At 41.1% G+C, this 72089-nt stretch overlaps 1 protein-coding gene across 1 annotated transcript; it reads right to left on the reverse strand.

Moving 5' to 3' along the window:
* Positions 1-9494: 9494 nt before the first annotated feature.
* On the reverse strand, positions 9495-55759 carry GP1BB (glycoprotein Ib platelet subunit beta). Its single transcript, XM_053701927.1, has 2 exons — positions 55534-55759; positions 9495-11007 (listed from the first exon to the last, which is right to left on the reverse strand). Exons 1-2 carry the CDS (start codon positions 55535-55537, stop codon positions 10367-10369), a joined length of 645 nt encoding a protein of 214 aa, XP_053557902.1. The 5' UTR covers positions 55538-55759; the 3' UTR covers positions 9495-10366.
* Positions 55760-72089: the final 16330 nt, after the last annotated feature.

Consider the following 72089-nt stretch of genomic DNA (forward strand, 5'->3'; position numbering starts at 1 on the left):
GGATTTGAAGGTCTTTTACGGAGCTATACAGCTCTGTTCTCATAGCGCGTACTGACTCCAACATGCGCTGAATTTTTTTCTTGTGGCAGATGGCACTGCCCTGCCACCGAATCAACTTCGATGCCCAAGAAAGTAAGGCACGTGCAAGGACCCTGGGACTTGTCATCCGCCAGAGGAACTCCCATTCTATCCATCAGAACCCTGGTGACTTTCATCAGGAAAGCACACTCGGATGATCCTGTCCGCCCAACCAGCAGAAAATCATCCAAGTAGTGTGCCAGGCCGTCGAATCCTGCCACCTCCGCGATGGCCCAGTGCAAGAAGCAGCTGAAAGCCTCGAAGTAAGCACACGAAATTGAGCACCCCATGGGCAAGCATTTGTCCACGTAGTACTGCCCCTCAAAATAGCACCCCATAAGCCTAAAAGAGGAGGGGTGAATAGGCAGGAGCCGGAAAGCAGATTCTACATCCAGCTTTGCCATCAGAGCTCCGCCCCCCGCCCTGCGAACTAGCACCAATGCTTCATCAAATGATTGGTAAAAAACTGAGCTAAGTTCAGGGGGGATGGCGTCATTCACTGAACGACCCTTCGGGAAGGACAGATGTTGGATGAGCCGGAATTTACCCGGCTCCTTTTTTGGGACTACCCCCAAAGGTGATACAACCAGCCCTGGGAGGGGAATCTCCTCAAATGGACCTGCCATACGACCCAGCCCAATTTCTTTATTCAGTTTATCCCGCAAAACCCCAGGAAACTGATATGCGGATTTTTGGTTCCTGCGTGACAAGGAACCCTCCACGTGCGATCCGACTGGGATAACAAATCCCGACCGCAGACCGCCTCCAAGCAGCAAGGCGGCCTCCTTAAATGGGTATAGCAGCAGCCATTTCTCAATTACGGCCACCTTCAGAGGTGTGGCCGCCCTTTCCAACAGGGAAAGGTTTGGAGCCGGCTACTGGTCTCTCCTAGGAACGACCCACGTCCTGGGTTCTGGTACACTCGGACCCCGAGTGGCCGCCACCGCAGGTTTTGCACGCGCGCCGAAATGCGCATGCCACTCCCCTGGTACACGATTTGTCCTTGAAGCGCCAGCACACCCCTGTGGGCCGCCGTCGAGAGCGCTGCGAGGCCTTAACGCCCCCCGATGCTCCGACCGCTATAACAGGTGCCGCCTGTTTTTCAGGACCCAATTGCGCCCACAAACGCGAATCAACGTCACCGAAAGTAAGAAGAGGGTTCCCAACCATCTTCCTACAGAAGGCAGCGTCGTAGTCCCGCCAAGCTCCATCCCTGTACTTCTCGTACACTGTTTCAATGGAATCCTGATATTTCAGGATGTTCAAAGCTTGATCGGGAAATTTAGATATATAACAGGACGCATAAACCCTAAAGCACTTGCGCCATTCCTCATAGGAATCAGGACGTTTAAATTTTTTCGGGCCATCATCCGCCATTTCTTTCTGGCGATAAGCCTCCGCAGAAAGCTCAAACATGTGCACATACCTCCCACCCTGAATGCGCCGAACCATCTTAGATTTGAGATGTTCATTTAGACTAAACGCAGGCCATGTGTCAGTGTCCCCATGTACAGCTGCCCTGCGCCTGTTCCCCATAACCGGGCTAACTAAGTCTGTTGACGCAGGAGGTGTCAGCATAGGAACAGTGGGTTCCATGCGGGATGAACCAGGGGGGAGGGGGAGACCCATAGCCTTCCTTTCTTCCACTAACCATTTCACCATCCTATACATTCTTTTTTGCCCTTTCGCTTCCAACCCCAGGGATCTATCACTTTCAGAACCTGAATCATCCGAGGATGAGCTTAAAACACTACGTTCAAAAGTAATAGTGTGCTTACCAGCTCCCAAGAGGCGTTGCCCCGGGACAGGACCAGAAGAAGTGGATGGCTGTTCCTGAGACTGTGGCTCCCTCTCAACGGCACTGGGGGTGGCCTGGAGTGGCAGTAATGCAGTTCTGGGTTCCATAATGATCTGTGGAGAAAAATGCGAAAGAGGAGTACCCAGGGAAGGGTACGAAGGCCCACTAACCACATTACCACGGGACCCTAAGGGACTGGGGCTCCTGTCATCACTGCCACACTCCACAATACCATCATCAACCATATCAGCCATACGCACATTCATCACTGCATTAGCAAACTGCACTTGTCTACTCTGTTCAGTCACAGCCTGCGTGCCCTGACATAGACTGGGCGTGATAACTGGGCCTTTCTTTGCTGAAGCCCTAGTAACAACGCCTGGGGGAGCCCCGCTGAGGGCCACACGCGCGGGCGCCGCCCGCGCACCCTGTTGGGCGCTACGTTTGCTGCGTGACGCAGTACTACGGTGTCTGCTAGGCCGCGATGTATTCGCGGGCCGACGCTTGCCCCCAGCCTGCGTGATTGCGGCCTGAGGCCCTGCGACTTGTTGCGCAGTAGGCATATTCCCCGTCAGGCCTGCGGCCTGCTCATTAATGCCTGTTTCCCCAATCTGGGCCCTACCGGGCGAATGTGCCCTTGCTACTTGCTCCTCAGAAACCACAGGAGGGACGGCACCTGAAGTCACAAAAAGCGATCCACTCCGTCCAGTATTTCACATAAGTAGCCCAGGTAGACGGAGCGAGGGAAGCACGAACCATCGCAATCAAGGGGCCCCATCCAGCGCCACCTGCCATAAGTAAGTGGGACAGGACAATCCATTAGTGTCCGCATCGGGCACCAGTGCATAAAATGCTTCCCATTGAAAACGGGAGAGCGCATCAGCAATCCTATTCTGGATGCCCGGGACATGCTTAGCACGGAACACAATATTCAGGTGCAGACACCTCAGCACCAACAGTCTCAAATACCGCACAACCGGAGGGGAACTTGATGAGAGTCTGTTAACAGCATAAACAACGCTCATGTTATCCGTCCAGAAAATCACCTCACGGTCGCGAAGCCTCTTTCTATCCACGCGGCGGGCCATGGGCCAGCGCTCCATTGCCCGGCCAAGAAAGCCCCATACCCGTGGGACCCAGCCGCGTCAGTGAACAACTGGATCGCTGCGTTAGAAGGAACAACCTCCCGCCACAGACAGATCCCATTAAAGTGGAGAAGAAATTCTTCCCAGACCTTAAGATCTTCCACCATCTCAGCAGACACCCGGAACCTCCGGGTCTGCGATCTTTCTCCGCACAGCTGCCTCTCGAGCCTGCGGAGGAATATTCTACCCATAGGAATAATCCTGCCGGAAAAGTTCAGCAAACCCAATAGGATTTGAAGGTCTTTTACGGAGCTATACAGCTCTGTTCTCATAGCGCGTACTGACTCCAACATGTGCTGAATTTTTTTCTTGTGGCAGATGGCACTGCCCTGCCACCGAATCAACTTCGATGCCCAAGAAAGTAAGGCACGTGCAAGGACCCTGGGACTTGTCATCCGCCAGAGGAACTCCCATTCTATCCATCAGAACCCTGGTGACTTTCATCAGGAAAGCACACTCGGATGATCCTGTCCGCCCAACCAGCAGAAAATCATCCAAGTAGTGTGCCAGGCCGTCGAATCCTGCCACCTCCGCGATGGCCCAGTGCAAGAAGCAGCTGAAAGCCTCGAAGTAAGCACACGAAATTGAGCACCCCATGGGCAAGCATTTGTCCACGTAGTACTGCCCCTCAAAATAGCACCCCATAAGCCTAAAAGAGGAGGGGTGAATAGGCAGGAGCCGGAAAGCAGATTCTACATCCAGCTTTGCCATCAGAGCTCCGCCCCCCGCCCTGCGAACTAGCACCAATGCTTCATCAAATGATTGGTAAAAAACTGAGCTAAGTTCAGGGGGGATGGCGTCATTCACTGAACGACCCTTCGGGAAGGACAGATGTTGGATGAGCCGGAATTTACCCGGCTCCTTTTTTGGGACTACCCCCAAAGGTGATACAACCAGCCCTGGGAGGGGAATCTCCTCAAATGGACCTGCCATACGACCCAGCCCAATTTCTTTATTCAGTTTATCCCGCAAAACCCCAGGAAACTGATATGCGGATTTTTGGTTCCTGCGTGACAAGGAACCCTCCACGTGCGATCCGACTGGGATAACAAATCCCGACCGCAGACCGCCTCCAAGCAGCAAGGCGGCCTCCTTAAATGGGTATAGCAGCAGCCATTTCTCAATTACGGCCACCTTCAGAGGTGTGGCCGCCCTTTCCAACAGGGAAAGGTTTGGAGCCGGCTGCTGGTCTCTCCTGGGAACGACCCGCGTCCTGGGTTCTGGTACACTCGGACCCCGAGTGACCGCCACCGCAGGTTTTGCACGCGTGCCGAAATGCGCATGCCGCTCCCCTGGTACACGATTTGTCCTTGAAGCGCCAGCACACCCCTGTGGGCCGCCGTCGAGAGCGCTGCGAGGCCTTAACGCCCCCCGATGCTCCGACCGCTATAACAGGTGCCGCCTGTTTTTCAGGACCCAATTGCGCCCACAAACGCGAATCAACGTCACCGAAAGTAAGAAGAGGGTTCCCAACCATCTTCCTACAGAAGGCAGCGTCGTAGTCCCGCCAAGCTCCATCCCTGTACTTCTCGTACACTGTTTCAATGGAATCCTGATATTTCAGGATGTTCAAAGCTTGATCGGGAAATTTAGATATATAACAGGACACATAAACCCTAAAGCACTTGCGCCATTCCTCATAGGAATCAGGACGTTTAAATTTTTTCGGGCCATCATCCGCCATTTCTTTCTGGCGATAAGCCTCCGCAGAAAGCTCAAACATGTGCACATACCTCCCACCCTGAATGCGCCGAACCATCTTAGATTTGAGATGTTCATGTAGACTAAACGCAGGCCATGTGTCAGTGTCCCCATGTACAGCTGCCCTGCGCCTGTTCCCCATAACCGGGCTAACTAAGTCTGTTGACGCAGGAGGTGTCAGCATAGGAACAGTGGGTTCCATGCGGGATGAACCAGGGGGGAGGGGGAGACCCAAAGCCTTCCTTTCTTCCACTAACCATTTCACCATCCTATACATTCTTTTTTGCCCTTTCGCTTCCAACCCCAGGGATCTATCACTTTCAGAACCTGAATCATCCGAGGATGAGCTTAAAACACTACGTTCAAAAGTAATAGTGTGCTTACCAGCTCCCAAGAGGCGTTGCACCGGGACAGGACCAGAAGAAGTGGATGGCTCTTCCTGAGACTGTGGCTCCCTCTCAACGGCACTGGGGGTGGCCTGGAGTGGCAGTAATGCAGTTCTGGGTTCCATAATGATCTGTGGAGAAAAATGCGAAAGAGGAGTACCCAGGGAAGGGTACGAAGGCCCACTAACCACATTACCACGGGACCCTAAGGGACTGGGGCTCCTGTCATCACTGCCACACTCCACAATACCATCATCAACCATATCAGCCATACGCACATTCATCACTGCATTAGCAAACTGCACTTGTCTACTCTGTTCAGTCACAGCCTGCGTGCCCTGACATAGACTGGGCGTGATAACTGGGCCTTTCTTTGCTGAAGCCCTAGTAACAACGCCTGGGGGAGCCCCGCTGAGGGCCACACCCGCGGGCGCCGCCCGCGCACCCTGTCGGGCGCTACGTTTGCTGCGTGACGCAGTACTACGGTGTCTGCTAGGCCGCGATGTATTCGCAGGCCGACGCTTGCCCCCAGCCTGCGTGATTGCGGCCTGAGGCCCTGCGACTTGTTGCGCAGTAGGCATATTCCCCGTCAGGCCTGCGGCCTGCTCATTAATGCCTGTTTCCCCAATCTGGGCCCTACCGGGCAAATGTGCCCTTGCTACTTGCTCCTCAGAAACCACTTGCCCCTCAGACACACCATTTGCCCTGATCGGAGCACCATCAAGTGCTAACATACCCCCGGTCAGGCTTGCGGCCTGCTCATGAGATCCCTCATGCAACCTTCTACCCCTTTCAATGGCCGCCAAATCAGTGTCCCCTCGCGGGCGCTGAGTAATTGAGCCTCGCTGCGCACCCCCCGCGGGCGTGGCCCCCCCCGGGGTACCCCTCTCTTACCTGTGTACCCCGGCGGAGACGACGATGCTGCCACTTGCCTCTGGATTCCGGAATGGCATTCCCGGACGTGACGTCACCGGAAGTGACTTCACCGGAAACGGCCAAACCAGAAGAGACGGGCCCTGACGCGGCCATGGATACCGAAGCTGGAGGACCTCCCTGGGATGCCGACCCCCCGCCGGAAAGCACCGCTGCCAAAGATTGGAGCAGCGCCACCGCCGTGGAGACCGCCTCACCGGTAAGAGTGACCGGTTCAGGTAAGGCCTCCCCCCGCCACAACTCACACTGGGAACAGAGCCCTGCTCACCTACTACAACCCCCTCTGCTACCTGGGGACCCACTTCTACCACTGGAGGGGGAATTAAAGGAGGGGAGGGAGAGGGGGAGACAACCATAACCTCAGGGTACAGGCCAGACCCCGGGGGACGACTCACCGGGCGAGGGGGGGAAGGCTGCACCACATCTTCTCCTGAGTCAAACTCATCGATCATCAGCTCATCTAATTACGACATCTTCTTCCACAGGACTCCTGACAGATGATCCTGATGCTGTGAAGACGAGCTGGAAAAGAGGGGTTGGGCCTTGGGAGCTGACTACTTAAAGGTAAGCTAAACCCCACCCTCACTAATGCAACATTGTTGCAACTTCACAGCAGCACACTCCTAAGGGCCTTAATTATTATGGTCGTTCTGGGCTATGCTGCCCTCCACTGTCTTAAACAGCACCTTTTTTGTTCCTACACAGAACTACACACCCACTGTATATACTGCACCTTTACTGTTCCTACACACAACACACTCACTGCACATACAGCACCTTTACTGTTCCTACACAGAACACACTCACTGCATATACAGCACCATAACTGTTCCTACACAGAACACATTTGCTGCATATACAGCACCTTTACTGTTATTAAATAGAACATACTCGCTACATATACAGCACCTTTACTGTTCCTACACAGAACATACTCACTGCATATACAACACCTTTACTGTTACTACACACAACACACTCACTGCACATACAGCATCTTTACTGTTATTAAAGAGAACATACTCACTACATATACAGCACCTTTACTGTTATTACACACAACATACTCACTGCACATACAGCACCTCTACTGTTACTACACACAACACACTCACTGCATATACCGCACCTTTACTGTTCCTATGCACAACACATTCACTGCATATACAGCACCTTTACTGTTCCTACACACAACACATTCACTGCATATACCGCACCTTTACTGTTCCTACACACAACACACACTGCATATACAGCACCTTTACTGTTCTTTCACATAACTACACTCACTGAATATACATCACCTTTCCTGTTTCTACACACAACACACTTACTGCACATACAGCACCTTTACTGTTCCTACACACAACACACTCTCTGCACATAAAGCACCTCTACTGTTACTACACGCAACACACTCACTGCATAAATAGCACCTTTACTGTTCCTACACAGAACACACTCATTGCATAAACAGCACCTTTACTGTTACTACACACAACACACTCACTGCATATACAGCGTCTTTACTGTTCCTATACATAACACACTCACTGCACATACAACACCTTTACTGTTCATACACAGAACACATTCACTGCACATACAGCATCTTTACTGTTCCTACACAGAACACACTCCTGCACATACAGCACCTTTAAGGCTGTGACACACTGCAAGCAGAGCGACGCGCAGCGTGTAGATGCAGCTGTGCGCGCTCAGTGTGTCTTGCCTTTTCATCTCTGAGCACTCTGCTGCGTCAGGTCGCGTAGCTAAGCGCTCAGAGATGAAATATTTGAACTTCAGAAGCGATGCGACGCATCGCTTGCAGTGTGTCACGGGCTTTACTGTTCATACACAGAAAACACTCGCTGCATATACTGCACCTTTACTGTTCCTACACACAGAACACACTCTCTGCACATAAAGCACCTCTACTGTTACTACACACAACACACTCACTGCATAAATAGCACCTTTACTGTTCCTACACACAACGCACTCACTGTATATACAGCACCTTTACTGTTGTTAAAGAGAACATACTAGCTGCATATACAGCACCTTTACTGTTCCTACACAGAACACACCCATTGCATAAACAGCACCTTTACTGTTACTACACACAACACACTCCTGCACATACAGTACCTTTACTGTTCATACACAGAACACACTCCTGCATATACAGCACCTTTACCGTTACTACACACAACACACTCACTGCATAAACAGCACCTTTTTTGTTCCTACACAGAACACACTCACTGCATAAACAGCATCTTTACTGTTCCTACACACAACAAATCCACTGCATAAACAGCACCTTTTTTGTTCCTACACACAACACATTCACTGCATAAACAGCACCTTTTTTGTTCCTACACAGAACACACTCACTGCATAAACAGCACCTTTTTTGCTCCTACACAGAACACATTCACTGCATAAACAGCACCTTTTTTGTTCCTACACAGAACACACTCACTGCATAAACAGCACCTTTTTTGTTCCTACACAGAACTACACACCCACTGTATATACCGCACCTTTACTGTTCCTACACACAACACACTCACTGCATATACAGCACCATAACTGTTCCTACACACAGCACACTCACTGCATATACAGCACCATATCTGTTCCTACACACAGCACACTCACTGCATATACAGCACCATAACTGTTCCTACACACAGCACACTCACTGCATATACAGCACCATAACTGTTCCTACACAGAACACATTTGCTGCATATACAGCACCTTTACTGTTATTAAATAGAACATACTCGCTACATATACAGCACCTTTACTGTTCCTACTCAGAAAACACTCACTGCATATACAACACCTTTACTGTTCCTACACACAACACACTCACTGCACATACAGCACCTTTACTGTTCCTACACAGAACACACTCACTGCATATACAGCACCATAACTGTTCCTACACAGAACACATTTGCTGCATATACAGCACCTTTACGGTTAATAAATAGAACGTACTCGCTACATATACAGCACCTTTAATGTTCCTACACAGAACACACTCACTGCATATACAACACCTTTACTGTTACTTCACACAACACACTCACTGCATATACAGCATCTTTACTGTTATTAAAGAGAACATACTCGCTACATATACAGCACGTTTACTGTTACTACACACAACATACTCACTGCACATACAGCACCTCTACTGTTACTACACACTCACTGCATATACCGCACCTTTACTGTTCCTACACAGAACATACTCACTACACATACAGCACCTTTACTGTTACTACACATACACAGAACATACTCGCTACAAATACAGCACCTTTACTGTTACTACACATACAGTGACAGAACATACTCGCTACACATACAGCACCTTCACATGGAATTTATATACAATTTTTAATGTAATGTGCATTAAAGAAATACAACATGTAGCTTGTAATACACATGTTTAATATGCATAGTAACATACTTCCAATATTTATTCTGCCCCTTTCTTGTAATTTAACTCTGAACATACAATTTGTTAACCAGCTGGAGATTCAGTAAAACAAAAGTATGGTTCTGAAATTTCTTCTATTATGAGTTTAGTTCTGTGTTCCACCTGTCTTTTTGTCTTTCTATTCCGATGTCACTTTCACTGTGTCCCAGTCTCTCTTTTCACGGCCTGTTGCTGGTTGCTATAGCTGAGGTAATTCCTTAGTAACACAGTGACATTTGTTGCAGGATGGATAAATTATTCCTGAAAGAACATTCAGCCAAAATAAGGAAAGGCGTTGAAGGGGAATCTCCAGTGGTGGTTCTAGAACCTAATATTTAGGGCCGGGGCTAAATGGGGTGGTGAAAAAGTTGAAAGACAGAGTATACATAATATATAGAGACATTCAAAGTTCAACGGGGGGGGGGGGCTGCAGTGCTACATAGGTGTTTGGATGTGTATAGCACCACCATAGAACCGCCACTGAGAATCGTTATACTATTATTGTTTATTTTATTTCTTTATTTTAAAGTAAATAAGTAAATTAATAGATTGAAACAAAAATAATGCAATATTTTCTAGTAAAAAAAAAGCAACGTTAGTGATTAGCGATATACTAGCAGTACCATTTATATATGTTATTATATTTTTAAGAATTTGTTCATAACTATACATTTCAGATTGCAGAGGTTTCTTTGTTCAGTGTCACATATATTGCAATGACCTCTGTAGTCTCAACACCTGCTCATCAGGATACCAACTAGGACTTGGTGCCATGTAATGTAATTTATTAAGGGATCTTTTGCTTTAAACTGACAAGCGCACACTATGTCCTATCATAGTTAAATAACGGTATGTTGTCATAGGCATAGGATTCCGAGTTCTGCTTTAGCTCCTTAGCAGTGCGCTGAGCTTCCCTGGCAATCTTCTGGAAGCGCCTGAGAGAGAGGATGATGAAGATGAGCAGGATGCCCTGTATACAAATAAAGACAAAGAGGCCCAGTTGCGAGAGCAGCGCCATGTTACAGTACCAGTACTGGCAAGTGGCCATTAACTCATCCTCTGTCAGGTACATTATGACTCTGCCTCTCAGTGTCTCTGGGGACATGCAGGTGATGTTGCGATATAGTCCCCTCTGCTGCTGCCCTTGTAGCCAGGTGCGCAGGTACAAAATGTCACAGTCACAATGCCACGGGTTCTGCTGCAAGTAAACCTCTGTCAGCTGGGGCATCCGGTCCAGGAGACCATTGGGAATGGACACTAGATTATTCTGACTAAGCCAGATAGTCTTTGTGGTTGAGGGGAAGGAATTTGGCAGGGACTTGGTGCTGAGGTCACTGCGGCTACAATCCACAATACCAGTGCTAGTGCTACAACGGCATGGAGAGGGGCAATATGAGGCTGCACTTGGCAAGAGGAGGAGCATCAGCAACGGCTGAAACCAGGAACAAAGCCACAGCTTCTGATCTGAAATGTATATTTAATATTAGTATTATATAGCAGAAGTATTTAATTACTGAACAGAAAACTCCAGCAAAGGAGCAGAAAGTAAAGGAATTTTTACGTTGAACTTTTAAAGTGTTTGTTTGTTTTTCTAATTCAAACAGCTGAACTCAGAAAACTATGCAAAAAGATCACCTAAACTGTCACACAATGCTGTCACGTGGCAATCCAGGCCATTAGTAGTGTCCCACGGCATAAAGAATATGCATTTATTACTGTTCTAAAAGTGACACAAACAAGTCCAGTTTGATAAGGTTATTGCTGCTGTTGTGCTGATGTCTGGTTGGGACCAGAATAGATAAAAAAAAATGACACAAATCACACTTTTAATTACAATGCAAAGTTATGTTATACAAAGATACGTCTTGCATAATGACTAGCCCCTCCTGTGTGCTGTTCTATCTATGATCTTCTCTGCCCTGGTCATAATACTTACGCCTAGATTTAGAGTTCTGCGTTAGCCGTCAAAACCAGCGTTAGGGGGTCCTAACACTGGTTTTGTCCTACCGCTGGTATTTAGAGTCTTGTAGGTAAGGGTCTAACGCTCACTTTCCAGCCACGACTTTTCCATACCGCAGATCCCCTTACGTCAATTGCGTATCCTATATTTTCAATGGGATCTTTCTAACGCCGGTATTTAGAGTCTTGGCTGAAGTGAGCGTTAGAAATCTAACAACAAGACTCCAGCCACAGAGAAAAGCCAGGAGTTAAGAGCTTTCTGGGCTAACGCTGGTTCATAAAGCTCTTAACTACTGTGCTCTAAAGTACACTAAACTACCTATGTACCCCTAAACCGAGGCCCCCCCACATCGCCGCCACTCTAATAAAAAATTTTAACCCCTAATCTGCCGACCGCACACCGCCGCAACCTACATTATCCCTATGTACCCCTAATCTGCTGACCCTAACACCGCCGACCCCTACATAATATTTATTAACCCCTAATCTGCCTCCCCCAACATCGCTGCTACCTTACCTACTATTATTAACCCCTAATCTGCCGACCGGACCTCACCCCTACTCTAATAAATGTATTAACCCCTAAAGCTAAGTCTAACCCTAACCCTAATCTAACAAAATAAAATAAATCTTATTAAATAAATTATTCCTATTTAAAGCTAAATACTTACCTGTAAAATAAACCCTAATATAGCTACAATATAAATTATAATTATATTGTAGCTATTTTAGGATTAATATTTATTTTACAGGCAACTTTGTATTTATTTTAACCAGGTACAATAGCTATTAAATAGTTAAGAGCTATTTAATAGCTACCTAGTTAAAATAAATACAAAATTATCTGTAAAATAAATCCGAACCTAAGTTACAATTAAACCTAACACTACACTATCAATAAATTAATTACATACAAATACCTACAAATAAATACAATTAAATAAACTAACTAAAGTACAAAAAATAAAAAAGAGCTAAATTACAAAAAATAAAAAAATAATTTACAAACATTATAAAAATATTACAACAATTTTAAGCTAATCACACCTACTCTAAGCCCCCTAATAAAATAACAAAGCCCCCCAAAATAAAAAAAATGCCCTACCCTATTCTAAAATAAAAATTGAAAAGCTCTTTTACCTTACCAGCCCTTAAAAGGGCCTTTTGCGGGGCATGCCCCAAAGAATTCTGCTCTTTTGCCTGTAAAAAAACCATACAATACCCCCCCAACATTACAACCCACCACCCACATACCCCTAATCTAACCCAAACCCCCCTTAAATAAACCTAACACTAAGCCCCTGAAGATCTTCCTACCTTATCTTCACCACGCTGGGTATCACGATCCGTCCAGAAGAGGGTCCGAAGTCTTCCTCCTATCTGGGCGATGTCTTCATCCAAGCGGGGGCTGAAGAGGTCCATCATCCGGCTGAAGTCTTCTATCAAGCGGCATCTTCAATCTTCTTTCCTCCGGCTCCATCTTCATCCCGCCGACGCGGAACATCCATCCTGGCCGATGACTTCCCGACGAATGACGGTTCCTTTAAGGGACGTCATCCAAGATGGCGTCCCTCGAATTCCGATTGGCTGATAGGATTCTATCAGCCAATCGGAATTAAGGTAGGAAAATTCAGCCAATCAATCTGATTCAGCCAATCAGATTCAAATTCAATCCGATTGGCTGATTGGATCAGCCAATCAGATTGAGCTCACATTCTATTGGCTGTTCCGATCAGCCAATAGAATGCAAGCTCAATCTGATTGGCTGATTGGATCAGCCAATCGGATTGAACTTGAATCTGATTGGCTGATTTCATCAGCCAATCAGAATTTTCCTACCTTAATTCCGATTGGATGATAGAATCCTATCAGCCAATCGGAATTCGAGGGACGCCATCTTGGATGACGTCCCTTAAAGGAACCGTCATTCGCCGGGAAGTCGTCGGCCAGGATGGATGTTCCGCGTCGGAGGGATGAAGATGGAGCCGGAAGAAAGAAGATTGAAGATGCCGCTTGATAGAAGACTTCAGCCGGATGATGGACCTCTTCAGCCCCCCCTTGGATGAAGACATCGCCCGGATAGGAGGAAGACTTCGGACCCTCTTCTGGACGGATCGGTGATACCCAGCGTGGTGAAGATAAGGTAGGAAGATCTTCAGGGGCTTAGTGTTAGGTTTATTTAAGGGGGGTTTGGGTTACATTAGGGGTATGTGGGTGGTGGGTTGTAATGTTGGAGGGGGGTATTGTATGTTTTTTTTACAGGCAAAAGAGCAGAATTCTTTGGGGCATGCCCCGCAAAAGGCCCTTTTAAGGGCTGGTAAGGTAAAAGAGCTTTTCAATTTTTATTTTAGAATAGGGTAGGGCATTTTTTTTATTTTGGGGGGCTTTGTTATTTTATTAGGGGGCTTAGAGTAGGTGTAAATAGCTTAAAAATGTTGTAATATTTTTATAATGTTTGTAAATTATTTTTTTATTTTTTGTAACTTAGTTCTTTTTATATTTTTTGTACTTTAGTTAGTTTATTTAATTGTATTTATTTGTAGGTATTTGTATGTAATTAATTTATTGATAGTGTAGTGTTAGGTTTAATTGTAACTTAGGTTAGGATTTATTTTACAGGTAATTTTGTATTTATTTTAACTAGGTAGCTATTAACTAGTTATTAACTATTTAATAGCTATTGTACCTGGTTAAAATAAATACAAAGTTGCCTGTAAAATAAATATTAATCCTAAAATAGCTACAATATAATTATTATTTATATTGTAGCTATATTAAGGTTTATTTTACAGGTATTTAACTTTAAATAGGAATAATTTATTTAATAAGAGTTAATTTATTTTGTTAGAATAAAATTATATTTAATTTAGGGGGGGTTAGGGTTAGGGTTAGACTTAGCTTTAGGGGTTAATACATTTATTAGAGTAGCGGTGAGGTCTGGTCGGCAGATTAGGGGTTAATAATTGTAGGTAGGTGGCGGCGACGTTGGGGGAGGCAGATTAGGGGTTAATAAATATAATATAGGGGTCGGCGGTGTTAGGGGCAGCAGATTAGGGGTACATAGGGATAACGTAGGTTGCGGCGGTGTACGGAGCGGCAGATTAGGGGTTAAAAATAATATGCAGGGGTCAGCGATAGCGGGGGCGGCAGATTAGGGGTTAATAAGTGTGAGGTTAGGGGTGTTTAGACTCGGGGTACATGTTAGGGTGTTAGGTGCAGACTTAGGAAGTGTTTCCCCATAGGAAACAATGGGGTTGCGTTAGGAGCTGTACGCTGCTTTTTTGCAGGTGTTAGGTTTTTTTTCAGCTCAAACGGCCCCATTGTTTCCTATGGGGGAATCGTGCACGAGCACGTTTTTGAAGCTGGCCGCGTCCGTAAGCACCGCTGGTATTGAGAGTTGCAGTGGCGATAAATTATGCTCTACGCTCCCTTTTTGGAGCCTAACGCAGCCCTTCTGTGAACTCTAAATACCAGCGGTATTTAAAAGGTGCGGGGGGAAAAAAACACGCGTAGCTAACGCACCCCTTTGGCCGCAGAACTCTAAATCTAGCCGTTAGTTTTTATAGATGTATTTTTTTTAAAAACCATATACATCTGTATTTATATAGTTCAGTTTTGTACTATTCCGCTAGTATAAATTTATTGCACATATTTGCTCTGTGTATATCTATCCTTACAAATGTTTACAACATTGATCACCAACTTCCAAACACACAGGGGCCGCAGATCGCTATTTTAGAAGCATTCAAGGGACATGAAACCCTAACTGCACATAACATATAACTACTGCATTACTGGATTTTTACTTGAATGGGAATTCATCATAGCCACTACTGGACCTGCGTATCCTTTCCACCAGTAATAGTGATTATGAAAGTAAGATCCTTACAATAAAAACTACTTAGACTAGAAATATACGGCCAGATTACGAGTTTTGCGTTATGAGCTGTGCGGTACTAACTTGCACGTTATTGTCACCGCTGACTTTCCTACAGCGCTGGTATTACAGGTTTTTATAAACCCAGCGTTAATAGGCAAGAAGTGAGCAAAATTGTGCTCCATACCGCACTCCAATACCAGCGCTGCTTAAGTCAGCGGTGAGCTAGTTGTACGTGCTCGTGCACGATTTCCCCATAGACATCAATGGAGAGAGTTGGTTGAGAAAAAGTCTAACACCTGCAAAAAGCAGTGTAAAGCTCTGTAACGCAGCCCCATTGATTCCTATGGGGAAACACATTTTATGTTTACACCTAACACCCTAACATGAACCCCGAGTCTAAACACCCCTAATCTTACACTTATTAACCCCTAATCTGCTGCCCCAACATCGCGACACCTACATTATATTTATTAACCCCTAATCTCCCTCCCCCAATGTCGCTGCAACCTACCTACACTTTTTAACCCCTAATCTGCCACCCCCAACATCGCCGCCACTATAATAAACATATTAACCCCTAATCTGCCGTCCCTAACATCGCCACCACCTACCTACATTTATTAACCCCTAATCTGCCGCCCCCAACGTCGCCGCCACTATACTAAATTTATTAACCCCTAAACCTAAGACTAACCCTAACACCCCCTAGCTTAAATTAATTAAAATAAATCTAAATAAAACTTACTATTAATAACTAAATATTTCCTATTTAAAACTGAATACTTACCTGTAAAATAAACCCTAAGATAGCTACAATATAACTAATACAGGGAGTGCAGAATTATTAGGCAAGTTGTATTTTTGAGGATTAATGTTATTATTGAACAACAACCATGTTCTCAATGAACCCAAAAAACTCATTAATATCAAAGCTGAATAGTTTTGGAAGTGTTTTTTAGTTTGTTTTTAGTTATAGCTATTTTAGGGGGATATCTGTGTGTGCAGGTGACTATTACTGTGCATAATTATTAGGCAACTTAACAAAAAACAAATATATACCCATTTCAATTATTTATTTTTACCAGTGAAACCAATATAACATCTCAACATTCACAAATATACATTTCTGACATTCAAAAACAAAACAAATCAGTGACCAATATAGCCACCTTTCTTTGCAAGGACACTCAAAAGCCTGCCATCCATGGATTCTGTCAGTGTTTTGATCTGTTCACCATCAACATTGCGTGCAGCAGCAACCACAGCCTCCCAGAAACTGTTCAGAGAGGTGTACTGTTTTCCCTCCTTGTAAATCTCACATTTGATGATGGACCACAGGTTCTCAATGGGGTTCAGATCAGGTGAACAAGGAGGCCATGTCATTAGATTTTCTTCTTTTATACCCTTTCTTGCCAGCCACGCTGTGGAGTACTTGGACGCGTGTGATGGAGCATTGTCCTGCATGAAAATCATGTTTTTCTTGAAGGATGCAGACTTCTTCCTGTACCACTGCTTGAAGAAGGTGTCTTCCAGAAACTGGCAGTAGGACTGGGAGTTGAGCTTGACTCCATCCTCAACCCGAAAAGGCCCCACAAGCTCATCTTTGATGATACCAGCCCAAACCAGTACTCCACCTCCACCTTGCTGGCGTCTGAGTCGGACTGGAGCTCTCTGCCCTTTACCAATCCAGCCACGGGCCCATCCATCTGGCCCATCAAGACTCACTCTCATTTCATCAGTCCATAAAACCTTAGAAAAATCAGTCTTGAGATATTTCTTGGCCCAGTCTTGACGTTTCAGCTTGTGTGACTTGTTTAGTGGTGGTCGTCTTTCAGCCTTTCTTACCTTGGCCATGTCTCTGAGTATTGCACACCTTGTGCTTTTGGGCACTCCAGTGATGTTGCAGCTCTGAAATATGGCCAAACTGGTGGCAAGTGGCATCTTGGCAGCTGCACGCTTGACTTTTCTCAGTTCATGGGCAGTTATTTTGCGCCTTGGTTTTTCCACACGCTTCTTGCGACCCTGTTGACTATTTTGAATGAAACGCTTGATTGTTCGATGATCACGCTTCAGAAGCTTTGCAATTTTAAGAGTGCTGCATCCCTCTGCAAGATATCTCACTATTTTTGACTTTCCTGAGCCTGTCAAGTCCTTCTTTTGACCCATTTTGCCAAAGGAAAGGAAGTTGCCTAATAATTATGCACACCTGATATAGGGTGTTGATGTCATTAGACCACACCCCTTCTCATTACAGAGATGCACATCACCTAATATGCTTAATTGGTAGTAGGCTTTCGAGCCTATACAGCTTGGAGTAAGACAACATGCATAAAGAGGATGATGTGGTCAAAATACTCATTTGCCTAATAATTCTGCACTCCCTGTAGTTACATTGTAGCTAGCTTAGGGTTTATTTTTATTTTACAGGCAAGTTTGTATTTATTTTAACTCGATAAAATAGTTACTAAATAGTTATTAACTATTTAATAACTACCTAGCTAAAATAAATACAAATTGACCTGTAAAATAAAACCTAACCTAAGTTACACTAACACCTAACCTAACCCTACAATTAAATAAATTCCCTAAATAAATACAGTTAAATTTAAAACAATTAGCTAAATTACAAAAAGAAAACACTAAATTACAGAAAATAAAAAACAAATTACAAGATCTTTAAACTAATTACACCTAATCTAATAGCCCTATCAAAATAAAAAAGCCCACCCAAAATAAAAAAAACCCTAGCCTAAACTAAACTACCAATAGCCCTTAAAAGGGCCTTTTGTGGGGCATTTCCCCAAAGAAATCAGCTCTTTTACCTGTTAAAAAAATACAAACAACCCCCACAACAGTAAAACCCACCACCCACACAACCAACCCCCCAAATAAAACCCTAACTAAAAAAACCTAAGCTCCCCATTGCCCTGAAAAGAGCATTTTGATGGGCATTGCCCTTAAAAGGGCATTTAGCTCTATTGCTGCCCAAAGCCCTAACCTAAAAATAAAACCAACCCAATACACCCTTAAAAAATCCTAACACTAACCCCTGAAGATCCACTTACCGGGAGAAGTCTTCATCCAAGCAACAAGATGTCCTCAATGAAGCTGGCAGAAGTGGTCTTCCAGATGGGCAGAAGTGGTCCTCCAGACGGGCAGAAGTCTTCACCCAGACGGCATCTTCTATCTTCATCCTTCTGACGCGGAGCGGCTCCATCTTCAAGACATCCGGCGCGGAGAATCCTCTTCAATCGACGGCTTCTTCTGGAATTAATGTTTCTTTAAGTGACGTCATCCAAGATGGCGCCCCTTAGAATCCGATTGCCTGATAGAATTCTATCAGCCAATCGGAATTAAGGTTGAAAAAATCCTATTGGCTGATGCAATCAGCCAATAGGATTGAACTTCAATCCTATTGGCTGAGCCAATCAGCCAATAGGATTGAGCTCTCATTCTATTGGCAGTTCCAATCAGCCAATAGAATGCGAGTTCAATCCTATTGGCTGATTGGATTTTTTCAACCTTAATTCCGATTGGCTGATAGAATTCTATCAGCCAATCAGAATCTAAGGGACGCCATCCATTCCAGAAGAAGCCGTCGATTGAAGATGATGCTCCATGCCGGATGTCTTGAAGATGGAGTCGCTCCACGTCGGAAGGATGAAGATAGAAGATGCCATCTGGGTGATGAAGACTTCTGCCCGTCTGGAGGACCACTTCTTCCGGTCTGGAGGACCACTTCTGCCGGCTTCGTTGAGGACATTGTAGGGTTAGGTTAGGTGTTAGTGTAAGACAGGTTAGGTTTTATTTTACAGGTCAATTTGTATTTATTTTAGCTAGGTAGTTATTAAATCGTTTATAACTATTTAGTAACTATTCTATCTAGTTAAAATAAATACAAACTTGCCTGTAAAATAAAAATAAACCCTAAGCTAGCTACAATGTAACTATTAGTTATATTGTAGCTAGCTTAGGGTTTATTTTACAGGTAAGTATTTAGTTTTAAATAGGAAATATTTAGTTATTAATAGTAAGTTTTATTTAGATTTATTTTAATTAATTTAAGATAGGGGGTTTTAGGGTTAGGGTTAGACTTAGGTTTAGGGGTTAATAAATTTAATATAGTGGCGGCGACGTTGGGGCAGCAGATTAGGGGTTAATAAATGTAGGTAGGTGGAGGCGATGTTAGGGACAGCAGAGTAGGGATAATAATATTTAACTAATGTTTGCGAGGCGGGAGTGTTGCGGTTTAGGGGTTAATATGTTTATTATAGTGGTGGCGATGTCCGGAGCGGCAGATTAGGGGTTAATAATTTAATTTTAGTGTTTGCGATGTGTGCCTCGGTTTAGGGGTTAATAGGTAGTTTATGGGTGTTAGTGTACTTATTAACACTTTAGTTATTAGTTTTATGCTACAGCATTGTAGTGTAAAACTCATAACTACTGACTTTAAAATGCGGTACGAATCTTGACGGGATAGGGTGTACCGCTCACTTTTTGGCCTCCCAGGACAAGCTCGTAATACCGGTGCTATGGAAGTCCCATAGAAAAAAGGCTATACGCAATTTGCGTAAGTTGATTTGCGGTAAGGCCAAAAAAGTTTCTGGTGCCCCTAAATCTGCTAGACTGGTAATACCAGCGGTAGTAAAAAAGCAGCGTTATGAGGCTTAACGCTGCTTTTTTACTCATAACGCAAGACTCGTAATCTAGCCGATAGTTTGTTTCAAAAAGCATACTGTCTATGTTTTTAAGATTAGGAACAAAACCTATAGTAGCTCTGTAGTTGCGGTTTTACTATAACAAACTACTGATGTACTGTTGCTTTAAATTGTGACATCCTCACTATATCATGATATTTTTGTGATACAACTTAAAACCCTGTTGAGTTTTTTCATTACACCGAGTAACATCACTGGACATTGCAAGGCCCAAATAAATAAGGAAAAGTTGCACATTCAGCTTCCTCCCTTGACATTACCAGAAAAACATATGTGAGTATCCTCCAATAATCAACATCAGACAGTTTAGCTGCACACACAAAGGGGCACACAAGGACACGCACACACAGGGACACAAATACAGTCACACACATACATGCAAACACACAGGGATAGACACACGCACAGGGCACACAAGCACACACAAAAATGAACACTGGGAGACACACACAGGGACACACACACAGAGACTTAGACAAACATACACAAAGGGACCCACACTCACGCATGCAAACACCAACATATACACAGGGACACACACACAAATGTACATACAGGGATGCACACATACAGGGACACACACACACAAACATGCACACAGGGACACACATACATTGACACACACACAAGGACACACACACACACAAACATACACACAGGGACACACACAACATACACACAGGGACACACACAGGAAGGTCACACAAGGACACACACACACATAGGGGGCACACAAGGACAAACACACAGACAAACGGGCATGCATGCAATTTGTTTGCTCTCTCTAAAGACTCATGCAAATACTCTACAGCACTCCCTAACAAGTCCTGCATATACAAAGTGACCAATAAACCCCTTATCTGCAGTTCATAAAAAAGTGTCATTTTCACCCTTTATTTCCTAACACCATTCCAAGTGCCTCTAATGTTATGCTCAGAGCCCTGGCCCCTGCCATAGAACTGGCTCACTCACAGATTGCCCACCCCAAAAAAAAAATCCATACTAAATGCCTCTGTAAATATTATCACCATTAAAAACAACATTTATGCTTACCTGATAAATGTATTTATTTCCGGATACAGTAAGTCCACGGAATCATCAATTACTGTTGGGAATACCACTCTTGGCCAGCAGGAGGAGGCAAAGAGCACCACAGGAAAGCTGTTAAATGTCACTTCTTTTCCCACAATCCCCAGTCATTCGACCAAAGGAAAATGGAGAAAAAGGAAATAACACAAGGGGGGGTAGTTATCAACGTGTCAACTTTCCTGCCTTCGCCGGCCCAATACGCCCGCCTAAGCTCGCCTCACATCGCCGCCGCAGACCTGAAAAAATTCTCCTAAGTTATCAAGTAAAGCTGTCAAAAAGCCGCGGGGCGATGAGCAGCGGACTGTGAGAGTTATCACTCATCCGATCTCGCTGCTCTTCGGCTGTTTGACAGCTTTCTTGCTAGAAAGGGGGAGTGGACCAGGAGCGCTACAGCTAAAGGTGCTAAAAAATAAAACAATATGTTTGATACTTGGAAATATGACAAGGACAATAACGTATCTAAAATGAGACACAATTTAATTGACAAAATTAATAACAAGTAAAAACGGACGTCTCCGTAAGTAAAAACTTCTTAAGTTGCCGCCATATAAATATTGCAATAGCAGAAAGAGTTCGTGGTGCAAATAGAAATAGTCCAGTGTACACTTACGATTGCTCTATTCCGTGTTGGTTTGCTAGCAAACAAGGGCTTACCCCAGACCTTCCACTCGATGTTCTCTGTTGGTAAGTTACAGCCGTTAGCGCGATGACGTCCCTTATGTGGGCGCTGTCCCAGACGGGCTCTCTGATTGGACCAAATTCGGAAACAGCCGACAGCGATAATAGTGACTCTTTTAGCTATGGTATAGCAATCCTCCAGTGACAGATACCTGCTCTTAGTGCTAGATAGCACGCAAGGTACAGAATAAAAGCTGTGAGCGGACTTGATTATCTATAAGGAGTTCAGAGAGTTAGTTGCAAGTCTTTCCAATAGCTAATTATATTAGCGAATTTGCACAATCCTCAGTGAACACTTTGGTAGCTCCAGCTACAAGTAGTAAATCTTAGTGGTTGTTGCAGTACATCAACGCGTTTCTCCCTTTGTACTGCAACAACCACTAAGATTTACTACTTGTAGCTGGAGCTACCAAAGTGTTCACTGAGGATTGTGCAAATTCGCTAATATAATTAGCTATTGGAAAGACTTGCAACTAACTCTCTGAACTCCTTATAGATAATCAAGTCCGCTCACAGCTTTTATTCTGTACCTTGCGTGCTATCTAGCACTAAGAGCAGGTATCTGTCACTGGAGGATTGCTATACCATAGCTAAAAGAGTCACTATTATCGCTGTCGGCTGTTTCCGAATTTGGTCCAATCAGAGAGCCCGTCTGGGACAGCGCCCACATAAGGGACGTCATCGCGCTAACGGCTGTAACTTACCAACAGAGAACATCGAGTGGAAGGTCTGGGGTAAGCCCTTGTTTGCTAGCAAACCAACACGGAATAGAGCAATCGTAAGTGTACACTGGACTATTTCTATTTGCACCACGAACTCTTTCTGCTATTGCAATATTTATATGGCGGCAACTTAAGAAGTTTTTACTTACGGAGACGTCCGTTTTTACTTGTTATTAATTTTGTCAATTAAATTGTGTCTCATTTTAGATACGTTATTGTCCTTGTCATATTTCCAAGTATCAAACATATTGTTTTATTTTTTAGCACCTTTAGCTGTAGCGCTCCTGGTCCACTCCCCCTTTTTAGTCATTTCACTTACCTATTTTGGGAAAACATAGGTATTCTCAGGAGTTTGGTGTGTTCACCCTGCGCTCACTGGTTTTAATATCTTTAGCTTTCTTGCTAGCCTATCACTAAGCACTCACACTAAACTACACTGTTCTACCCCCTATACTGGCGCCCCCGGAGCCCCCCGCAACAAAATAAAGTTACTAACCCCTAAACCGCAGCTCCTAGACCCCACCGCAAGTCTTATAAATGTATTAACCCCTAAACCGCCGCTCCCGGACACCGCTGCCACCTACATTATACCTAGTAACCCCTATCCTGCCCCCCTATACCGTCACCCTCTATAATAAAGTTATTAACCCCTATCCTGCTGATCCCGCACCTCGCCGCAAATAAATAAATAGTTTAACCCCTAAACCGCTGCTCCCTGAACCCGTCGCCACCTATAATAAATTTATTAACCCCTATCCTGCCCCCCACTACACCACCGCCACTGTAATAAAATTATTAACCCCTAAACCTAACCCCCCTAACTTAAATATTAATTAAATAAATCTAAATAATATTTCTATTATTAACTAAGTTAATCCTATTTAAAACTAAATACTTACCTATAAAATAAACCCTAATATAACTACAATATAAATAATAATTATATTGTAGCTATCTTAGGATTTATTTTTATTTTACAGGTACCTTTCAATTTATTTTAACTAGGTACAATAGCTATTAAATAGTTATTAACTATTTAATAGCTTACCTAGCTAAAATAAAGAGAAATGTACCTGTAAAATAAAAACTAACCTAAGTTACAATTACACCTAACACTACACTATACTTTAATAAATTATTCCTATTTAAATCTAAATACTTACCTGTAAAATAAACCCTAAGATAGCTACAATATAATTAATAATTACATTATAGCTATCTTAGGATTTATATTTATTTTACAGGTAACTTTGTATTTATTTTAGCTAGTTAGAATAGTTATTAAATAGTTATTAACTATTTAATAACTACCTAGCTAAAAGAAATACAAAATTACCTGTAAAATAAATCCTAACCTAAGTTACAATTAAACCTAACACTACACTATCATTACATTAATTAAATAAATTAACTACAAATAACTACAATTAAATACAATTACATAAACTAACTAAAGTACAAAAAATAAAAAAAGCTAAGTTACAAAAAATAAAAAAAATAAGTTACAAACATTTAAAAAAGTATTACAACAATTTTAAGCTACTTACACCTAATCTAAGCCCCCTAATAAAATAACAAACCCCCCCAAAATAAAAAAATGCCCTACCCTATTCTAAATTAAAAAAGTTCAAAGCTCTTTTACCTTACCAGCCCTTAAAAGGGCCTTTTGTGGGGGCATGCCCCAAAGAGTTCAGCTCTTTTGCCTGTAAAAGAAAAATACAACCCCCCCCAACATTAAAACCCACCACCCACATACCCCTAATCTAACCCAAACCCCCCTTAAAAAAACCTAACACTATTCCCCTGAAGATCATCTTACCTTTAGTCATCTTCACTCAGCCGAGCCACCGATGGAACTGAAGAGGAGACTCGGACCGGCAGAAGTGATCCTCCAAGCGGCGCTGAAGAAATCTTCCATCCGATGAAGTGATCCTCCAAGCGGCGCTGAAGAATTCTTCCATCCGGGCGATGTCATCTTCCAAGCGTCGCTGAAGAAGCCTTCTATCCGGGGATGTCATCTTCCAAGCCGGGTCTTGAATCTTCATCCCGCCGACGCGAAACATCCTTCTTTACCGACGGACTACCGACGAATGAAGGCTCCTTTAAGGGACGTCATCCAAGATGGCGTCCCTTCAATTCCGATTGGCTGATAGGATTCTATCAGCCAATCGGAATTAAGGTAGGAAAAATCTGATTGGCTGATTGAATCAGCCAATCAGATTCAAGTTCAATCCGATTGGCTGATCCAGTCAGCCAATCAGGTTGAGCTCGCATTGATCGGAACAGCCAATAGAATGCGAGCTCAATCTGATTGGCTGACTGGATCAGCCAATCGGATTGAACTTGAATCTGATTGGCTGATTCAATCAGCCAATCAGATTTTTCCTACCTTAATTCCGATTGGCTGATAGAATCCTATCAGCCAATCGGAATTGAAGGGACGCCATCTTGGATGACGTCCCTTAAAGGAGCCTTCATTCGTCGGTAGTCCGTCGGTAAAGAAGGATGTTCCGCGTCGGCGGGATGAAGATTCAAGACCCGGCTTGGAAGATGACATCCCCGGATAGAAGGCTTCTTCAGCGACACTTGGAAGATGACATCGCCCGGATGGAAGAATTCTTCAGCGCCGCTTGGAGGATCACTTAATCGGATGGAAGATTTCTTCAGCGCCGCTTGGAGGATCACTTCTGCCGGTCCGGGTCTCCTCTTCAGTTCCATCGGTGGCTCGGCTGAGTGAAGACGACTAAAGGTAGGATGATCTTCAGGGGATTAGTGTTAGGTTTTTTTAAGGGGGGTTTGGGTTAGATTATGGGTATGTGGGTGGTGGGTTTTAATGTTGGGGGGTTGTATTTTTCTTTTACAGGCAAAAGAGCTGAACTCTTTGGGGCATGCCCCCACAAAAGGCCCTTTTAAGGGCTGGTAAGGTAAAAGAGCTTTGAACTTTTTTAATTTAGAATAGGGTAGGGCATTTTTTTATTTTGGGGGGGTTTGTTATTTTATTAGGGGGTTTAGATTAGGTGTAAGTAGCTTAAAATTGTTGTAATATTTTTAAAATGTTTGTAACCTATTTTTTTATTTTTTGTAACTTAGCTTTTTTATTTTTTGTACTTTAGTTAGCTTTTGTAATTGTATTTAATTGTAGTTATTTGTAGGTAATTTATTTAATTAATTTAATGATAGTGTAGTGTTAGGTTTAATTGTAACTTAGGTTAGGATTTATTTTACAGGTAATTTTGTATTTCTTTTAGCTAGGTAGTTATTAAATAGTTAATAACTATTTAATAACTATTCTAACTAGCTAAAATAAATACAAAGTTACCTGTAAAATAAATATAAATCCTAAGATAGCTACAATGTAATTATTAATTACATTGCAGCTATCTTAGGGTTTATTTTACAGGTAAGTATTTAGTTTTTTTTTTTTTTTTTTAATAATTTTTATTGAGGTATTCAGAACATACAAAAACAAAATCAAATATTAATCATGGCAACACGCCTATAGACATACAGCCAGACACATACATATAATACATAGGCATGTCTTAGAAACTTTGAACAACAGTAGATTCTCATCGGGAGAATATGCACAGAGCCATGTGTGATACCTCATTTTATGTATAAACATGTTAGCTTGGACAAGTCAAAAATTACTGAATAAATGTGAATTCTGAGACCTGGTTTTTGTAGGAAGGTTTTGAACAAGAACATGTAGGTCCTTGGGAGTCCACATCATTTAACTTCAGATATTATAGGAAACATCCCTCTAAAATATAAAAAGGGCACATACCCCATTAAAGGGATAAGTGGTGAGGACTACAGTGAGAGAGTGTTAAGTTTAGTTTCTCCATATACTCTTTAGGTTACTATAGGCTTGTGTAAAGCCTCAAATTGCGAAAAAAATTAAGTAAAATACTAAAACCTGCAAGCAAGTGCGTAAAAAATATAACATCGCTGGTTTCAACAAACATATAGATCTGTCACAGTACAAAAATGTATGCTAAAGTGTTAACCTGTATGCTATTAGTTTTTCTAACCTCCTAACTGCGTTAAGGTCTCTCCTGGACCTTAAATATCTATCGTGTATAACATAGTAGGCAATTAGACAACTGTATAAATATCATTAACCCATATCAAATTCCCCCTAACAATATATTTTCACATATGGGTCAAACTTTGACGGCAAGAACCATAATATTGATGCATGAGTATACCCCCTTATTTCAGAGGGTATTTTAGGTTACTAAGCCATGAACAGGAGTCCAGTCTTACTAGCAGTTCCTTTCCAATTAATAGATACCCTCTAAAGTTACTCTATGGCAAAGTATGGGAATGGAGTATATTGTTGAGTCTAGGTTCCCAGACCCCATGAAGGTGAAAAGAAAATGGTAACAGGCTGCCCCATCTCGGCTGCTGACAGGGCCCGTCTGATCCATAAATAGGAGCTTTTACAACATTAATCGCCAATGAGGTCCAAAATATCCTAAGATACTCTGACACTGCAACAGGCAGTTGGGCAACTATTGCATAAGTATATACACCATTCTCACTAAAGTACCTGGCTGCGGTAGCACTCATATTCATTATTGAGTTATAGGTTGGGGGAAAGCCTGTTCATACTAGATATACCGCAGGGTTTCTTTATTAATCTGAGGGATGGGTCAAATACTATAGTTACTAACTGGAGTATGTGTAATTCCAAAGTAATAGATAGAATCTGAGATTAAATATTTAGTTAGCTTGGTTAACAGCCTATGAGAGAAAGTGTTAAGGTAACAATGCCAAAACTTTCGTGTTGGGTATTATATTTACAAGCATAAGAAGCTGAACTACAGGGATCAACATGTATGTCACGAATATGCGCTATTGCTATTATAAGTTAGGAGAGTCCTGTAATCTATGGGAATCTGTCGTTGCCAACCTTAACCCATTAACTCAATCCATGTAGTGGTTAACATAGGTGAGCCCCAAGAATTTGTGAAAAGCAAGGCATATACTCATTTTTTAGCCGACACTTTAGTACTCCCAAAAGTTACCAGTCTTGAGGTATAGCGACATAAGGTAGTCCCAAGATGACACTATTGTAGAGCTTCAAAGCTCCACCGGTATCAGCCCTAAGCTTTAGCCGACACCAACTCTGTATACCCGCAGCGGCTGCTGCAGACCACGTCTAGCCGTCAAAGTTCTCAGCAAGGTTTGTATGGGTTCCAACCAAGAGGACATATACAGTCTCAACACTGAGGGTTCTGCCCTACTTCTCCAAGTCTCACATAGCCCTCCCGCAGCAGACGTTCTCTCCAAAGGCTGCAAAAGGGAGGACATCATCTGCAGCTCCGTCACAGGAAAAATAGGAGAGCGCCCAGGGTCAACCATCTCCCTCTCTGGCACCGGGATCTTCGCAGGCAGACTCTCCATCAGCATCAAGGGGCACCGAAAACATTTATTAGTGCTGGTATGTTCCCCAGGCATAACGCCCGCTCTTATATTATTTTCAAAGATTCGGGCTCGGCTATGCATACTAGGAGTAGAAGCTCTGTACTGATTATCAGGGGAAGTGAGCACTTTATCTATGCGGCGATCCAGCCATGCGTTCAGTGTGGTAAAGTGTTCCTCCAGAAGTATCAACACCTTCTCCTCTGATATTTTCTCCATAGTCATCATAGAAGTAAGTAAATTACAACGTAGAAGTTCGTTGTAGTACGGTAGAGACTCGCAGGTGCTCCACCGGGGGGGTAATGGGAGGCCTCAACCTCAAAAAATGTTCTGGTGCTCCATTGCCATCAGCTAGCTGGGAAATATTGGTATCTTCAGAGAGATAACATCTAGTTTAATAACATGCTATAAGTATCATTGCCGGGTGGCAGCTTAGGAAATGGTTCAGTTAATTTGAAGTTTCTGAGCTGAAGCAGCACACGGAGTTGCGACCAAGCATGGCCGCTGCCCGGAAGTCAAGTATTTAGTTTTAAATAGGAATAATTTATTAAAGTATAGTGTAGTGTTAGGTGTAATTGTTACTTAGGTTAGTTTTTAGTTTACAGGTACATTTCTCTTTATTTTAGCTAGGTAAGCTATTAAATAGTTAATAACTATTTAATAGCTATTGTACCTAGTTAAAATAAATTGAAAGTTACCTGTAAAATAAAAATAAATCCTAAGATAGCTACAATATAATTATTCGTTATATTGTAGCTATATTAGGGTTTATTTTAAAGGTAAGTATTTAGTTTTAAATAGGATTAACTTAGTTCATAATAGAAATATTATTTAGATTTGTTTAATTAATATTTAAGTTAGGGGGGTGTTAGTGTTAGACTTAGGTTTAGGGGTTAATACATTTATTACAGTGGCGGCTGTGTAGTGGGGGGCAGGATAGGGGTTAATAAATTTATTATAGGTGGCGACGGTGTAGGGGGGGCAGATTAGGGGTAAATAAATTTAATATAGGTTGCGGCAGGGTCAGGGAGCGGAGGTTTAGGGGTTAATACATATATTATAGTTGCGGTGGGCTCCGGGAGCAGCGGTTTAGGGGTTAATACATTTATTATAGTTGCGGTGGGCTCCGGGAGCGGCGGTTTAGGGGTTAATATGTATAGAGTAGCTTGCGGTGGGCTCCGGGAGCGGCGGTTTAGTTGTTAATACATATATTATAGTTGCGGTGGGCTCCGGGAGCGGCGGTTTAGGGGTTAATATGCATAGAGTAGCTTGCGGTGGGCTCCTTGAGCGGCGGTTTAGGGGGTAATAACTTTATTTAGTTGCGGCGGTGTAGGGGGGACAGATTAGTGGTGTTTAGACTCAGGGTACATGTTAGGGTGTTAGGTGCAGACATCTCCCATAGGAATCAATGGGATGTCTGTCAGCAGCCAACTTGTACTTTCGCTATGGTCAGACTCCCATTGATTCCTATGGGATCCGCCGCCTCCAGGGCGGCGGATTGAAAACCAGGTACGCTGGGCCGTAAAAGTGCTGAGCGTACCTGCTAGTTTTTTGATAACTAGCAAAAGTAGTGAGATTGTGCCGCACTTGTGTGCGGAACATCTGGAGTGACGTAAGAATCGATCTGTGTCGGACTGAGTCCGGCGGATCGAAGGTTACGTCACAAAATTCTACTTTTGCCGGTCTCTAGCCTTTGATAACTAAGGCGAATCAGCCTCGCCACAAATACGCTGCAGAATTCCAGCGTATTTGAGGTTGACGGCTTGATAACTACCCCCCAAGGTGTAGAGGTGCCTGAGGTTAACGTTAAAAATAACTGTCTTAAAAGAAAGTGGGGGCCGTGGACTCACCGTCTCCAGAAAGAAAGAAATTTATCAGGTAAGCATATATTTTCTTTTCTTTTCTAAGATACGGTGAGTCCACGGAATCATCAATTACTGTTGGGAACAAATATCCAAGCTTGAGGACTCTGATGATTAGGGAGGGACAAGACAGGTAACCTAAACAGAAGGCACCACCACTTGATGAACCTTTCTTCCAAAAGAACCTCAGTCAAGGCAAAAGTATCAAATTAGTAACATTTGGACAGAGTATGCAGAGAAGACCAAGTTGCAGCCTTGCAAAACCGTTCCAGAGAAGCATCATTTTGAAAACCCAAGAAAAAGAGACAGCACTAGTGGAATGAACTGTAATTCTCTCAGGAGACTGCTGCCCAGTAGTCTTAAAAGCAAAACCAATTATACTTCTCAACCAGAGAGAAAGAGAAATAGCAGAACCTTTCTGACCTTTACGTTTCCCAGAGAAACAAACAAACAGGGCAGAAGACTGGCGAAAATCCTTAGTCGCCTGTAAATAAAATTTTAAAGCATGCACAACCTCTAAGTTATGCAACAAACATTCTTCAGAAAAGAAGAACTATGAAAAAGAGAAGGTACAACAATTTCCTGATTAAAATTCTGTCCGAAACAACTTTAGGAAGAAACCTAACTTAGTACGAAGAACCGCCTCATCGGCATGAAAGATAAGATAAGGCGAAGCACACTGCAAGGCTGAGAGTTCCGACACTCTCCGAGCAGAAGAGATAGCAATAAGAAACAAAATCTTCCAAGATAACAACTTAATATATTTAGAATGCAATGGCTCATACGGAGCTTGCAGCAAAACTTTAAGAACAAAGCTAAGGCTTCCAGGAGGAGCAACGGATTTAAAAAAAGGCCTGATACTGACCAAGGCCTGACAAAAAGATTGCATATCCGCCAGACGTTTATGCAGCAAAAAAAGGTAATACAGAAATCTGACCCTTCAGAGTACTGACTGACAAAACCTTTCTCCAGACCTTCCTGTAGAAGGGGGTTAATAAATTTATTATAGGTGGCGACGGTGTAGGGGGGGCAGATTAGGGTTTAATAAATGTAATATAGGTTGCAGCAGGGTCAGGGAGCGGAGGTTTAGGGGTTAATACATATATTATAGTTGCGGTGGGCTCCGGGAGCGGCGGTTTAGGGGTTAATACATTTATTATAGTTGCGGTGGGCTCCGGGAGCGGCGGTTTAGGGGTTAATATGTATAGAGTAGCTTGCGGTGGGCTCCGGGAGTGGCGGTTTAGTTGTTAATACATATATTATAGTTGCGGTGGTCTCCGGGAGCGGCGGTTTAGGGGTTAATATGCATAGAGTAGCTTGCGGTGGGCTCCGTGAGCGGCGGTTTAGGGGGTAATAACTTTATTTAGTTGCGGCGGTGTAGGGGGGACAGATTAGTGGTGTTTAGACTCAGGGTACATGTTAGGGTGTTAGGTGCAGACATCTCCCATAGGAATCAATGGGATGTCTGTCAGCAGCCAACTTGTACTTTCGCTATGGTCAGACTCCCATTGATTCCTATGGGATCCGCCGCCTCCAGGGCGGCGGATTGAAAACCAGGTACGCTGGGCCGTAAAAGTGCTGAGCGTACCTGCTAGTTTTTTGATAACTAGCAAAAGTAGTCAGATTGTGCCGCACTTGTGTGCGGAACATCTGGAGTGACGTAAGAATCGATCTGTGTCGGACTGAGTCCGGCGGATCGAAGTTTACGTCACAAAATTCTACTTTTGCCGGTCTCTAGCCTTTGATAACTAAGGCGAATCAGCCTCGCCACAAATACGCTGCGGAATTCCAGCGTATTTGAGGTTGACGGCTTGATAACTACCCCCCAAGGTGTAGAGGTGCCTGAGGTTAACGTTAAAAATAACTGTCTTAAAAGAAAGTGGGGGCCGTGGACTCACCGTCTCCAGAAAGAAAGAAATTTATCAGGTAAGCATATATTTTCTTTTCTTTTCTAAGATACGGTGAGTCCACGGAATCATCAATTACTGTTGGGAACAAATATCCAAGCTTGAGGACGCTGATGATTAGGGAGGGACAAGACAGGTAACCTAAACAGAAGGCACCACCACTTGATGAACCTTTCTTCCAAAAGAACCTCAGTCAAGGCAAAAGTATCAAATTAGTAACATTTGGACAGAGTATGCAGAGAAGACCAAGTTGCAGCCTTGCAAAACCGTTCCAGAGAAGCATCATTTTGAAAACCCAAGAAAAAGAGACAGCACTAGTGGAATGAACTGTAATTCTCTCAGGAGACTGCTGCCCAGTAGTCTTAAAAGCAAAACCAATTATACTTCTCAACCAGAGAGAAAGAGAAATAGCAGAACCTTTCTGACCTTTACGTTTCCCAGAGAAACAAAGAAACAGGGCAGAAGACTGGCGAAAATCCTTAGTCGCCTGTAAATAAAATTTTAAAGCATGCACAACCTCTAAGTTATGCAACAAACATTCTTCATAAAAGAAGAACTATGAAAAAGAGAAGGTACAACAATTTCCTGATTAAAATTCTGTCCGAAACAACTTTAGGAAGAAACCTAACTTAGTACGAAGAACCGCCTCATCGGCATGAAAGATAAGATAAGGCGAAGCACACTGCAAAGCTGAGAGTTCCGACACTCTCCGAGCAGAAGAGATAGCAATAAGAAACAAAATCTTCCAAGATAACAACTTAATATATTTAGAATGCAATGGCTCATACGGAGCTTGCAGCAAAACTTTAAGAACAAAGCTAAGGCTTCCAGGAGGAGCAACGGATTTAAAAAAAGGCCTGATACTGACCAAGGCCTGACAAAAAGATTGCATATCCGCCAGACGTTTATGCAGCAAAAAAAGGTAATACAGAAATCTGACCCTTCAGAGTACTGACTGACAAAACCTTTCTCCAGACCTTCCTGTAGAAAGGACACAATTCTAAGAATCCTACCCTACTCCAAGAGTAGCCCTTGGATTCACACCAATAAAGATATTTACGCCATATCCAATGGTAAATCTTTCTCATAACAGGATTGCAAGCCTGAATCATGGTCTCAATGACCGACTCAGAAAAACCACGCTTAGACAGAACTAAGTGCTCAATCTCCAAGCAGTAGTCAGCTTCAGAGAAACAAAGTTTGGATGAAAGAAGGGACCCTGAATCAGAATGTCCTTCTGCAGAGGCAGTATCCAAGGTAGAAGAGATGACATCTCCAGTAGGTCTGCATACCAGATCCTGCAAGGCCACGCAGGGACTATTAGAATTACCGACGCTCTCTCCTGTTTGATACGAGCAATGACTCGTGGAAGGAGAGCAAACTGAAGAAACAGGTATACTAGCCTGAAGTCCCAAGGAATCGCTAGAGCATCTATCCGAGTGGTCTGAGGATCTCTTGACTTCGAATCGTACCTTGGCAGCTTAGCATTTTTCAGAGATGCCATCAGATCCAACACTGGCACCCCCAATTGGAGGGTTAAGTTGGAGAACACCTCTGGATGGAGTTCCCACTCCTCAGAATGAAAAATCTGTCTGCTCAGGAAATCCACTTCCCAGTTGTTTCCTGGAATGTGGATGGTAGATAGACAACAATTTGAGCTTCCGCACACTGAACAATCCAAATCACCTCCTACATGGCTAAGGAACTCCGAGTTCCTCCCTAGTGGTTGATGTAAACCATTGAGGTGATATAGTCCGATTGGAACCAAGCTAAGGACGACTGAGGCCAAGCCATCAGAGCATTGAAAATTGCTCTCAACTTTAAGATGTTTAAGAGAAGAGCAGACTCCGAGTCCATAATCCCCTCGCCTTAAACAAGACCCAAACTGCTCCCCAGCCCAGCAGGTAGGCGTCCGTGGTCACATCACCCAGGAATGTCTTTAGAAGCATGAACACCAAGACAGATACTCCTGAAACATTTTATAGAACACAGTAAAAGTAAAGACGTCCATGATTAAACATAAGACCAATTCCCTCCATAAATAGAGTCACTGAAAAGTGCAGGTAAAATCAACTGCAGCTAGATCCAAACTCCCAACTCTCTGGTTGCAAAATGACTATTTACCGGCCCACAAAAGCCTTGCTGTTGACCAGACAGAAGACTGCAGAGAAAGGAAAAGGAATAAATACTTGATTATCTGACCTCTTAAAAAATCTTCTCCTAGATAGAGAATCTATTAAGGTCCCCAAATAATCACCCTTGTAGATGGAACAAGGGAACTCTTCTCCAGATTAATTTCCCATCCATGGGCAAGTAGATTGGACAAGGTCTCTTGAAAGAAAGTTTGCTCAAAGTAAGGATGACACCTGAACAATATATTGTCCAGAAAAACACCTTTGCAATACCCCAAGACCTAAAAGTCTGTCAAGGATGACGAAAACTCAGAAACTTGAGAAGATAGCAAATCAAGGGAATAATATGTTCGATATGAACAGGCTGCTTAAAACAAAGGAGAAAGGATACTACTTTGAAGGTCAGAATCTGAGTTACTTTAGGTAATTACCTAGATCTCATTCCAAACTGGGACTGGAACTATCACACCCAGTCCCAGAGAGGAAGATCCTGAACCCCGTTCAAGGAATGCCTCTCATCATACCTGGATTGCAGATACTCTAGAAAGAGAAATCTGCCCCTGGGAGCAGGGGTGTATTATGGCCTAGGCAAACAAGGCCTGGGCCTAGCGCGACAGATTTGTGGGGGCGGCAGATTTGGGGTAGGTGAAAAGTGCGGCATTTCTCTACTAAACAGCGCTGGGCTGGTGATACAGGGTTTTTTGGGAGTAATTTTTATTGAGCATGGCAGCACCGCTGCGCTGCCACTTCAGTTTATTGTCAGTGCTGGCCAGTCTACCCTATCCCCTGTCTGTGTCTAAAAGCTTGTATCACATCATGCAGTAAACTGAGCGCGACACGCTACAGCATGTGGGCTTTTAGAGAGCTCAGCTGGGGTGAACGTCAGCATGAGGGGGTGTGTTAATCAGTCGACAGGGGAAGCAGTGGTGGCATGGCAATTACTGACCCACAGCCAGGTAAGATTGGCCACTCGATGTACTGTACTCACTAACAGTGGCAGCTGGGGGTAGCGCTGAAACTTGTGCAGGGTAAACAACTTTGAGGGTGGCAGTTGGGGCAGCGAGCATGTATTCAATTTTACTTTTCTAAATTCCAGCCATTTCATCTTCTCTAATCTCTGGTTCTGGGATATTTATATTTCATGTTGTCCGCTATTTATGATGCACAATCCATATTCTTCAACCCTGATACCTCACTACACTTCTCACTTTATTACTGTTTTAGAGCATTTTGTCACTCTGTCTGTCACATACGTGTCACTAATTCCCCATCGCTACGCTTAGTACGCTATGATTTCAGATGCTCTGTAAGCCCCCCCCCCACTGATTCTAGCAGATAAAGCATGCAATTAGATGCTTTGATTGCCGCGCACAGTAACCTGCATACGGGTGATCAAAGCATCTAAGAAACAAACAAGACTCTACTTTGTGGAATCACAAATGTAGGAGGGAGGGGCAGCCTAAAGTGTAAGCTTCCATGTGAGGCTGCAGCAGGTCTCTGGTCCACATGAGCAGATTACATCCCATTAGTGTTAGAGACAGATTCTAACACAGCAGGTAGATCATTTCTCTCCTTCACTTTTAGTTTTTCTATTGAGATCACAGTTTGCTTGTAGAAGTACAACAGAAAGTAGTAGTTTTGACTTCCCCATCCAGGGACTTGCAGCCAACCAACAGCATAATTTGCTTACAGAGCTGCAATAGGATTCCCTAAAGTTATGTTTCTGATTAATGCAGGTGGATCTCCTTTTTAACCTTTTCACTGTGTGCCTTATTCCCATTTTGTCAGCATTACTTTATATGTACCTGTGTGCATCTGTCTATGACATATTTGTGTGTTTGCATGTATCTGTCTGTGTGTGTACCTTTGTATATATGTATCTGTGTATGTATGTATGTGTGTGTATGTATTTCTGTTTGTTTGTGTAGCTTAGTGCATTGTACCTTTTTAAACATTTTTCTACGTAGGGGCCCTATATATATATATATATATATATATATATAAATGTGTCCCTGTCTATACAATAGTTTTTTTCTCACACTGCATATGTATTTAGGTTTAAATCAACCCACCTGAGTGAATGCAAGCCCTGGTAAAAATCTACTTAAAAAGACATAAAAATAAAAAAATGTTACACCCTGACCAAAAAAATATTATAGCTAAAACAAGGCCTAAAACCTGGGGGGGAGGGGGCAGCAGAGTTTTGAGTGCCTAGGGCAGCACAAAACCTAAATACGCCACTGCCTGGGAGGAAATCTTAGATTGGACTCCAAAAGACAGGACTGACCCTGCAGAAAGAGGAAAAATAAACTTCATTTTAGTCTTACTCTCTTGACGTGAGGTAGGGAAACCCTTTTTGTACCCTTAAAGTCAGAGGATAATTCTGCTAGACCAAATCCAAACAAGGTCTCATACCTTAAAAGGTGACGCCCAGAGCGTGGATTTGGAGGAAACAAAGTATTGAACCTGCAACTGCAGAACTATAAAGCCTAGGTTGTACCACTAAACCACAGATAGGCTTTTCAGCTGACTGAGAATTCAGCCACAATGCCCGACAGCTAGTACAGCAAGTCTAAAAAACAAGACATTGCTCTAACTGAACACTCAAACCTCCAGCTTCTTATCCATGGATCCGTAAAGAATCAGCTACCCTCCATAGGGATCAAAATTTTCTGAGCCATAGTATAACAGCTCCCTTTTACTTAGGGTACCGTGCATTTTAATGGTGTCAACAACAGGAAAATCCATTAAAGGACGGGAGACAGGGAGAAAGGTATCCCTAGCTTCCCAAAACTTTACCTCCTCCTTGCACAGAAGGCAAAGAAAATGACTGGGGAGTGTGGGAAGGGAAGTGACATTTAAGAGCTTTGCTGAGGTGCTCTTTGCCTCCTCCTGCTGGCCAGGAGTGGTATTCCCAACAGTAATTGATGATTCTGTGGACTCACCGTATCTTAGGAAAGAAATATGTTCAGCATTTCAATAACAACAAAAAATACAGGTGGCTCAAAATTGATGTGCAGATCATCTAAACCAGTGTTTCTCAACTCCAGTCCTCAGGACCCTTAACAGGCCAGATATTCACTATATCTTAACTAGAGCACAGGTGAAATAATAAGCTGATCAGTAACCATGGTTACTAACCTGATCTCTTCCTTCAGATGATTATTTCACCTGTGCTCTAGTTAAGATATAATGAAAATCTGGCCTCTTAAGGATCCTGAGGCCTGGAGTTAAGAAACACTGTTCTAAACTATTGTGCTCTGGTGGGAGGAGAGATAAAGGATCTCCTGGCAGCTGCCTCAGTGTTAAACTAGACTAAAACTAAACAAATTCTGATGACTAAAATACAACTAAAACTAAAATGGCATTTAAGTCAAAAGACTAACTGAAACTAAATAAAAATTTGCTGTCAAAATTAACACATTATTCAAGGTGCTATAATCAATCCATATCTAATATGTGTATGCTGTGTAGTGTGTGTGTACATGTATATGTGTAGGCTGTGTAGTGTGTGTGTACATGTATATGTGTATGCTGTGTAATGTGTGTGACTGTGTAAATGTATATGTGTATGCTGTGTAGTGTGTGTGTACATGTATATGTATAGGCTGTGTAGTGTGTGTGTACATGTATATGTGTATGCTGTGTAATGTGTGTGTAAATGTATATGTGTATGCTGTGTAGTGTGTGTGTACATGTATATGTATAGGCTGTGTAGTGTGTGTGTACATGTATATGTGTATGCTGTGTAATGTGTGTGTAAATGTATATGTGTATGCTGTGTAGTTTGTGTGTACATGCATATATTTATACTGTGTAGTGTGCGTGTACATGCATATATTTATACTGTGTAGTGTGTGTGTAAATGTATATATGTATGCTGTGTAATGTGTGTGTAAATGTATATGTGTATGCTGTGTAGATTGTGTGTACATGTATATGTGTAGGCTGTGTAGTGTGTGTGTACATGTATATGTATATGTGTATGCTGTGTAATGTGTGTGTAAATGTATATGTGTATGCTGTGTAGTTTGTGTGTACATGTATATGCTGTGTAGTGTGTGTGTACATGTATATGTTTATGCCATGTAGTGTGTATGTACATATACAGTATATGTGTATGTTGTGTAGTGTGTGTGTACATGTATATGTTTATACTGTATAGTGTGTGTGTAAATGTATATATGTATGCTGTGTAATGTGTGTGTAAATGTATATGTGTATGCTGTGTAGATTGTGTGTACATGTATATGTGTAGGCTGTGTAGTGTGTGTGTACATGTATATGTATATGTGTATGCTGTGTAATGTGTGTGTAAATGTATATGTGTATGCTGTGTAGTTTGTGTGTACATGTATATGCTGTGTAGTGTGTGTGTACATGTATATGTTTATGCCATGTAGTGTGTATGTACATATACAGTATATGTGTATGTTGTGTAGTGTGTGTGTACATGTATATGTTTATACTGTATAGTGTGTGTGTATATGTAGATATCTATGCTGTTGCTGTGTGCTCCTGTATGGAAGAGTGAATTGTGTATATGCACACTTGATGCACAAACATGCAACAAGTATTGGATAGTAGGAACCACACTTATTTTGACATTTCAGGGATCACTGTGAAAATCTGCACCTTTTACCCCCCAACTGTCCTGATTTTCGCGGGACAGTCCCGATTTTAGGGGTCTGTCCCGCTGTCCCGGGTTGCTTGCCATCTGTCCCGCATTGCCCCATACTCAGAAGTAGCTGGCTTTTCTCTCCCAGGGTTAGATACCTGTTAGATTCCCTGTGGAAAAGGAATGGTGTGTGGGTTAAGCAGGAGTAAGAAGGCTGTATACCCTCTGACCTCAGGTAATGGTGACTTCTGACCTCTGGTAGTGATGACATCTAGCCCCTGGTGATAATACTAGCATGACTTCACTTTTATAGGATGAGCAGTGCTAACACCAGGGTAACGAACAGTGGCAGCCTCAGACTGCCAGCTAATATGCTTGCAAACCCCAGGACCCCATATAATTCATTACAGATACCCATATATGGTGTAGTGTGTGTGTCTATTTGTATGTATGTGTGTGTGTATCTGCATGTATAAGTGTATGCTATTTAGTGTGTGTATCTGTATGTATAAGTGTGTGCATATCCAGAGGCATAACTAGAAACCACAGGGCCCAGGTGCAAGAATCTAAGAAGGCCCCCCACCCCCAAAAAAGGTGAATTTAATACATATCTTTTTTTTAACATTTAACACAGAAAAAAAATGTGAATTAGATTACATGTCTGCAAAAAGGAGGTACCCTGTGCCCACAGTCTGTGAGATGGTCTGACCCCTATTACTGTATATAGTGACACTGTTTAACCTACCAGTACTGTATATATTAGTGAGTTAGTGACACAGTCTGTAATCTGCCGGTGAGATGGCTGGCCTGACCCTACCCACCCCAGTACTTTATAAAGTGACCACAGTAGTCTGTGACATGGTCCAGACCCCTCATACTGTATATCAGTGATTTGCAACCTTTTTTTTGCCGTGGCACACTTTTTTACATTAAAAAATCCTGCGGCACACCACCATCCCAAAATTTTACAAAATGACACATTGTAGCCTAATACAGGATATTATATATATATATATATATATATATATATATATATATATATATATATATATACACAGTGTACTGTGCTGCCATGCCTCCTACAAACTATACATGACATATTGACATTCTTTTACAAACAATCATAATGATTGTCTGTGAATGAATGTCAATGTCATGGTTGTAAATGATGCCTGATGAGCCTGTCACATACCTCCCAATATTTCAAAATTTGAAAGAGGGACACCCCTGCACTGTTGTCAGTCTGCCGCGGCACACCTGAGGATCTCTCACGGCACACTGGTTGAAAAACACTGCTGTATATAGTGGTACTGTATATTTACACTGTCTACCCCACCCATGCTGTAGTAACAAGGTCTGTAATTTGCTGGTTTTACAAACATACACACACACATGCATAAATACACACACAGTCACATACATACATACACACATGCACACCAATGGGTAAAACAGAAACACTAACCCCTGTAGTCAGAGACAGAGACACTAGTGAAGCATCACGTCACACTGACATGATATCAGTGAAGGCAGTGGCAGGTCAATATTTTTTTATGGAATTTTTTTTTAAAAAAGTTTAAGCTGGGCCCCCACCCTCAGGGGCCCGGTCGCAGTTGCATCCTCTGCACCCCCTGTAGTTCTGCCAGTGTGTGTATCTGCATGTATGTGTATGTTATGTAGTGTGTGTGTATCTGCATGTATAAGTGTATGTTATGTAGTGTGTCTGTATGTATAAGTGTGTGTTTATCTGCATGTATACGTGTATGCTATGTAGTGTATCTGCATGTATAAGTGTATGCTATGTAGTGTGTGTGTTTGTCTGCATGTATAAGTGTAAGCTATGTAGTGTGTGTGTTTGTGTGTATCTGCATGTATAAGCATGTGTGTATCTGCATGTATATGTGTATGCTATTTAGTGTGCGTGTGTGTATCTGCATGACTGTATATGTGTATCTGTATGCATAAGTGGCTGTGTATATCTGCATGTGTAAGTGTATGCTATGTAGTGTATCTACATGTATAAGTGTATGCTATGTAGTGTATCTGCATGTATAAGTGTAGGCTATATAGTGTGTGTATCTGCATGTATATGTAAGCTATTTAGTGTGTGTGTGTGTATCTGCATGTATAAGTGTATGCTGTGTAGCGTGTGTGTATCTGCATGTATAAGTGTAAGCTATGTAGCGTGTGTGAGTATCTCCATGTATAATTGTAAGCTATGTAGGGGGGGGGCTGTCCCTCTTTTAGATTTTGACATTTTGGGAGGGTCCTTATTAAACAAATCTATTCATTTTGTGAAAAATATGAGGCAAATATGATCATTAATTTGTTTATATGTATATATAAGCAACACAGAACTAAATAACCCGATGATATATGTATTAATCGCTAGTTATTATTGCGTAAACGTGCGCTCCTTCAATATTTGGTTCCTGGGGAAGCCACTGCTATATTATATACTGTACTGCATTTTTCTTTCTGAATAATTAATTATTGGCAGTGAGAACATTTTGTTTGTTAATAAAAAAAAATTTGAAAAAAGATTTGTTCACCTGCCATATGAAAATATGTCCAATCTGTTCTCTCTTTTAAAACCAATGAACATACCTGGTCTAATTCAGTGCTTCTTAAACTGGGGGTCCCTTTAAAATGATTGGGAGTCCCAAGAAGATTTGATAATGTACTTAGTGACTGTGTGTATTTTGTAAGTGTTTGTATGTATGTATGAGTGTTTGTATGTATCAGTGACTGTGTGTAAGTATGAGTGAGTGTGTGAATATATGAGTGATTGCGTGTATGTATTAGTCAGTGTGTATTTATCAGTGAGTGTGTGTATGTGTGTATGAGTGAGTGTGTGTATGCACTGTATGTATGATTGAGTGTGTGCATGTATGAGTGAGTGTGTGTATGTACTGTATGTAAAAGTGAGTGTGTGTATGTACTGTATGTATGAGTGAGTGTGTGTATGCATGAGTCAGTGTGTATTAATCAGTGAGTGTGTGTATGCATGTGTGAGTGTGTGTGTGTGTGTGTGTAAGTATGAGCGATTGTGTGTATGTACTGTATGTATGAGTCAGTGTGTATTTCTCAGTGAGTGTGTGTATGTACTGTATGTATAAGTGAGTGTGTGTATGTACTGTATGTATGAGTGAGTGTGTGTATGCATGAGTCAGTGTGTATTAATCAGTGAGTGTGTGTATGCATGTGTGAGTGTGTGTGTAAGTATGAGCGAGTGTGTGTATGTACTGTATGTATGAGTCAGTGTGTATTTATCAGTGAACAACAAAAATTCACCTGTGCTGCTAAGGCTGAAACACTGCAAGCTGTATGCAAGTAAAAGCAGACTTTATTCATATATCAGTAAACAGTTACAGGGTACAGCAGGGCTCAAGGAGGGAGCCCAAAACAAACAATCCAACGCGTTTCCTGCCTGTAGGCACTTCGTCAGTTACTAAACATACTCAAACATTTGCTCTTAAAAAGACTTAGCTAATTAGCGGGAGTAAAAACACTTGGTTACAGTTCTTAAAGGTGCAGAGATCTCTAACTCCAATGTCCGCAATATAGTGCCATGCAGTGATCCTGTTAAAGTAACAGTAAATTTATTGTGTTACATTGTATATATATCATATATCACTAGGAGCTCTGCATGACACATGTACAGAACATTGCGGTGGAGGTCTATATTAAATATACCTGCTAATGCGTAAAAACATTTTCATCAATTTTAAAAATTTCAGATCTCAGTTATTAGTCATAATATTACACAGTAGGGTATCAGCATACATAGTACTCTATAGTAAAAATAGTTGGTTATTCTTATCCCAAAGCTATTGCTGACTTCCAAACATAGTATAGATATATAACATGAAAATATATCAACAAAACATACATTTTACACATTTTTAGTTCCCCTAATAAAGTGAATAAATATTATTCAATTTAAAGTCAAATTATTCCAATGTCAATATACTGTGTACATTGATGCTCATACATACAGTGGGGCAAAAAAGTATTTAGTCAGCCACCAATTGTGCAAGTTCTCCCACTTAAGAAGATGAGAGAGGCCTGTAATTTTCATCATAGGTATACCTCAAATATGAGAGACAAAATGTGGAAACAAATCCAGATAATCACATTGTCTGATTTGGAAAGAATTTATTTGCATATTATGGTGGAAAATAAGTATTTGGCCACCTACAAACAAGCAAGATTTCTGGCTCTCACAGACCTGTATATTCTTCTTTAAGAGGCTCCTCTGTCCTGAGTGTCCTCCACTCATTACCTGTATTAATGGCACCTGTTTGAACTTGTTATCAGTATAAAAGACACCTGTCCACAACCTCAAACAGTCACACTCCAAACTCCACTATGGTGAAGACCAAAGAGCTGTCGAAGGAGACCAGAAACAAAATTGTAGACCTGCACCAGGCTGGGAAGACTGAATCTGCAATAGGCAAGCAGCTTGGTGTGAAGAAATCAACTGTGGGAGCAATAATTAGAAAATGGAAGACATACAAGACCACTGATAATCTCCCTCGATCTGGGGCTCCATGCAAAATCTCACCCCGTGGGGTCAAAATGATCACAAGAACGGTGAGCAAACATCCCAGAACCACATGGGGGGACCTAGTGAATGACCTGCAGAGAGCTGGGACCAACGTAACAAAGGCTACCATCAGTAACACACTATGCCGCCAGGGACTCAGATCCTGCAGTGCCAGACGTGTCCCCCTGCTTAAGCCAGTACATGTCCGGGCCCGTCTGAAGTATGCTAAAGAGCATTTGGATGATCCAGAAGTGGATTGAGAGAATGTCATATGGTCAGATGAAACCAAAGTAGAACTGTTTGGTAGAAACACAACTCGTCGTGTTTGGAGGAGAGAGAATGCTGAGTTGCAACCAAAGAACACCATACCTACTGTGAAGCATGGGGGTGGCAACATCATGCTTTGGAGCTGTTTCTCTGCAAAGGGAACAGGACGACTGATCCGTGTACATGAAAGAATGAATGGGGCCATGTATTGTGATATTTTGAGTGCAAACCTCCTTCCATCAGCAAGGGCATTGAAGATGAAATGTGGCTTGGTCTTTCAGCATGACAATGATCCCAAACACACAGCCCGGGCAACAAAGGAGTGGCTTCGTAAGAAGCATTTCAAGGTCCTGGAGTGACCTAGCCAGTCTCCAGATTTCAACCCCATAGAAAACCTTTGGAGGGAGTTGAAAGTCTGTGTTGCCCACCGACAGCCCCAAAACATCACTGCTCTAGAGGAGATCTGCATGCAGGAAAGGGCCAACATACCAGCAAAAGTGTGTGACAACCTTGTGAAGACTTGCAGAAAACATTTGACCTCTGTCATTGCCAACAAAGGATATATAACAAAGTATTGAGATGAACTTTTGATATTGACCAAATACTTATTTTCCACCATAATTTGCAAATAAATTATTTCCAATGAAGATGTTATTATCTGGATTTCCATGCAGATGTGATTATCTGGATTTGTTTCCACATTTTGTCTCTCATAGTTGAGGTATACCTATGATGAAAATTATAGGCCTCTCTCATCTTCTTAAGTGGGAGAACTTGCACAATTGGTGGCTGACTAAATACTTTTTTGCCCCACTGTATATAGTATGTTAATAAATTAGTATTAATGTACAAAAAAAGTGTGTGAATATAAATGTATGACAAAAAAGTGCAAGCGAGGAAAAATGTTTTGTGAAAAAAATATATGCATATGTGTGAGTGTGAAAAGAAGTGCACAGTAAAAAGTGTGTATGTATATTATATAATACATCTAGGTTCAGATTTAACTTATGCATGATGCAGAACCCAGAAATGTATGTGACAGTGATGATATTATTATAAAGGCCAATAGTATGGATCAAATGTGAATAAACAAGTAAATCAGAATATAGAAATGTTATAAACCCCAATATATTCATGTTAGTCAGATTAAGTCAGTATAACTGGGAAAAAATGAGAAAAATATATTTGAAATATAAAGGATGTATGCAAGAAAAGAAAAAGAAAAAAAGAGAAAAAGATAGTATGCACCAGATTAGCCTACAAAATATCTTAAATAAGTAATTTAATTTATCCCCAAGGGTCTGCCAGTGGAAAAGGTGAAAATCCAGAATGCTTCCTTTCTATTTAGGACAGCCAATCTGTCTCCCCCTTAATGCTTTTGTATACTACATCTATGCCTTGAAATCTAAACATTGTACGAAGACTATTATCATTTAGAGGCAAATTATGTAAAGCAAAATGTTTTGCAACCGGGGTTTTGGGGGGTTCATGTGTTATAGAAAGTAAGTGTTCCCTGATGCGGTCCTTAAGAAGACTAGTTGTTCTACCCACGTTTTGTTTATTGCATATTTGACATGTGATAAGATAAACAACAAAACTTGAATTACAAGTCAATCTGTGTCTAATAACAAATGACCTTCCTGTTGTGGTGGACCTAAAATTAGTATTCAAGGTGACATAATCACAGCTTTTGCAGGGATTCCTTTTACATTTAAAAAAAACCTTTAGTAGGTTGTAGCCAAGAATTAGTATCTTTCTTAGAGAAGTCTCTATATAAATGGTTTCCTATGGTTTTGGCTTTTTTTGATACGTATCTTACACCATCTTTAGTTAGAACCTGGTTCAGGAGCTTATCTCTTTCTAGAATGGGTATATATTTACGTTTGATGTTACTTATCTGACTAAATTATTTACTATAAGGAGTTACAAAAGTAACAGGTGAAGCACATGTAAAAGATATCTTCGGAATATCAGTAAGAACATTCACCCTATTCATATTTTCAACTTCTAACTTAGTTTTCTTAAGAAGAGATTCATCATAACCTCTGATGCAAAGACATCCAGTTCGAGAATGTGCTTGATCCTTGTATGTATCAATGTCACTGCAGTTATGTCTTAACCTCATATATTGTCCCTTGGGAATAGCCTTTTTGAGATGTACTGGATGGTTAGAATCTGGTCTCAAAATTGTGTTGCATGAAGTGGGCTTTCTAAATGTTTCTGTGGTTATTCTGTTGGTGTCATGATTCCGGACTATATTGACATCTAGGAAAGTAATTTTATCCTGTGAAGCTGTAAATGTGAACTCCAAATTTTTGTTATTCTGATTTAAATAATCAACAAATTTTGATGCTTCACTGCCACTCCCCTTCCAAACTATTATCAAATCATCAATACATCTGCGATATAATCTGATATTTGATTTGTATGGGTTAGAACTACAAAGCACTTTCTCAAACTCAAAACAAGTAAGATACAGATTTGCGTATGATGGGGCAAACTTAGCACCCATCGCAGTACCTTGATTTTGTACATAATAAGTCCCTTCAAATGTGAAGAAATTGTGACTAAGTAGAAACTTTACCCCATCACACGCAAACCCTATATAAGCATCATCATAGTCAGTATACAATTTCAACATGAGTTCTAAAGCTCTAAGGCCTAAGTCATGGGGAATGCATGAGTAGAGCAAAGTGATGTCTATCGTAAGCAATATGTCACACTCTTCTATAGAAATGGTGTCTAAGAGTCTAAGTAGATGCTTGGTATCTCTTAAATAAGACGGTGTAATTTTGACTATCGGTTGCAAAATGTTATCAATAAGAGATTCTAGTTTCTCTCCCAGGGTCCCAACACCAGAAATGATTGGACACCCCGGTGGAGAAAGTAAGGACTTGTGAATTTTGGGTAGATGTTTGAAAACTGGGACTACCGGGGAATGTACTTTAAGTGTATTGGATATTTGAACCGTAATTACTCCTATTCTCACGTGTAGTTCCAGAAACCTTTCAAACTCTGAAATGATGTTTTTGGTGGGATTGAATGTAAGTCTCCTGTATGTCTTGCTGTCATTTAACTGCCTGTTGGCTTCCTATATATATTGGGACCTGTTCTGTACTACAATACATCCACCCTTATCTGAATTTTTAATTACTAGTTGTTTACTATTTTGTAATCTCCTTAAGATAGATAGTTCACTTTTGGTAAGATTGTATCTTATTTCCTTACTTCTAAATTTAGTGGTAACTTCTTTAGCTAATGCATGGATATTCCGTTCTACCAAATTTTGAAATACCTCTATAAAATCACCTCTCATTTGTATAGGATAGAAATGTTTATTGGAACTATAACTCTTTTTTGTCATACATTTATATTCACACACATTTTTGTACATTAATACTAATTTATTAACATACTATATATGTATGAGCATCAATGTATGAGTATATTGACATTGGAATGATTTGACTTCAAACTTTCTATTTATTCACTTTATTAGGGGAACTAGAAATGTGGAAAATTTATGTTTTGTTTATATATTTTCATGTTATATATCTATTCTATGTTTGGAAGTCAGCAATAGCTTTGGGATAAGAATAACCAACTATTTTTACTATAGAGTACTATGTATGCTGATACCCTACTGTGTAATCAGAGGCGTAACTAGAAACCACAGGGTCCAGGTGCAAGAATCTAAGAAGCCCCCCCCCCCCCAAAAAAAAAGTGAATTGGATACATATCTTTTTTTTATTATTATTTTTTTTACTTTTAACACAGAAAAAAATGTGAATCAGATTACATGTCTGCAAAAGGAGGTACCCTGTGCCCACAGTCTGTGAGATGGTCTGACCCCCTATTACTGTATATCATGACACTGTTTAACCCACCAGTATTGTATATAGTGAGTCAGTGACACAGTCTGTAATCTGTCAGTGAGATGGCTGGCCTGACCCTACCCACCCCAGTACTTTATAAAGTGACCACAGTAGTCTGTGACATGGTCCAGCCCCCCCCCCCCCCGTACTGTATATAGTGGTACTGTATAGTCTGACACTGTTTACCCCCTGCCCCCCCATGCTGTAATAACAAGGTCTGTAATTTGCTGGTTCCACAAACATACACACACACACACACACACACATACATGCATAAATACACACACAGTCACATACATACATACACACACACACACACACACACACATAAACACCAATGGGTAAAACAGAAACACTAACCCCTGTAGTCAGAGACACTAGTGAAGCATCATGTCACACTCACATGATATCAGTGCAGGCAGTGGCAGGTCAACGTTTTTTATTATAAAATGTTGTATTTATTTTTTAAGCTGGGCCCCCACACTTAGGGGCCCAGTCGCAATTGCGACCTCTGCACCCCCTGTAGTTTCGCCCCTGTGTGTAATATTATGACTAATAACTGAGATCCGAAATTTTTAGAATTGCTGAAAATGTTTTATGCATTAGCAGGTGTATTTAATATAGACCTCCACCGTAATGTTCTGTACATGTGTCATGCAGAGCTCCTAGTGATACATGATATATATACAATGTAACACAATAAATTACTGTTACTTTAACAGGATCACTGCACGGCACTATATTGCGGACATTGGAGTTAGAGATCTCTGCACCTTTAAGAACTGTAACCAAGTGTTTTTACTCCCGCTGATTAGCTAAGTCTTTTTAAGTGCAAATGTTTGAGTATGTTTAGTAACTGACGAAGTGCCTACATGCAGGAAACGCGTTGGATTGTTTGTTTCAGGTTCCCCCCTTGAGCCCTGCTGTACCCTGTAACTGTTTACTGATATACGAATAAAGTCTGCTTTTACTTGCATACAGCTTGCAGTGTTTCAGCTTTAGCAGCACAGGTGAATTTTTGTTGTTCCATTTTACCTTTTCTACCGGGAGTTTTGGGAGTAGCTCCCTACCTGTCAGCCAGGCGTCTCCACAGAGATCTGTTTTGCAGTGAACGACATACAGGCACATTTTGCTGTGCTGGGACTTTGTATATACTGTTCTCGACACATTATGCATAATTACTGCTGCTGAATGTTATAGCATATAACCACTTGTCACCACTTTTATTCTGTGGGACTCTCATTGACACATGTTGCTTAGGAATGTTTACCATTAACAGTTGACTCACAGATTATACAGTGTATCTGTGTTACACCTTACCATAACAACAGCATCATTTTCTCAGCTTTCTGCCTTGCTAATAAGGTTGCAGATCCCCTTGTTTAACCGTTGCATTGTATTTATCAGTGTGTGTATGTATGTAGTATGTATTGAGTGAGTGTGTGTATGATTCAGTGTGTGTATGTATGTATGAGTTAGTGTGTATTTATCAATGTATGTATTGAGTGAGTGTGTGTATGATTCAGTGTGTGTATGTATGTATGAGTTAGTGTGTATTTATCAGTGTATGTATTGAGTGAGTGTGTGTATTTATCAGTGTGTGTATGTATGTATGAGTTAGTGTGTATTTATCAGTGTATGTATTGAGTGAGTGTGTGTATGATTCAGTGTGTGTATGTATGTATGTATGAGTTAGTGTGTATTTATCAGTGTATGTATTGAGTGAGTGTGTGTATTTATCAGTGTGTGTATGTATGTCTGAGTTAGTGTGTATTTATCAGTGTGTGTATATATGTATGAGTTAGTGTGTATTTATCAGTGTGTGTATGTATGTATGAGTTAGTGTGTATTTATCAGTGTGTGTATGTATGTATGAGTTAGTGTGTATTTATCAGTGTGTGTATGTATGTATGAGTTAGTGTGTATTTATCAGTGTGTGTATGTATGTATGAGTTAGTGTGTATTTATCAGTGTGTGTATGTATGTATGAGTTAGTGTGTATTTATCAGTGTGTGTATGTATGTATGAGTTAGTGTGTATTTATCAGTGTGTGTATGTATGTATGAGTTAGTGTGTATTTATCAGTGTGTGTATGTATGTATGAGTTAGTGTGTATTTATCAGTGTGTGTATGTATGTATGAGTTAGTGTGTATTTATCAGTGTGTGTATGTATGTATGAGTTAGTGTGTATTTATCAGTGTGTGTATGTATGTATGAGTTAGTGTGTATTTATCAGTGTGTGTATGTATGTATGAGTTAGTGTGTATTTATCAGTGTGTGTATGTATGTATGAGTTAGTGTGTATTTATCAGTGTGTGTATGTATGTATGTATGTATGAGTTAGTGTGTATTTATCAGTGTGTGTATGTATGTATGAGTTAGTGTGTATTTATCAGTGTGTGTATGTATGTATGAGTTAGTGTGTATTTATCAGTGTGTGTATGTATGTATGTATGAGTTAGTGTGTATTTATCAGTGTGTGTATGTATGTATGAGTTAGTGTGTATTTATCAGTGTCTGTATGTATGTATGTATGAGTTAGTGTGTATTTATCAGTGTGTGTATGTATGTATGAGTTAGTGTGTATTTATCAGTGTGTGTATGTATGTATGAGTTAGTGTGTATTTATCAGTGTGTGCATGTATGTATGAGTTAGTGTGTATTTATCAGTGTGTGTATGTATGTATGAGTTAGTGTGTATTTATCAGTGTGTGTATGTATGTATGAGTTAGTGTGTATTTATCAGTGTGTGTATGTATGTATGAGTTAGTGTGTATTTATCAGTGTGTGTATGTATGTATGAGTTAGTGTGTATTTATCAGTGTGTGTATGTATGTATGAGTTAGTGTGTATTTATCAGTGTGTGTATGTATGTATGAGTTAGTGTGTATTTATCAGTGTGTGTATGTATGTATGAGTTAGTGTGTATTTATCAGTGTGTGTATGTATGTATGAGTTAGTGTGTATTTATCAGTGTGTGTATGTATGTATGAGTTAGTGTGTATTTATCAGTGAGTGAGTATGTTTGAGTAACATTATTTTCTGTATTTTATTTAATGTAAGGTAGGCGCATAGCTAATGTTATACATATTTCTTAGTTTGTTGGTGATTAGCAATGACTATGAAAGTTTAATTTTCTAATTTGTGCTAATAAGCTTCTGATTTTTGTGGTATATTGATGTATACAAAAAACAGTGTATACTTGTCTGACAAGGGATTTGTTTTGTACTATATTAAAATAATGGGAGTTTTGAAAACATGATCAATGCAAAAAGAGGTCTCAGGTGAAAAAAGTTTAAGAAGCTCTCTACTTAATATAATAAATGTGAACTTGAGTTTCTATAACTGGAGACAGACATCTATCTCTGCTTAGTAAACACATATAACATCATTTACAGGCCTAGATTTAGAGTTCGGCGGTAAAAGGGCTGTTAACGCTCCGCGGGCTTTTTTCTGGCCGCACCATAAATTTAACTCTGGTATCGAGAGTTAAAACAAATGCTGCGTTAGGCTCCAAAAAAGGAGCGTAGAGCATTTTTACCGCAAATGCAACTCTCGATACCAGAGTTGCTTACGGACGCGGCCGGCATCAAAAACGTGCTCGTGCACGATTCTCCCATAGGAAACAATGGGACTGTTTGAGCTGAAAAAAAACCTAACACCTGCAAAAAAGCAGCGTTCAGCTCCTAACGCAGCCCCATTGTTTCCTATGGGGAAACACATCCTACGTCTGCACCTAACACTCTAACATGTACCCCGAGTCTAAACACCCCTAACCTTACACTTATTAACCCCTAATCTGCCGCCCCCGCTATCGCTGACCCCTGCATATTATTTTTAACCCCTAATCTGCCGCTCCGTAAACCGCCGCAACCTACGTTATCCCTATGTACCCCTAATCTGCTGCCCTAACATCGCCGACCCCTATGTTATATTTATTAACCCCTAATCTGCCCCCCACAACGTCGCCGACACCTGCCTACACTTATTAACCCCTAATCTGCCGAGCGGACCTGAGCGCTACTATAATAAAGTTATTAACCCCTAATCCGTCTCACTAACCCTATCATAAATAGTATTAACCCCTAATCTGCCCTCCCTAACATCGCCGACACCTACCTTCAATTATTAACCCCTAATCTTCCGATCGGAGCTCACCGCTATTCTAATAAATGTATTAACCCCTAAAGCTAAGTCTAACCCTAACACTAACACCCCCCTAACTTAAATATAATTTAAATCTAACGAAATAAATTAACTCTTATTAAATAAATGATTCCTATTTAAAGCTAAATACTTACCTGTAAAATAAATCCTAATATAGCTACAATATAAATTATAATTATATTTTAGCTATTTTAGGATTAATATTTATTTTACAGGCAACTTGGTATTTATTTTAACCAGGTACAATAGCTATTAAATAGTTAAGAACTATTTAATAGTTACCTAGTTAAAATAATTACAAAATTACCTGTAAAATAAATCCTAACCTAAGATATAATTAAACCTAACACTACCCTATCAATAAAATAATTAAATAAACTACCTACAATTACCTACAATTAACCTAACACTACACTATCAATAAATTAAATAAACACAATTGCTACAAATAAATACAATTAAATAAACTAGCTAAAGTACAAAAAATAAAAAAGAACTAAGTTACAGAAAATAATAAAATATTTACAAACATAAGAAAAATATTACAACAATTTTAAACTAATTACACCTACTCTAAGCCCCATAATAAAATAACAAAGCCCCCCAAAATAAAAAATTCCCTACCCTATTCTAAATTAAAAAAGTTACAAGCTCTTTTACCTTACCAGCCCTGAACAGGGCCCTTTGCGGGGCATGCCCCAAGAAGTTCAGCTCTTTTGCCTGTAAAAGAAAACATACAATACCCCCCCCCCAACATTACAACCCACCACCCACATACCCCTAATCTAACCCAAACCACCCTTAAATAAACCTAACACTAAGCCCCTGAAGATCTTCCTACCTTGTCTTCACCATACCAGGTTCACCGATCCGTCCTGGCTCCAAGATCTTCATCCAACCCAAGCGGGGGTTGGCGATCCATAATCCGGTGCTGAAGAGGTCCAGAAGAGGCTCCAAAGTCTTCATCCTATCCGGCAAGAAGAGGACATCCGGACCGGCAAACATCTTCTCCAAGCCGCATCTTCTATCTTCTTCCATCCGGTGCGGAGCGGGTCCATCTTGAAGCAGGCGACGCGGATCCATCCTCTTCTTCCGATGTCTCCCGACGAATGACGGTTCCTTTAAGGGACGTCATCCAAGATGGCGTCCCTCGAATTCCGATTGGCTGATAGGATTCTATCAGCCAATCGGAATTAAGGTAGGAATTTTCTGATTGGCTGATGGAATCAGCCAATCAGAATCAAGTTCAATCCGATTGGCTGATCCAATCAGCCAATCAGATTGAGCTCGCATTCTATTGGCTGTTCCGATCAGCCAATAGAATGCGAGCTCAATCTGATTGGCTGATTGGATCGGCCAATCGGATTGAACTAGATTCTGATTGGCTGATTCCATCAGCCAATCAGAAAATTCCTACCTTAATTCCGATTGGCTGATAGAATCCTATCAGCCAATCGGAATTCGAGGGACGCCATCTTGGATGACGTCCCTTAAAGGAACCGTCATTCGTCGGGAGACATCGGAAGAAGAGGATGGATCCGCGTCGCCTGCTTCAAGATGGACCCGCTCCGCACCGCATGGAAGAAGATAGAAGATGCGGCTTGGAGAAGATGTTTGCCGGTCCGGATGTCCTCTTCTTGCCGGATAGGATGAAGACTTTGGAGCCTCTTCTGGACCTCTTCAGCACCGGATTATGGATCGCCAACCCCCGCTTGGGTTGGATGAAGATCTTGGAGCCAGGACGGATCGGTGAACCTGGTATGGTGAAGACAAGGTAGGAAGATCTTCAGGGGCTTAGTGTTAGGTTTATTTAAGGGTGGTTTGGGTTAGATTAGGGGTATGTGGGTGGTGGGTTGTAATGTTGGGGGGGGGTATTGTATGTTTTCTTTTACAGGCAAAAGAGCTGAACTTCTTGGGGCATGCCCCGCAAAGGGCCCTGTTCAGGGCTGGTAAGGTAAAAGAGCTTGTAACTTTTTTAATTTAGAATAGGGTAGGGAATTTTTTATTTTGGGGGGCTTTGTTATTTTATTATGGGGCTTAGAGTAGGTGTAATTAGTTTAAAATTGTTGTAATATTTTTCTTATGTTTGTAAATATTTTATTATTTTCTGTAACTTAGTTCTTTTTTATTTTTTGTACTTTAGCTAGTTTATTTAATTGTATTTATTTGTAGCAATTGTGTTTATTTAATTTATTGATAGTGTAGTGTTAGGTTAATTGTAGGTAATTGTAGGTAGTTTATTTAATTATTTTATTGATAGGGTAGTGTTAGGTTTAATTATATCTTAGGTTAGGATTTATTTTACAGGTAATTTTGTAATTATTTTAACTAGGTAACTATTAAATAGTTCTTAACTATTTAATAGCTATTGTACCTAGTTAAAATAAATACCAAGTTGCCTGTAAAATAAATATTAATCCTAAAATAGCTAAAATATAATTATAATTTATATTGTAGCTATATTAGGATTTATTTTACAGGTAAGTATTTAGCTTTAAATAGGATTAATTTATTTAATAAGAGTTAATTTATTTCGTTAGATTAAAATTATATTTAAGTTAGGGGGGTGTTAGTGTTAGGGTTAGACTTAGCTTTAGGGGTTAATACATTTATTAGAATAGCGGTGAGCTCCGATCGGAAGATTAGGGGTTAATAATTGAAGTTAGGTGTCGGCGATGTTAGGGAGGGCAGATTAGGGGTTAATACTATTTATGATAGGGTTAATGAGGCGGATTAGGGGTTAATACATTTATTATAGTAGCGCTCAGGTCCGCTCGGCAGATTAGGGGTTAATAAGTGTAGGCAGGTGTCGGCGACGTTGAGGGGGGCAGATTAGGGGTTAATAAATATAATATAGGGGTCGGCGGTGTTAGGGGTAGCAGATTAGGGGTACATAGGGATAACGTAGGTGGCGGCGCTTTGCGGTCGGAAGATTAGGGGTTAATTATTTTAAGTAGCTGGCGGCGATGTTGTGGGGGGCAGATTAGGGGTTAATAAATGTAATATAGGGGTCGGCGGGGTTAGGGGCAGCAGATTAGGGGTACATAAGTATAACGTAGGTGGCGGTCGGAAGATTAGGGGTTAAAATTTTTAATCGAGTGGCGACGATGTGGGGGGAGCTCGGTTTAGGGGTACATAGGTAGTTTATGGGTGTTAGTGTACTTTAGGGTACAGTAGTTAAGAGCTTTATGAACCGGCGTTAGCCAGAAAGCTCTTAACTCCTGCTATTTTCAGGCGGCTGGAATTTTGTCGTTAGAGCTCTAACGCTCACTTCAGAAACGACTCTAAATACCGGCGTTAGAAAGATCCCATTGAAAAGATAGGATACGCAAATGGCGTAGGGGGATCTGCGGTATGGAAAAGTCGCGGCTGTAAAGTGAGCGTTAGACCCTTTAATCACTGACTCCAAATACCAGCGGGCGGCCAAAACCAGCGTTAGGAGCCTCTAACGCTGGTTTTGACGGCTACCGCCGAACTCTAAATCTAGGCCACAGTGTGAGCTATACACATATTCTCCAGAGAGTCTTCATTACTATGTGTTGTTGCCTTATTGCATTATTTTGTTTACTAGAATGATGCATTTGTTATTGAACGTCAACCCATCTGCAAATTTGTTTAAAAGGCAAATAAACATTTGTGAATTGTTATTCAGCTGGTGCCAGTATAATATCTGCAGGCAACAAAGTGTACGTTTTAAGGTATACAATGACACATATATACATCTCTGTTTTTACAAAATCAGCATTATCAAACAATGTGAGCCCCACAAAATCTATGGGAAAATAACATTATTCTGGCAAATTAAACAACATACTCTCTCTCTTTCTCTCTATAGAGAGAGACACAGAGAGAGAGTGAGTATGTTGTTTAATTTGCCAGAATAATGAGAGAGAGAGAGAGAGAGAGAGAGAGAGAGAGAGAGGAGAGAGAGAGAGATTATTTTTCTGTCATAGAGAATGTTCTCCTGTTTTTAACTCAATATACTTCCAGCAGCTCTGCTGAATGTAAGACACACATAAGCAGCCAGTAATACTATTGCACTTGTTTGTTCCTTTAATTAAAAAAGATCCACAGAAACAGAGGATTAGATAGAAAATTAAGAACAATGTAGAAACAATAAAGCGCATCAGACTTACCCATTCTCTGTCCTGCAGACTCAGTGTCAGAGAAGTGTGACAGCGTCAGCTCTATGATAACACTAGAGAGTGTCCTGTATAGATAAGAACAGTAAGTGGCACGTTCAGGGTTCTTACTTCTGCGGGATACAGCGCTTAACCCCTTGCTGCGTAAGAAAGACCCCCTAAGTATAAAACCACATTGTCTTTAGGGTTATAGTCACGGCAGTTTTTTTATGTTGATATTAGAAAGCAGATTGTAAGTCTTTGCACCAACGCTCCATATGATTTTAGTGCTTGATAGGGCATTGGAGTTCCTTATAAGGAGCACTTGCCCATCCCTCAGATGTCTGATGCATGGTAGGAAGTTCTGGCTTAGTAGATGGTGGTAAGATCTCTATGAGCTGTCCTTCAACATAGTGACCACATCCTTCTCTGGATATCACAGATAACCATAAAGTAGTTTTATTTCTGGGAGCTGGGAGCACACATGTAAAACGTGTCTGGACAACAATTTCTATCTTTTTTGTTTGTATTTGCTTATTTTTTAATCAGTGCCAGGTGCTCCCTCTCTCCTACAACATTTTCCATTCTAGAGAGCTTTATTCCTTTCCATGGGAGAAAGTTTCCCATTTGCTGGGACAAGCTATTTGTTCAGCTATTTGTTTTAGAGAATTGAGTGACAAGTTCCCCTGTGTGGGTTTCCATAATAATTTCACTCAATGCCAGCGAATATGTGAAGAGTTGTATACAAAGACCTATACCCTGTTATTCAACAACTGTCTAGCAAATTTATGCTGATGGTGTTGCCATATGGGGCCCCATTACATATGCAGCGTTGCCCGCAAAAGCTGGAGACGCCGTTTTTTTGCGCGGGTTTGGTATCCTATATACAGCGCCACATATATTTCACCCGTCGCCCGCAATTTTTACTCTCATAGGCTAACATGGGACCACACAGTAAATCGGTATCCAATATCCAGTGCAAGGACTTACGTGACGAAAATGGAGAAATCTTACTCCATTTTTACCTCGCCATAAAAGGCAACCGTAGCAAGCCTTGTGCTGAGTATGGGAGCACCGTAACTCCCAAAAATGCCTGCAAAAAATAAACTAACACCTAACGCATGCACAATGTCTATCTACCTGTCAACCGCAATCCCCCACCGCAATAACTAATAAAGTGTATTAACCATCAAACCCACACCGCAAGTAATAGCTAAATTATTAATCCCTAAATCCGCCAAAACCCCAACATTGCAAACTACCTATTAAAACCATTAACCCTTAATCCGCCATTAACCCACAACGCATTAAACCTATTAAAGTATTAACCCCTAAACCGCCAAAGCACACAACGCAATAAACCTATTAAAGTATTAACCCCTAAACCGCCAAAGCCCACAACGCAATAAACCTAACCTCTAACCTAACCTGATTTGAACAGCCAATAGGATTTCAGTAGCTCTCATCCTATTGGCTGATTTGAATTTGAAGGCTTAAATTAGCCAATAGGAATTCAAGGGATGCCATTTTTAATCGCGTACCTTGAATTCCTATTCAGTGTACGGCGGAGATTGTATGAAGAGGATCCTCCACGCTCCATGGCTCCGCGGTCGCCGGTCTTCAGTTCCAGGGTCGCTGGTCTTCAGCTCCGCGGTCATCGGTGTTAGGTTAGTGGGGGGGTAAGGTTAGAGGTTAGGTTTATTGCATTGTGGGCTTTGGCGGTTTAGGGATTAATACTTTAATAGGTTTATTGCGTTGTGGGCTTTGACGGTTTAGGGGTTAATATTTTTAACGGGTGTATTTTGCATTGTGGGTTAATGGCGGATTAGGGGTTAATAGTTTTAATGGGTTTATTGCGTTGTGGGTTAATAGCGGATTAGGGGTTAATAGTTTTAATGGGTTTATTGCGTTGTGGGTTAATGGCGGATTAAGGGTTAATAGTTTTAATAGGTAGTTTGCGATGTTGGGGTTGGAGGATTTAGGGGTTAATAATTTAGTTATTACTTGCGGTGTGGGTTTGATGGTGGATATAGGGGGTTAATAGTTTAATTAGGCTTATTGCGTTGTGGGGGCTTGTCGGTCTAGGGGTTAATACATTTATTATTAGTAGTGAGAGGGGGGGATTGCAGATATAGGGGTTTTTACGTGTCAGGCTTATTTTTGGTAGGTGTGTTAGACTTTTATTGTTTATTGCGTTGTGGGTTAATGGCAGATTAAGGGTTAATAGTTTTAATAGGTAGTTTGCGATGTTGGGGTTGGCGGATTTAGGGGTTAATAATTTAGTTATTACTTGCGGTGTGGGTTTGATGGTGGATATAGGGGTTAATAGTTTAATTAGGCTTATTGCGTTGTGTGGGCTTGTCGGTCTAGGGGTTAATACATTTATTATTAGTAGTGAGAGGGGGGGATTGCGGATATAGGGGTTTTTACGTGTCGGGCTTATTTTTGGGAGGCGTGTTAGACTTTTACGGGAGATTTGTTATTTTCTTTACTTTTCTTAGGCGCCGGCAGTTTCTAAAGTGCCGTAAGTCACTGGCGATACCCGAAATTTGTATTTACGCTCATTTCTGGACATTGCTAGTTTATCCGACTTTCGACACTTTATGAGCTACTGGTGCCGTATATGTAATAGCCCAATGTGCGAGGTGAAATTACAGGCGGCGCGGGTTGCAGCGCTTGCGCTGAAGCCTGCGCCGTATATGTAATTGCGCCCATGATTTTTGGTGAAGAACAGAAGAGCTTTTTTCACTAAGAGCTTTTACTATGCACATGCAAGTAGAGCATATGTGTATATGCTTTATTTGTGTGCACAGTAAAAACTCAGAAACAGTCATAACTATTACTAAAAGCATTTTAATATAAACCGCATGGATATTATTGTTTTATTTTTTATTTTTTTTAAACATTTATTTTATAGTTTATGTAGATTAAACATTCAATATAAAAATAAAAATAAATAATTAAAACTACTGTTTAACAACATTATCTATAAGCATTTGACCCTTAAAGGGACAGTAAACACTGAGATTTTCAAATAAAATCTTAAGTTATAAAACAACTTTGTAGTATATTTTCATTAGTTATGTTGCCCCTTTCCATGTAAGAAAAAACACTATAGTGTAACAAAGTACACACAGTAGCGCTAATGGTTAAAAATATTCAATAGTAAAAGGGTGTTACATATAGCACATAAAAACCTGAAATATTTACAAATACACAATGCAAGACTAAATGCTGTAAAACACAATCTTCAAGCACAGATTAATGTATAATGGAGAATTGATACAATATACATAAAATGATCCTAAGTAAATCAAATGATCATGCACATATAGGCCTCTAGTTATCAACGTGTCTACTTACCTGCCATCGCCGGCCCCAATACGCCCGCCTAAGCTCGCCTACCATCGCCGCCGTGGACCTGAATAATCTCGCCAAAGTTATCAATAAAGCTGTCAAAAAGCCGCGCACCAAGTACGGGGCGATGAGCAGCGGACTGTGATAGTTATCACTCATCCGATCTCGCTGCTCTTCGGCTTTTTTCCAGCTTTATTGCTAGCCTGTCACTAAGCACTCACACTAAACTACACTGTTCTACCCCCTATACCGGCGCCCCCGGAGCCCCCCGCAACTAAATAAAGTTATTAACCCCTACACCGCCGCAACTATAATAAATGTATTAACCCCTAAACCGCCGCTCCCGGAGCCCACCGCCACCTACATTATACCTAGTAACCCCTATCCTGCCCCCCCTATACCGCCGCCACCTATAATAAATGCATTAACCCCTATCCTGCCGATCCCGGACCCCGCCGCAACTAAATAAATTGTTTAACCCCTAAACTGCCGCTCCCGGACCCCGCCGCCACCTATATTAAACTTATTAACCCCTAATCTGCCCCCCCTACACCGTCACCACCTATAATAAATGTATTAACCCCTATCCTGCCCCCCCATACTGCCGCAACCTATAATAAAATTATTAACCCCTAAACCTAAGTCTAACCCTAACACCCCCCTAACTTAAATATTAATTAAATACATCTAAATATTATAACTCTTATTAACTAAATTAATCCTATTTAAAACTAAATACTTACCTTTAAAATAAACCCTAATCTAGCTACAATATAAATAATATTTATCTTGTATCTATTTTAGGATTTATTTTTATTTTACAGGCAAATTTCAATTTATTTTAACTAGGTACAATAGCTATTAAATAGTTATTAACTATTTAATAGCCACCTAGTTAAAATAAAGAGAAATTTACCTGTAAAATAAAAACTAACCTAAGTTACAATTACACCTAACACTACACTATCATTAAATAAATTATTCCTATTTAAAACTAAATACTTACCTATAAAATAAACCCTAAGATAGCTACAATGTAATTAATAATTACATTGTAGCTATTTTAGGATTTAAATTTTTTTTACAGGTAACTTTGTATTTATTTTAGCTAGTTAGAATAGTTATTAGTTATTAACTATTTAATAACTACCTAGCTAAAAGAAATACAAAATTACCTGTCAAATAAATCCTAACCTAAGTTACAATTAAACCTAACACTACATTATCATTAAAGTAATTAAATAAATTACCTACAAATAACTACAATTAAATACAATTAAATAAACTAACTAAAGTACAAAAAATAAAAAAAATAAGTTACAAACATTTAAAAAATATTACAACAATTTTAAGCTACTTACACCTAATCTAAGCCCCCTAATAAAATAACAAAGCCCCCCAAAATAAAAAAAATGCCCTACCCTATTCTACATTAAAAAGTTAACAGCTCTATTACCTTACCAGCCCTTAAAAGGGCCTTTTGCGGGGCATGCTCCAAAGAATTCAGCTCTTTTGCCTGTAAAAATAAAATACAACCCCCCCAACATTAAAACCCACCACCCACATACCCCTACTCTAACCCAAACCCCCCTTAAATAAACCTAACACTACCCCCCTGAAGATCATCCTACCTTTAGCCGTCTTCAGCCAGCCAAAAAGGCGAAGAGCGCAGACTCAAATGTAGAGTAAAAAGATTATATTTAATACACGTCTAACAAGTGGCAACTCACAAAAGGCAAGAATAAAAACAGCACATAACGCAAAGTGTTTGCGTGACAAAGGTAACTTATCCCACTTCACATGGATTCAGCAAAGTAGCTCCAATGGATTGCAGTCCCCAGCTCCTGGGTAGATGAAAGCAATCTGCGGTCCGGAGTGAGTGGCGATATCCCCCAAGATTGTTTGATCTCTTCGCAATTAAGGATACACTTAACACAAGCAGATTATCATTAACAATCTGGTACTGTTTGTTATCTCTGCCAACTCTACGCCTTCTGCAGCTGCAGCTGCTCCACTAAGGCAAGGGGGCAAGAGGCACATTATCAGCTTGCGGACAGGATCATTTCTCTGCACACAGTCTTCGGGTTTACTTAGCCACACTATATGACAGGGCGCTTGCTTCCTCTTGTGCTGTGTTGCTGAAGATTTCCCTTGTTTAAGGAGAGAAGCCCTACGTTATCTCCCGCTACCCATCTCAGAGGGCATAGAGTTGGCAGAGATAGCAAACAGTACCAGATTGTTAATGATAATCTGCTTGTGTTAAGTGTATCCTTAATTGTGGAGAGATCAAACAATCTTGGGGGATATCGCCCCTTTCCATGTAGTTTAGCTCTGAAAAATCAGCAATTTGTAATTCTAATAACTTGGAATGCTCCCTGTGACTTCTCAATGCCAACCCTGCTACAAATCTGTCCCTAACTGGTCTTATCAGAAATCAATTGCAAAACAATTCACTTTATACTAACTTTATGACCATGACTATCCTTGTTGTCTGTGGACTAAAGCACAGACATGATCATCCAAAAAGGCAAATGGGGAGTGGAGATAGGCTTTTGAACAACACAACATAATTGTATTGTAATTACAAGGTGTTTACTGTCTCTTTAAAAGTGAGGCATTAAACAATATGCCCAGAACTGCTTCATTGGAAGATTTAGACAGACAGACAGACAGACAGACAGACAGACAGACAGACAGATAGATAGATAGATAGATAGATAGATAGATAGAGACAGACAAGTTTCTTACAAGTTTAGGGCTGCATTTCTGCAAACTGAATTGAGGATTTGTTCAGAATAATTGGTCTCCTCAATGCCGAGAAGTACAGGCAGATACTTATCCATCATGCAATACCTTTAGGGAGGCATCTGATTACCCAAATTTACTCTGCAGCATGACAATGACCCCAAACATTCAGTGTCCCTTTAAGAACTATCTTCAGTTTAAAGAAGGAGTTCTAGAAGTGATGGTATGGCCCCTACAGAGCTCTGATCTCAACATTATCGAGTCTGTTTGGGATTACACCTCTTATCTCAATGAATATTGACAGTTTTTTTTCACAGCTAGACAGTACTAGTTCATGTGTGCCATATAGAGAACATCATGCTCACTCCCATGGAGTTTATTTATGACTCAACACGGACTGGCTAAAATGCAAGTCTGTCAAAAGAACTGAAATAAGAGGGCAGTCTGCAGAGTCTTTGATACACAGTAATCACAGAGTTAAAAGGTATATCAATATAACTGTGTTGCTTATGCAAAACTGGAGAATGGGTAAAAAAGGAATTATTTAAATCAGGGTACATGTTTAACAGTTACACTGTCTGTAGTGACTGCACCTCCCAATTTGTTCTTTACTTATTCAGACAGAGAATACAATTTTAAAAAAAGTTTCAAATTTACTTCTATTATTAAATTTGCTTCATTCTCTTGATATTCTTTATTGACAAATTATCTAGGTAGGTAGCATGCACTTTCCTGAAGCACTTTATAGATAACAGGCAATAGTGCTGCCATCTAGTGCTCCTGCTAATGTATAACAATGCTGCAAAACTGCTGACATATAGTGCTGCAGACACGTGCACACTCCTGAGCTTGCATCCCTGCTTTTTAACAAAGGATAATAAGTAAACAAAGAAAAAAGTTCTTCTTTAGTAAAAAAAAATGTTAAATCAAAGTAAATAAAAATAAAGATTGTGTTAAAAAAACATTTCACACATATGGTGAAGTTGCCTGGGAATACATACACTAATAGAAGAAATAATGGCCAAAATGAGCGCAATATGCCAGCTCATGTTCATCTAGAGGATTTATGACATCAAGATATGACTTCCTAGTCCTCTAGCATTCACTGAATAGTAAGCTAGCTCATGTTCCTCTAAAAGATTTATGACATCAAGATATATAAGCCTTCCTGTAGAGACCCCAGTCCCCTTGTAGGGCTGTGACAGGAAGCAATGGACCCTATACAATTAAAGTAAAAAAAAAAAAAAAATGTAAAATAATTTAAAATAATACATTTCTATTAAGTATAACTCACTACGTAGGGCTTTTTATTACAACAATTAAATAGACTGTTTTATATCCCTTTAATGTGGCACTGATTTTAATGTGCTTATTGTTCATGTATATCTTTTTAATGAGATGTTTCAATATATATTTTTTTATATACCTTTAAAGAAGAACATTGAATAATAAATCTGTTTTGCTTGAAATGTTCATATTTCCTCAGCTCAAGGCAGTGTGCCATAGTGACAATACTGTATAGATGGGCTGAATTCGGGCTGTGAAAGCACCAGAAAAATTGTGTCTGATTGCTTAAACAAAAATTGATGCTAATCATTGTGCTGGGAGAACGCATCGTCCCGATAGCTGTTAGAGTGGTCTTTAGGCTGTGTACAAATCGAAAGATCGGGGAATGCCCTGAGACCCACTTGGCAGGGTCATAGTTGGGTAATGCGCCCAGCAGTCTGTCCACATTGCAGTGGAGTACAGAGGGGGAAATGCACACCAGCTGAAGAAGACGCTAGCTGTACACAAAGATGGCGGATGAAGCGCATGAGCACAGGAGCCCAATAAGGGCTGAACTGCCTGAGTGGGGAATGGTGTAGGGGGCTGGTAGGAATGCCCCACAGGGGGGGGGGGTTAGACAAATAGGGATTGGCTGAGAGGGTCAAAAGGCAGAGGAGGGGCCAGGGATACTTAGGCTGAGGCATAGCAAGCAGGAGCCATTCTAACATTTTTCTTTGTTTCAACAGGTCATACAGCAGATTGGGAAGATTTCCAAGATGGCGACTAGGAACAGGAAATACCGAAGTTGTACCTCAACGACGGCGAGTCGGTATGGAGAACTAGGGCTCTGCAGGCACAGAGGAAGCTAAAAAAAATAGACAAGGGGAAGCCAAGTCGGAAGGCAACAGCAGGAGCGGCAACAGACAGCGCCGTCAGTGGTTCAGTGAGGCCCCACATCAAACGACCGTAAGGGCACAGCTGGAAATGGTAAGTGAGGGAGGGGTGTGGGCAGCCACAGCCAGTGTCAGCGGCCCAGCAGGTAATCTGTGTGCATTCGAAGATGAGCACAGTGGCCCATTGTTAGGGTCCCAGGACAGTGTTGGCGTCCCAGCATGTTTTTCTTCCCCCCACGGATCCCCGGGGGGGAGCATCCCGCTAGCACAAGAGGATAGAGGGCTTGGGGGGGCTGACATTGTCAGGTATAGGGAACAGGCGCTAGAGTCCGGGCATACGGGCGGGAGGAAGTCACCACAGGCAGGAGGGGCAGGCGGTGAGGCACCCCCGTCGCGCCAGTGTGGCATATACATAGTAAATGAGCGGGGGGATGTGAGGCCCCCTGGCGCCATGCAGCAGGAGCGGGAATATAGTGTGGGGGCCCTGGTTCATTGGTGGCAATGCCCATGGCAGCGTGATAGCATCTGGGCCCCCGAGGGATGGCGCGAACCAAGGGACAGTAGCAGAGCTTGGATGAGGAGGGGCCCATATGGGGAAGCAGGGAGACTGGAAGGGGGGATGGTTTGCGCTGTGGTCCTGGCGGGCGGGGTGCTCTGCCCATGGATAGGTGGGATAACAGGGGATACAGGGGGCAAATGGGGGAGTACTCAGATGGATGGGAGTACAGGGGTTTCAGAGTGTGCAGGAAGAGGGAGCGATCACAGTTTTTTCAAGGCGAATGGGAGAAGATGGGCAGGGCAGTGAAAAGGCCCAGGCAAGGAACAGAGGGCAGGCCTAGGATAATCAGGGACATGGAGGGCAATTCGAATATGATAATGGAAGAATGGGGAGAAAAGGGGAAATGTCTGGGGAGGACAACAAGGGGGGGAGGGATGGGAGTCGCAGGGAACCGCAAGGGGCAATAAGGCAGGAGCGCTCCCTGCAAAAGGAAAAACAAACAGTTTCTAATAACATGTGTACTTTACAGAGCACGGACGAGCAGGAATATGTGGAGAGGATGCCAAGCCCAGCGGACAAGGGGATGGAACAGTCTCAACCAGAAGCGGTACAGAGGGCTGGAGCAGCAGCAACGCAACAGAAGGAGGGGGCTGTGGCGGCCAAAAGTGCGGAGGGAGTGACAAAGAAAGACAGCACGCAGAAACCGGCTCTGGGTAAGAGAATGTTATGTAGAAGTAATAGCGTGTCTGAGAGTTCATCTGAATACGATTCGGATGAGGATAAGGTTAAGGGAGGTGGTTGCGATAAAATACTGAAAATAGTCAGGAAGATTTACGCGAAACAGGGAAAAGGGGGGACAAGGAGATAGGGAAGGACTTTTTTTTTTAATCTTTTAACAGTACAAATTCAATTAATACAAATTTTCATGTCAACAATTATGAGTTAATTAAAATTAAAAAATTAGCTATATTGATAGCAACTAATAAACTTGATTCTAATCTCGAGCTTTAAAGTGCCTAAGGGGTTTTTCCTTTGTTAACAAAGGGAAGGTACATCACAAAGGAGAGAGAAAAAAAAAATCCTCACCCATAGATTCAATAAATTGATGACGTATCTCTCAATTCTGTTCAGGCTAAGCCTTTTATAGACATATGCTTCTAGTATTGCATGTCTCATCAGTGCCTTTTTAAGCTGGTTGACATTCGGAGGTTTGTTATTTATCCAGTTTTTGAAGATCAGTGCTCTCATTTTCAGGATCACTACTTGTACAAATCGAATATTCTGACCCCAAAGTGGTGATTTAGTGAGGAATATTATATTTACAGCTGATATTAAAATCTTTGTTTTGAGGATACAGGTTAGCCAGTGTCCTACCTTTGACCATAGTTGTAACTGTTTAGGGCATTCATATGTAATAAGTCCGGGTTGTATGTAGAGCATTTTATACATTTGTTTTCTATTTCTTTATTCCATTTCTGAACCCTCTTGGGGGTTAGATAATCTTGATGTATAAGCCTAAAATGTGACTCTCTCATAGCCATTGATCTATCTAATTTATGTATATTCCCCAGACTTTTTTGTATGGTTTTGTCCTCCCTACAAATAGGTAGATTGCCTTCCCATTTACTATATAGTTCCTCTATCTCTCTTTGCTCGAATGTGGATAAAAGTATCTCATAAATGACTGATAGTGATCCCAGCTTAATCTTAGGGTGGTCTAGAAGTGGATGTTTCTGAAAAAATTAGTCTGTGTCGACTTGGATAACTGATTTTAAATAATATTTCGCTTGCATAAGGTGAAAGCTATCTTTATTTGGAACGTGATATAATTCTTTAATTTCCTCAAATTTGAGGGTTTTTTTGGTTTTCCAGTTGCACAAATGTCCCAAGTTAGTTAGCCTAAGTTGTCTCCACCGCTGAAATATTTTATATTTTAAGCCTGGTAGGAATTGGGTATTCCCTACTAATGATTATAGATTCCCTACAGCCTCTAGGGAGAGAGGGGGGGGGTTGGTTTTAGCCCTTATGACCTACTGTAACAAAACCTGAGTATTACAATAGGTAGTGCCTTATGCCAAATAATTCATGTTTAATTTGAAGGAGTACAGAGAAAGTGAAGCATATTGGGCACACTTGTTGGGGTCAAAACCAATACTATATTGATTGTGTGGTGTGTCGTGTAGTTATTAAAACTTAACTTTTATATCATATATTAAAAAAGGAGTGAAGATTTCCACTAGTGAGTAATAAAACAGATAATAAAATTGTGTCCGAGTAACACTCAGCACGCAAGAGCTCCTCTCTACTGTGACACAGTGATCAGTCTGTATCACAATGTCCAGTTTGGATAGCTAGTACACAATAAGTATGAGTATCCTAAACTATGTACAATTGATCAGTAATATAAGTGCCAGTTTCATCTGTTATATTTGTGGAGCTATATCACAAGATTCTATTCACTCAGAGCCTTCCCCATTTCCACACATTTAGAATATATGATTATACTTGGGGTATCTACCTATCAATACACTATTAGAGTTATGTGGGGATATGGTAATATAGCAGCGCTATAAGGTTCAGTTGTAAGCAAATAGCCTTATTTTGGCAGGTTAGTAAAATAGTAAACACCTGTGAATCAGAGTGATACACTAATAGCGATAGCTTAGATGTTTTTATAGATCTTACTGATAGTGGTCATAGTTTGTGTGATTTATGTAAACTGTTTATGTTCATTTATGTCCAAGGTGTTTGTACTGTTATTAGGAGTGATATATCACACAATTTATCTATCGTATATTATTCCACTTAGAGTTTTCCCCAATAAAACATGTGTTCAAATATAATGTTTAGGGTATTCACCCAAAGATAAATTATGTAGGTTTGTACAGGGGAGCGTGGAATTCCTAATAGAATTTAATTCAGAATCAAGTAGCACTGTGAGAGCCTGTCTATAGCGATAGCCTTTATTGGAGCAATTTGCTAAACAGTTATCAGGCTAAAAACAGCCTAAGTCAGAGGCCTGAAAAAGCAGTTGCGAAACGTGCGTCAGGCGTTCGCACTGCTCCTCTCCTACAGTCCGTTTGTCTTAGCATTAATTGTTGGCCTCTTTTAGGCACCTTATCCTTAACTTTAAAAAATCAAAACTATTGATAACAAATTATAACTTTAGCGATATTAGCCTTAAACTTTATTGACTTAGGCTGTTTTTAGCCTGATAACTGTTTAGCAAATTGCTCCAATAAAGGCTATCGCTATAGACAGGCTCTCACAGTGCTACTTGATTCTGAATTAAATTCTATTAGGAATTCCACACTCCCCTGTACAAACCTATATAATTTATCTTTGGGTGAATACCCTAAACATTATATTTGAACACATGTTTTATTGGTGAATAATAAGTGGAATAATATACGATAGATAAATCGTGTGATATATCACTCCTAATAACAGTACAAACACCTTGGACATAAATGAACATAAATAGTTTACATAAATCACACAAACTATGACCACTAGCAGTAAGATCTATAAAAACATCTAAGCTATCGCTATTAGTGTATCACTCTGATTCACAGGTGTTTATTATTTTACTAACCTGCCAAAATAAGGCTATTTGTTTACAACTGAACCTTACACTGTGTGCAGAATTATTAGGCAAATGAGTATTTTGACCACATCATCCTCTTTATGCATGTTGTCTTTCTCCAAGCTGTATAGGCTCGAAAGCCTACTACCAATTAAGCATATTAGGTGATGTGCATCTCTGTAATGAGAAGGGGTGTGGTCTAATGACATCAACACCCTATATCAGGTGTGCATAATTATTAGGCAACTTCCTTTCCTTTGGCAAAATGGGTCAAAAGAAGGACTTGACAGGCTCAGAAAAGTAAAAAATAGTGAGATATCTTGCAGAAGGATGCAGCACTCTTAAAATTGCAAAGCTTCTGAAGCGTGATCATCGAACAATCAAGCGTTTCATTCAAAATAGTCAACAGGGTCGCAAGAAGCGTGTGGAAAAACCAAGGCGCAAAATAACTGCCCATGAACTGAGAAAAGTCAAGCGTGCAGCTGCCAAGATGCCACTTGCCACCAGTTTGGCCATATTTCAGAGCTGCAACATCACTGGAGTGCCCAAAAGCACAAGGTGTGCAATACTCAGAGACATGGCCAAGGTAAGAAAGGCTGAAAGATGACCACCACTGAACAAGACACACAAGCTGAAACGTCAAGACTGGGCCAAGAAATATCTCAAGACTGATTTTTCTAAGGTTTTATGGACTGATGAAATGAGAGTGAGTCTTGATGGGCCAGATGGATGGGCCCGTGGCTGGATTGGTAAAGAGCAGAGAGCTCCAGTCCGACTCAGACGCCAGCAAGGTGGAGGTGGAGTACTGGTTTGGGCTGGTATCATCAAAGATGAGCTTGTGGGGCCTTTTCGGGTTGAGGATGGAGTCAAGCTCAACTCCCAGTCCTACTGCCAGTTTCTGGAAGACACCTTCTTCAAGCAGTGGTACAGGAAGAAGTCTGCATCCTTCAAGAAAAACATGATTTTCATGCAGGACAATGCTCCATCACACGCATCCAAGTACTCCACAGCGTGGCTGGCAAGAAAGGGTATAAAAGAAGAAAATCTAACGACATGGCCTCCTTGTTCACCTGATCTGAACCCCATTGAGAACCTGTGGTCCATCATCAAATGTGAGATTTACATGGAGGGAAAACAGTACACCTCTCTGAACAGTGTCTGGGAGGCTGTGGTTGCTGCTGCACGCAATGTTGATGGTGAACAGATCAAAACACTGACAGAATCCATGGATGGCAGGCTTTTGAGTGTCCTTGCAAAGAAAGGTGGCTATATTGGTCACTGATTTGTTTTTGTTTTTGAATGTCAGAAATGTATATTTGTGAATGTTGAGATGTTATATTGGTTTCACTGGTAAAAATAAATAATTGAAATGGGTATATATTTGTTTTTTGTTAAGTTGCCTAATAATTATGCACAGTAATAGTCACCTGCACACACAGATATCCCCCTAAAATAGCTATAACTAAAAACAAACTAAAAACTACTTCCAAAAATATTCAGCTTTGATATTAATGAGTTTTTTGGGTTCATTGAGAACATGGTTGTTGTTCAATAATAAAATTAATCCTCAAAAATACAACTTGCCTAATAATTCTGCACTCCCTGTATAGCGCTGCTATATTACCATATCCCCACATAACTCTAATAGTGTATCGATAGGTAAATACCCCAAGTATAATCATATATTCTAAATGTGTGGAAATGGGGAAGGCTCTGAGTGAATAGAATCTTGTGATATATCTCCACAAATATAACAGATGAAACTGGCACTTATATTACTGATCAATTGTACATAGTTTAGGATACTCATACTTATTGTGTACTAGCTATCCAAACTGGACATTGTGATACAGACTGATCACTGTGTCACAGTAGAGAGGAGTGTTACTCAGACACAATTTTATTATCCGTTTTATTACTCACTAGTGGAAATCACCACTCCTTTTTTAATATATGATATAAAAGTTAAGTTTTAATAACTACACGACACACCACACAATCAATATAGTATTGGTTTTGACCCCAACAAGTGTGCCCAATATGCTTCACTTTCCCTGTCCTCCTTCAAATTAAACATTCCCTACTAATGGTAGCCACTTAGAGTTTCTAGTTTTTACAGCCTGATGAAACGACCTGTAAAGTTAAGAAACGCGTTGCTGTACTCCTATTTATGTTTTAATTAAACTCGTTGGTCTCAATAAATTGACAACCTTTTCATTATTACCTGCTCTACGTTTGTGGCATTTGTTGTTTGGTCTACCGAACTGTCACTCAATCTGCTGGAGTACTAGCACTGAGATTGGCTATTCCTTGAACGGCTCCCACTGTGACGTCAGGTCCTCTGATATCGCCGATTGGTCACTGGCATTCATGTGAAGGATCCTGTGCTATTGTCTGTCGGGCGACTTAAGGTCCCATCCTGCGTTGTAAGGCACACTGCTGTGTCGCTCTCTATGTGAGTACCCCCCTGTAGAGGGTGTCCGTGACTGTTCTGTCATCCTCCTGTGTAAACGATACTGTTCCATGAGGCGCCTCTGTTTTCCGTGTTCACAGGTCATCCTAGTTTTTACTAGAAGCAGTTTCATAGAGACTCCCCATGCCTTAAGAATGTCTCTAAACATTGGATGTTGATATACTCTCTTCCCCCGTTCTTTATTGGATGCGTGTAAAACAAATTCCAATGCAAGGGGTTTGCACAATCTTTCATCTAGGGAGCATTTTGTATATTCATTAAAATGGAATAACCAATCTAGCGGGTATCTTATTAAGGTGGCATAATTGTAAAGTAATAAGTTAGGTAATGCTAAACCTCCTCTAATATAAGGAAGGTATAGTTTACTCAATTTAATCCTGGGTTTTCTTCCCTGCTATAAATATTGTCGTAATGCTTTCGTAAAATTACTAAGATCTTGGTGTTTAATCAGTAAAGGAAACATTCGTAAAATGTATAGTATCTTTGGGAGAATAAACATCTTATAGACTGCTACTCTACCTGAAAGGGAAAGTGGAAAACTGGGTCAGCTTTTTAAGTTGTTGATACAGCTATTAAAATCTTTATTATGTAATCTTTGTACTTTTCCATATGTCTCTAGCTGAGTGACCACCTCCTTAATCTGGTCATCTGGTGTAGATACACATAGTAGGAGGTCGTCTGCAAACAGGGACATCTGAAAGGTTTCCTCATGCAGCTTACAACCCGTCAATATACTCCTTAATTTTAGGGCTAGTGGTTCCAGTACTAAATCGAAATGTAGTGGTGACATAGGGCAGCCTTGCCTTATGCCTCTGAATAGTGGGAAAGATGATGATATGTTATTATTTACCAAAAGAGTAGCATTAGCATCTGAATAAACATTCAAAATTAGATCTAAAAAGTTACCATTATATCCAAATTTTATCAAGGTCTGTTGCAGAAAATACCATTCCACTCTGTCGAAGGCCTTCTCCGCGTCCAATGACAGGAGAAAGACCTACGGCAGAGCAGCTGCATCTCCTTTGGTTAACTCATCATTATAATGACAAATAACTTGTTGGATTTTTCTGATATTGCTTTCAGATGTTCTCCCTTTTACAAAATCCACTTGATCTGAGTGCAATAACTTGGGGAGGATATTTTTTAATCTGTCTGCCATTATTTTCATTAAGATCTTATAGTCCAAGTTTAATAATGAAATTGGTCTATAGGAAGTGACTACCTCTGGGTCTTTTCCTTCCTTAGGAATTAATATTATATTTGCACTCTTAAAATGTTCTGTAATTTTTGTATTGTGACAGTAGTATTGATTGTATAAAGTTCTTAAGGAAGGCGTGATCTTCTCCCTCAATAAATCATAGAATTCTATTGGTAGACCATCCGAGCCGGGAGCTTTTCCTTTTCTCATGGATTTAATAGTCTTAGTTATCTCTTGACTTGAGATGGATTCATTTAAGAGGTCTAAGTCTTCTTTTGCTATACTCAACAAGTTCATATCTTTAAAAAATTCTGTTATGTCTATTCTCGATGGTTTCTGTGAGGAGTATAGATTGCAATAATATTGTTGAAATAACTCCATAATTTCCTCAACCTTATTAGTAATTCTATCACCATCTTTTAGCACCTTAATTGGTTTCCTTTTATTAAATTTTTAAAATAGCCTTGACAGATATTTACCCACTTCATTACCAAATCTCTTAAATTGAGCCATATTTCTATTGATATCTTCTTGTGCTAAGTTCAATAGGAAGA

The sequence above is a fragment of the Bombina bombina genome, chromosome 2 (assembly GCF_027579735.1).
Source record: "Bombina bombina isolate aBomBom1 chromosome 2, aBomBom1.pri, whole genome shotgun sequence".
Lineage (NCBI taxonomy): Eukaryota > Metazoa > Chordata > Amphibia > Anura > Bombinatoridae > Bombina > Bombina bombina.